Below are 72,089 nucleotides of genomic sequence, written 5' to 3'. Positions count from 1 at the left end.
TTCAAATACTCAATGAACAGCAGAAATCAACAAAAAACTAATAGGCAATTGACCTGCACTCTGACACATACAATAATGCACAAAAGGTATAGAGCTGGCAAAGGGAGGCACTCTAACAGTACATGTCACTCCTAAGATACGTTAATGCAACCAAATACCACAAAAAACACAGTCTACACATACACGCAACACAGCAGCCAAGCCATATAGTTGGCAGTGTGATGCAGCCAAAAACGCGATCCAACACAACGGCAATGGACAACGTTCACCGTGATAGAATGAGACACATTTTAATAAATACACACCACATTTTGTAGAGCAAGCCCAGACTCAATAGGGCCAATCAGGGCCCCATCACTATTCACTACACCTAACTTAACATCATTACACAAACCCAGCAAAAAGATACATGACTAACTGAACTATGTGCTTCAATTTGTACTGAAAGGCTCTTATGGGCAGCGGAGGGGGCAACTAGGGGACACACATGTCAGACGTGCCCTGCAGGAACTGGAAATATACCATATCATGGATTCTCAGCACTGTGGAGCTGACCCCAATCACCTTGTGTCATTTCTCCAAATTCATTGGGCTGAAAACTGTAGAGTCACATAGCAGGAAGCTTTGTAAGAAAAGCTCGCCTATTTCAGGAGAACAGTGCAAGTACAGAGGGGTCTGGGTATTATTTTAACAAGCGTTTGACAAATAATCAAAGATTATCAGTGCACTGTACTGCATATTTCCTCAAAATAAATTGGCTAAGGGCCGTGGCATTCAGATGTAGTTCCGAATATGAGTTCATTAAATCTACTCAAACTTTATGGCCTGGCACAGAAGCCGAGAGATTTACTGCATTGCATCAGAACATGCATTTTTCTGCCCTGACTTGAGGACAATCTAAAGTGAACATTGATATCGCAGACGCTGCACAGGAAACAATACGAATAGCTGTGGAAAGGCAAAGAGTTGCAATAGCCACTCTCCCTAAATAATGCCCCTTCAGTATTCAAGAAATCATTGTATTGCCCCTACCACTGTTGGAACTATGGCTGAACTAATGTCATAATGTTTATATTAAACACAATTGTTATGCCAGGGAAATCTTCCATTGATCGTGTGGTTAAAATATTGCTTTGTGCTGTCAAGTCTTTGATGTATTTCATACTGTCTGGGAGCATGGGCACAATTTAGGGGTAGCCAGGGGTTGCATTTATGACTCCTGGCTTGCTTCTTGCTACCCCTGGCCTCAGAGGTGGCAAAATCACAACAGGGGCTGCTCAACATTCCTTATTTTTAGGCCTTTTCTATGGTCTGGGTTGACAGTGAAGCTGTTGCTAGAGAATTATGTGAGTATCATCAGGAGATGGCCTTGGTTTCTCCCAAATTGTGGGAGAAAGGAGCACCTGTTTTGATTAGGCAGGCATTGTGTGAAACCATTAAAAAAGTGTTGCCCTACACACAGCTATGATGATTTTGTTTATTCAGCTGCCTGAACTTGAACTTTTGGAGTGACACACACATCCCATTCCAATGCTATCAAAGTGTCTTAGATAACTAGACCATTTTTGGTGTTTCTCTTATGCAGTGTCACAAATTGGAGAAGGGTAGTCAACACACATGGATTTTTAAGTCAGGCTTGACAGTGCATTTATAAGCCAGACATACTGGCATTGCTAATGCTTGCCTTTGTACTGCAAGTGACTAATATTATATTACTTACTTCTAGCATAATAAAGAATCTTGCACACATAGGTAGATGGGATCTTTGGTGTCTGCTGTGATATGTTAAAATGTTGTGTGAGTGTTAGCAAGTGAGCGCGTGTGTGTGTGGGAGAGAGAGTGTGTGCATGTGTGAGTGAATGTCTGTATGTGTATTAGTGAAAGTGAGTCAGAGTCAGTGACAGGCAGTGAATACGATTATGGACCAGATTTACTATCCTTTGATGCAAAGCAATGCTGCAACAAAGATTCTGAGCTGTCTGACACCAAAGGGAGAGAGAAAGCAAGAGGGGCATTATTTTCATTAACACTCAAAGTTGGAAAAACGTTATGCTTGCCTCGAGGAGTCACAAGATTTTGGCACAAATTTCTCTTTACCAATGTTTGTAGATAGGGCTTTGCGGATTTGTGTTGTGTCAAAACTCATGGGTGGCTGCATGGAAACGTATATGCCCCACCCATTTAGCACCCACTAGATGCAATATAATGTCGAGCACTGCATGGATAAATTCTGCATTACTTTTGGGTACTATCCAATGCAAATCAGGATTTGGGTTGGATAGTAAATCCCACTATAATACTTTGCACTGGGCTTCCAGCCCAAAAGTGAAGTAGACACACTGCAAAGCATCACTAAACTTGGGCGTGAGTGTCAGTAAGTTTGGGTTACTATGAATGAGATTAAGAGTGAATGCAAATGAGTGAGTGAGTATGTATAAGAATGAGAGTAAAGGGTGTAAGAAAGAGAGTGTGAGTGTTAGGTTAGGGTCATGTGACATGCATTCCTAGAAATAATTAGGGTCAAGGATCATATGATGCCACTTCCTGTGATGTCATTAAGGTCACATAGAATGTGATGTCACCTTTGCTACCCCTGGCATTTTGGTGAATCGACGCCCATGACTGGGAGTGTTTCATTCCACCCTGAGATAATGCTATCAAGTTTTAGATTCTATGTGAAACTGTATTAAAGCTGTTTAGTTGGTACATAATGTGATACTGTGATATATCTGTTTGGTTTAACATGTCCCATTAAAACCGAAACAGTTTATTTATAATTGACAGAATGTGTAAAACAGGTATATCACAAAAAGCCCCTAACCTTCTATTAGCTGTCATTCGGCACATTAGAAAAGTAATTTAATCGTATTTCTTGAAAAAAATAATAACATTCAACGTTTTCATTATTAAACTTTAGAACTCAGGCCCCCAACAGTTGGCTGAGGCCATGAAAGTGCTCACTGCTCTTACAAGCCCCTGACACTGCCATGCTGTAAACTAAAAGGAAGACAAAAGAGAAACTTAGGAGGATCTGGATCAGCCTTCCACCACAACTCCTGTTTGCACACTCAATCCTACAGATTAAAGAGGAGTTTACACTTTAAGGACCAACTGGGCTGTTTTAGCCTCCTTCGTGGGAACAGAACTTCCCACTCCCCAGTATTCAAACTTTGTAATTGATCCCTCCTTTACCCCCAACGTAGCTCCTATCTGCCCTTATGGGTACATAAACCACCCCCTTCGTTCCTAACTAGATTTGTGTGATCATTGCATGCAATAAACAAGACTATCAGCACTGGTTGTAGTAACACTCAGTCCATGCAGCACAGACCTCTTCCTTCATGGACTGTTCCTTCCGTAAGGCCCCTTTGCACTGTGGGAGATGCAGACCACGTCCAGTGGCCTCTTGCATCAGGTTCATGGTTATCTTACAGTGTGAAATGTTCTGCAGCATTACTGGAAATTCTCACCTAACAAGGTCAAGTACATTGAAGCGCTTTAATGAAAGCAAAATGCCATGATGTGAGACAACTACCAGAGTGGAAACTGAACTGTACTAATTGTTTAAATGAAAGCAAATTACCTCATTCAAAATTGATGAGTGTTTTTCTGCTCAAAGGAAGGCTGGAAAAGGAAATGACAAAAATCCAAGGAATTCTTGCACCATAATGCTACAGGCATCTGTTGTAAGTTATGTGCTGCTTTGCGTAAGCAAGGCACGATTAACCTGGGCCCGCATGTACTAAACGTTTATGCAACGTAGTGCAGAAAGGGAACTTGCTGTGCTGCGTTGTGTGAAAGGGCAAGAGCAGAAAAGCTCTATATTTAAAAAGGATATGATGCACTTCTTCTCTCTCCTTGTGCTGTCACACTTGTGCCAGCTCAGCACCAATTAACTTGTGTTGTAATCTCTCTTTGGGCTTCAAACCACGCCCATGTCAAGTTAATCTCGTTGATTGGTTCGTGGGCTTGCCTTTTAAAATCTGCTTGCTTTCATTAGTGAAAGGCATGCATGAGTCATGCCTTTTCCGGTGTTTAGCCCTCCTCGAGCGCACGACCAAGTACTGAAAACATACGAGGCTCCACGTTTTCCATCCGGTTTCTGGACTACTTTTTCTCTTTTTCGCAGCACGCTGGGCAGATGTTGAGCGCTTGCATGACATCGACCCTGTTACATAGTTAATTGCACTTTTGCTGTTACATAGATTGTTGCACTTTTGCCAATAGGTTTCACTAGGAGTGAACTTTTATTTCCCTTTGTGTGTCAGCTTTGCACTGATGGTGGCCGTCAACTCACTTATGTGAAACTTTTACTTTTCAGTTTATATGGCTAGAAAAGTCCAGTTAGATATGTGAAACTGTTTTAGTTTCATTTTCAATTTATGTGGCAAGAAAAGTCTGGTTAGGAGTTTACAATGCTAATTGCTCCAGCTCAAGAAAACGCGAGACCCGTTGCATTGCAAATGCTTGTTTTCTGTGTTACAGAATGCAGCACACATGACTAGAGGAAGTAATAAAGAGAAATAAAGATATTTCTGTGGTTACACCAGTCCCATTAGGTGCCCCACTTTGATGCAAACCCAGGTTTACAGACATTAGTAAATCTGAATTGTCCTCAAAATTCATGGATGGATGCACAGGAACTCCCATGTTCCACCAATGTAACCCCTCCCTGACGTAAGCTTCTGCAAGCAGCTCTTTGTGCAATCTGCGTTACTTTACGAAGCCACGCTGCGTCTGGCAAATCAGGGGAGGCATAGTTTAGTTAACGCAGATATACATTTTGTATTGGGCTAAGTCAAAAAGGGACAGAAATAAGATGCAAAATTTTAATAAATTTGGGCCTTCGTATTTTTGAGTCAGCCTACCCTTTGTACATGGGCAGTGGAATTACCCAGCATTACAGAATAAAATCATCTCGCATTGATGCCTAATGTATGTAGCTAGAAAGTAAAATCATGCAGCTAGGAAATAATATCATGTAAAACATAATTCATTTGGAACCAAATTATACAGCACATTCTGTGGCATTATTGTTAAGCCACTTTGACATTTTAATACATTGACATAAAGGGGATTCTAAAACTTCAACAATGCACGGGTTTCATAAGAAGGAAAGTAATGCAGTTCCTAGTCAATATATTATTGACAAAATGTGTATAATTTAGCCTTTCATGGAGGCACAGGAATAGCATTTTTAACTGTTTCATTACTACATTCCAGAGTAAAAATAAACGGTGTAAAGCACATAATATCGCATTGTGCTGTAACAAGGTTACATGTACACAATTCGTGCAATGAGGGGTGTGTTCCTCGTACTCAGGTGTGCCCCAATTATGTTCTAATGTTGTTCTCAGTGCAGGGTTGCTATGTCTTCAAACTCTAGGGCTTGTGTAAGTGCCTATTTGCAATAAGACTCAGGAATGCACAGCAGTATAACAAATTTCATATATATTACATATGTCTCACTAGGAGATGTTCTAGGATTCAGCTTGGAGAACTTTCATCGTAAATGTAATCTAACATGTGTGGTCAATGTAAATCTGGATGTCCTTTCGAAAAAATTGAGATTTAGGACATCATTTTTATTGTATATATCAATGTGTGTGAAAAGTGAGACAAAAAAATCATAATAAAGAAAATAAATATTTGGAAGTACCTCAACTTTCTGCTTCCAGATGCTGCCACATGCAATTGTCCCAGTCCTTCAACCTGGGATATTTACGATTTGTGATCAAAGATGAAACATATGTAGATGCCTGAATATGACAATCAACAGCTGGAAAGTGATCTAATAAGCTTTGCTGTGTCCGATGCAGCGTTGCACCTCTTGTGCAGTGATTGCTATGACTTTTGATCTCTGTGAGCTTGAAATGAAAACTATTTTATTCTAAAAACATGTAATGTATGCAGCTGGTTGTAGATTAAGGGGGTTATTACAACTTTGGAGGAGGTGATAATCCGTCCCAAATGTGACGGATATACCACCAGCCGTATTACGAGTTCCATAGGATATAATGGACTCGTAATACGGCTGGTGGTATATCCGTCACTTTACCGTCACTTTTGGGACGGATTAACACCTCCTCCAAAGTTGTAATAACCCCCTATGTGACGCATCTGGCAAATTCCTGTTTCTGGAGAAAAAGTCATAGCCACGGAGTGACGTTCCTCCAGTGTCTCCACGTTTGTCCCTGGGAATGTACGGGTCAGCAAGTGAACCCTATTCCTGGCACTCATCCAGTACTTACCTGCCTATGTGATTAACACTATCTAACCTTTCTGTTTTACTAAGTAATATACTTTGATGGTGATTTTAGCCCTCAAATCTCTCAACAGAGTGCCAAGGTTTTTTCAGTCTCTTTCCATATAATGATTCTCAAAGATGTTGAAAATATGTTGATTGTAAAAATAAAAAAACAGTTCTGCCTTTGTTCATGGCACAACCGTTTGAGGCAAAGGAGTATTTTATGGCCTAGGAACTAAATAATGACTGATGTATGCATGTGTAAAAAATAAAGTTGATACAGTTTCTCTTTTACTGATTGTCAGATTTTGGATTATATGTAGCATACATGAATATTCACCTGTGTGATACACTGTTCGCCAGCTACAGTCGGAAGGAATAACTACAAGCCGACATCTTGTCAGAATGGTCTCAGGTGTCTTCTTATGTAAAGTAGTTAAAGATGAAATTCGTAAGGGAATAAATCAAATTTACTGGAGTAATAATATTCACATTGAAATAGCATTGGATGTCATAGATGATTGTCAGGTGTTTAGTGTATTTATGTTTTCAATAACATGATTGAAAAGGTTACTTTCATTCAGTGTATATATATTAGGGGTGTGAACATCTTTTATAATTTTTTATAATTTTCTTTTGCATCATTATGTGAAATTTATACAAAATTACGTGTAAGTATGCAAATTGCAATCAGTCACTTAGTGCTATATTTTATCCTAAAATGCATCCTTCTGTCATGCTTTATTATCTAAAAGGGAAAAAAAGAAGCACCTCGAATAAAAGCTGCTCACGGTCTGTTATTCCAATGCATTTGCAGTATATTTTCACCACGAGTGCTGAGTAATTATGCATAATGACGCAATGCCATAATTTCAGAAGTGTCACGTAAAAAAGCATAACACAAAATTCTCCAATTTATAACAGTCTCATTGAATACTGTACAATTTCAAAGTAACACAGGGAAGTATAGCTACTGACATATGAGATGAATTAGCTACAAATTCTATTCAGCGTGTGGTGTCCTACAAGTTAAGCAAAATAATTTAGGTCTATAATCAGAACAAGAGTTTACATAGTGATGAAGATTTGAATTTAGCTGCAAGCATACTACCATAAGGTGATATTTACATAGCTTTCACATTCAATTGCCATAGGTTTCCTTATTCAACTTTATTTTTATATTTGTTCTTTACATAGTACAAGTATGTGCACGGATGGGACAGAAGGGAGTGATCTCTGCCTGTATTTCAGGATATCCACATGACAGGAATATGCATACAGTTGATATAAATGGAAATCATTCACATAGTAAGTAGTTACCCGAAAAATATGGCTTTGAGCTATGCTTCGCGCCCTCCATTGGACACCCTAGGTATCGCTAGTTATGCTGCCCTAATGCCAACCCAATGCTGATGGGAACAGAAAATATGGTAAGGTGGGAGATGGAGAGAGGAAAGTAAGGAACAGAAGAGAGGGAACATTTTTAAAAGCATTGTTATGATGGAAGAAAATAAATCTGCCCTTGTATGTAGTTTGCATTAAGTTAATTCAATGTAGTTACAAGTAGGAGTAAAGGCATTGCACCCCGCCACGAGTATTTTGACACAAGCTCTGCTAATGAGACCTTCCAACTGGCTTTTGGGATGTTCTGCATGTATATTTTCTGTTTTACTTCTCAGACACCATGGACACAGACAACAGACTGTAGTGAATACAAGACAGGATGTTACAGCTGTCTTCCCTAACACCTTTGTTTCTTACCAGATTGAACAACAATGGAGTGTAGATAGTGGACCATAGGCAGCCTCTCTACTTGCTGAGCAATGCTGGCTGTTATGTAGTTTACTGGCTGTTGTGTAGTTGCCCTCTGATGATGAGCTGTATGTTATTGTGCTGCAGAATTTAAATAAAATTTCACACAGCTCTGCGGGATGCTGTAGTGTATTTTCAGCCAGGTAGCAAGTTACCCTGTGTGACTGTGCGTGGTTGACAGAATGTTGTATTTGTTGTGTATCTATGTGGAATGCGTTTGGTGTCATGTGTGAGTGACCAGAAAAGTGATCTTATCTTGTTCTGGGTCAGAGAGGCTATTGGTGATATTAAGAAGCAGGTATGAGAAATAAGCTTGCAAAATATAATTGGAAACAGTTGATGGTTATAATTTACCTGCAGGTCTCTTACAAGTCTTCATTTTTCTTGTGCAAAAGGTGAGGGTTCTCCCTAGATGACCAGTTTTATAGAAGTTCAGTTGGTATAGGGTGCTGGGGAATAAAACATAAAGGTAGCTACCTAGCATTAACCGAGCCAGAGAGGCAGCTGGGTACATCTTGTGTGTACACCAAAAGCTGGTAATCAAAGAAAATTCAGTAACCCATTTGCTAACCCGCAGGAGCCAGGGATTCAATCAAATTTTATAATTATGATTAAAATGGACATGAATGGTGGATAATGATGAGTAGGTCTGTGCAAACTTCTGTTTACGTTGTTGTAATCATGCATAGTTTATGTCATTTCTCATTATGCTTGTTACACAAGATGCCCTGTATTACACCATTATGCCACATAGCACAATTACAATTTAATTTGGGTAAAAATCCTATCACTGGAGCACAGGAAGAATGGGAAGGACAGATTGTTCACATTACACCCAGTTATGAGGTGTTTTCTAGTGTGAAATGCATCCTTGCATCTAAAATGGAAGCACGGATGCATTTTGAACAGAAAAACAGCTCGAAATGGAGGGCAGGCATTTTGCCTAACAGTGCGTCGTGTTGCGTAATTTATTGGGCATGTCATGTAATTTACACGTTAGAAATAAAGCAAATTTCGCCCAGGCCTAGACATGAAAAGCTGCAACGAACCTTTGTAGAGGCAAGGATGCTGCTTACTGCTGTAAAAATACCCCTCACCAGTGAGGACATCAGTGGAAGAGCCACCAGTGTTAGCAACCTCAAAAGGAGCTGCCAGGCTGTAGAAGGCCAAATGTATGAGCAAGGGTTCTTGTCCCAAACCCCTCTCATACTCTCAAAGGTTCTTAGAAGTGAAAAAGCAACGTATAGTGGAGCCCTGATTAGCTCCTGGCTCAGACCATAGCCAGCCTGGCACCTTCCACAGGTTAGAGGAAGAGGCACAGAGCTTGGCAGGTTGCTGCCCTGATAGACAAGCCCCAATCAGCCCACCCATGTTACCTTCTATCTCCATCCCTCCATTTGAGCTGGATACTTTTTCAGAGATCTCTGAGACTTTTGTTCTTTCTAGTTTATATGAGGCATCCTCTAGCCCTTCTAGACTATCTTACCAGATAACTTATTTTTCATTATTAGTTGGGAATGACATTTCAGGGTAAAAAGGAGACAGTGTGAAAGGAGACTCCCTGCTTCTGCTTTTCCAGATGGTATCAAGGTTGGCAGTGTCAGAACCACATGCTCTCTCAGTGCATCCTAACAGTACCATTGCCAGGGGCTAAAGAAGGCCCTACTGGAGGTGATGACAGGAGACCTGCAGACAGAGCTTAATTTGTGCTTGTTGTTTCCGGTGCTGAGCACCGGCACTTATTTGTAAGGGCCGGCGCTTAGCCTTCTGCCTCAAGCATTTGCTGCGAGCAAAAGACACATTTGGGAAAGACGTAGGAAGAAAAAAACGAAAAAGCGTCACAATGAGAGAAAGCTGCAGGTGTGAGCTGAAAGGGTAGGGAGTGGCTGTAAATGGACTAAAGAGGCCCGAGATGGCTTCTGGATTACGGTGCCTCAGTATTTCGTGCTCGCACATTTAATTGCAGCAGCTGCGTGTTTAAGAAGAGGGCTTTGGGCACCGGCACCTTTTTATTTACAAATTAAGCACTGCCTGCAGGGATGTTGGTATCAGTATTGCAGCAGGTACAGTGGCAGCAGGGTAAACCCACCTAAAGGGCCCACTGCACCACAATTCTGGCTCTATTTTACCACCAAAGTGTAGGAAGGGGGACCTATTATCCTTGCACTTGCATTAGGGCCCTGTGCACCGGTGCATTGCCACTGCAGACCAGTGCTAGAAGGAGGAGCAGATTTGAGTGATGCAGGCATTCACTGTGGTGATGAGCTTCAGTTAATTATTAGCCTTTGGCCGCACTCTCCCTCTGATCCCTAAAGAACGGTGTAGGGATGTGATGTTCTGATGAACCTGAGGAATGGAGTAATGGAACTGCATAAGAGCACTGACTTATGGGTTGATATAAGAGTGTTGGGTTGTGGATGATGTAATGTTGCTACATCTGAAAATAACGGAAGGGTGTTTTATTTGGGCGATGAGATTGTGCTAGCTTTAAGATTAGTGTTTGGCTGTCAGTTTTGAAGACTGTCCCAGGGTGATGGGACTGTGAGTAGTGTAAGAGGACAGTGTAAGGATGATAGATCTGTGAGTACCATAAGTGTTGAGTATGTGAATGCTGAAATCATGTTGGTTCAGTCAATAGTGTAAGGGTTATGGGTCTGGCAGAGAGTCATAGTGTGCTGAGCATCTGTGAAGGACTGGTGAGTGTAATATGAGGTAACAACCCTAATTGTGAGGGCTTATGTATGACTGCTAGGTCAGTACATCATGTATGTGTGCTAGATTAATGAATGGTGTACGACTAGGCCAGAGGATAATGTTTGGCTGACGCCTCTGTGGTATGCTCAGGTTAGTAGTCTCTTGAAAGATGTAACCGTGTGAGTTCTGGTGGGTATAGGTCGGTGTGTTGGTTATAGGCAACAGTGCACACTTCTGGGGGATACTGTAAAACAGCGGTATCATGGCGGAGAAGGAAGAGAATTGTTTTTTGGGATAGTAAATGAACATGGAATCTGGAGGTGGTATGAGGGTACTACAGACGCGGCAGGGGGCAAGTGCGCTGAGTCTTTGCAAAGGATTAAAAGTGCTACCTGAGACAGAGGAAGGTCAGCGTGAGAGGCCTGTGAGACGGTATGAGAGTGCTGTGTCTGTGTGGGTATGGCTACTGCAAAGGTGTAAAAGTGGCTCCTCTAATTGGTGGTGGTCAGGGTGTTACACCTGTGAGATGACATAAGAGTGCTGGGTCTGTGGCAGGGGGTGAGTGCGGATGTGTAAACCGGCTAGTTCTGGTGTGCGGATGTCAGTGTGGTACACCTGTGAGTTGATATGAGAGCACTGGGTCTTTGGCGGGGGGGTGGGGGGCTACTGTAAGGTGTAAAGGTGCCACCTCCAGTGGGAGGTGGTCAGGTTTCTATGCCTGTGAGACGGCATAAGAGTGCTGGGTCTGTGGCAGGGGGAGAGTGCAAAGGTGTAAACCGGCTAGTTCCAGTGCGAGGAAGTCAGTGTGGTGCACCAGGGAGGGGGCTTCTGCCAAGGTGTAAAAGTGCTAGTTCCAGTGGGAGGAGGTCAGTGTAGTGGTCCATGAGATCTTACAAGTGTGCTGGTCTTCACCACGGTGCAAGTGCGAAGGTGTTAAAGTGCTACTTCTAGTGGGGGCGGCCAGTGTAGTGGTCCATGAGATCTTACAAGTGTGCTGGTCTTCACCACGGTGCAAGTGCGAAGGTGTAAGTGCTACTTCTAGTGGGGGCGGACAGTGGGGCTGGGTAACTTGTAGGAGAGTGCTGGCTCGGAGGGAGTGATAAAGTGATATTTTGATCCTATCCCAAGATCCACCATTTCAAAGTCTTAACCTCCAGACCTAATGCCCTCTTGACCACGAGGTTTAGGTAGGCAAGAAGGAATAAACCGATTTATACCTCAATGCACTCGGCTGAGAAGGTAATATGGCAAACAGGAAATACAGGATCCACAATGTTGTGTATTTCACTGCAGGTGTGACCCTTAACTCAGATATTCACAATTTATATTTTATACTCTGATTTCATAGGTGACTTTGGTAACGCTCCTTTTAGGCTAACAGCTAAAGCATGCAGACCCGCTGCCCTATGGTTGTGTGCATGCTTTACAGATTCCACATACATGTACATGCATGCATACATTTATACAGACATACCTACGCATATACATCCATCTATCCGTGCATACATACATACATCCATACATTCAGTCTAAAAGGGCTCCAATCAGAAATGAAAATGTTGTGTGTCTCTCTCTTTCTCTAGATACACAGCACTCGTGCCTGTTTGCTCTCCTCCTCTCTAACCCCAGAGACATCTCCTTCATCCTAATTGTTCCTACTGACAACTCCACAACTACAATATTGTGCCTTAATCAAAACAACAAACACAAAGTTATAAATATCTATGGTCAATTTGCATGTTACCTCCCAAGCCAGTTTGATGCTATAGCAATGCCTGTGCATACATGTATATATGCATACATACATACTTCTACAGTCTGTGCATACATGCACTTTGTTTTTAGGTGCCCTCTGGGGGCCACATTATCTTTCCTTGACCCCTCCTATGACCCTAATGTCACTTTATGAATTTTCAGTGACACACATTCCAGTTAGATGAAAACGGTGCAGCGGCTCCCCAGAGACATTACATTATATTGTGCTGGTCCCGAAGACAAAGGTCGCCACTTTTATGCTCAATATGTGCATCATGAGTTCACTGTAAACTACACAAGGCACTAAGGGCCAGATGTAGCAAAATGAGATTTTGCAAATTGGAAATTGTGAGTCGGTGCGACTCGCAATCTCCGATTCGCAAAATCGTATGCAGAACAGTGTCTCAGACACTTTCTGCGAATCTCAAGGGGGTCGCAAAGACCCACCTCATTAATTTTAATGAGGTGGGTCGCAATTTGCGACCCCCTTGAGATTCCCTGCACTCACAGGGTTGGTGGCCTGCTGGAGACAGCAGACCTCCATGTCTGTGACTGCTTTTTCAATAAAGCAGTTGTTTCTTTTTCTATTTCAACCCGTTTTCCTTAAAGGAAACCCTTAAAGGAAAACGGGTTGCAATACAAAAAAAAAATGAAACCATTTGGTTATGTTTTTTCAGAGCAGGCAGTGGTCCAATTTTTGCGACATTCATAAAGGGGAAGGGGTCCCATGGGGACCCCTTCCCTTTTGCGAATGAGTTAGCACCCACTTCAAGTGGGTGCTAACTGCGAATTGCTTTGCGACCGCTTTCGCGGTCATAAAGCAATTCTGCATCGCAGTGCGAGTCGCAAATAGGAAGGGAACACCCCTTCCTATTTGCAAGTCACATTCCCATTTTGCGAGTCGGTACCGACACGCAAAATGGGAATGTGCATCGCGATGGCCGTTTTGCATGGCGCAAACTGCGATTTTCGCAGTTTGCGCCATGCAAAACGGTTCGTACATCTGGCCCTTAATGTTTGTACAATGTCAGAAAGCATGCTCGTTGGAATGAGTGATACCAATGCAAAACTTTGAGACACTTGGTAGGTAATCCAATAGGTTCTACTTTACATCGTAAAGCTGTTTCACAAGAAACCAACTGTGGTTTCGCACCTCCCTTTTCCAGAAGGTAATTCTCTTGCTCCTGTGAATACCTGAAAAAAATAACATTTCACTTGTGGTCTGTGTTCCAGCGTCAATTATGCAGGTTCCAGTTCCAGGGCGACCAGCGTAAATCCAGGTGGAACAAGCCCAGGCAAGAATTTCAGGATATTTGGTAAAAGATATAAAAACAAATAAAAATATGTCCTGTTCCTAAACACCCTCCCCCCAAAAATAAATCTGTATATTTTATAATCGTTAATAGGCCTGAGGGACATTTGAATAACCCCATTTCAAGTCTACTCAAGACTATTTGTTAAGTAGCCTCAAGATCTCCCTGATCCAACGACATTGATACATTGGTCACAATGATTGGCCTAGGAGAGAGCCCCAAATGCTTTCCAGACCTAACCAGCAGTAAGCTGCTGCCACAAGCTGTAGGCACACACTCACACAAAGCGACTGACAACAGGAAAAGGGGAGGAACAGTGCCAAGTGGAGAAATGGGGGACACAAAATGATGTATCACCCCCAGAGTCCCTTGGAGGTGGCAGAGGTCTGTGCCATTTAACACCCTCGAGGTCTAGAACTGATGTGACCTTTTTTGCGCTTAGGTCACATTTGAGAAGGTCAGGGACCTGGAAAATAGGAACAACGATGACAAACACAGAAGAGGCTTTTATGCTCCAAGGACCCCTTTTTCTCAGGGGACCAGAGATGCAGGATACTGTTCTAGGAATCTATTGCTGATAAAATGCCCCAGAATCTTAAAGAAGGGATCCAAAATATGGAATATAAATTCACCGCCTATGGAAAGTACATTGCAGAAGATGGAAACAGAACAGAAAATTCCGAGGAGGAGCAGAAGTCTGGCAAGCTAGGAAAAGGGGGTCAGGATAGGGCCTGGGAGCATGAAAAAGGCTCACACATCAAAAGAAAGGCCAGGTTTTGCTTCGTGCAGGGATAAAGGGTCTGTGATTTCATAGAGCATCCTACTGAGGTACAGCAGAAGACCACTCAGGGGAAAGGTTGATTAACAAGGTGCTGAGGGGGGGGGGGGTAGTGCCAGTATTTCCACTGGAGGGGGATGTTTGTGTAATTCCCTATTGCTCCGTGAACTGATTTACAGCACAATTTAAAGTTAGCCTGGAACTCGATCAATCGTAAACCCACGTTTAAGGATATTTGTCAGCTCTGACTGGCTGCGATTGCTATTGATTCGACTGAATCATTTTTCTGTACTCTTTGTTTTCCAGCATCATATTTCTGCATTTACTCCAGGGAGGCAGGACTTCCGACTCTGCATTGCAGCGAGGGCTGCAGAATAGTGCAAGCCACTGGTTCACCCATCTCCCCTCCTCGGCTCCCCCTGACAGGTTCCTCAGACAAGCTCCCACCTGGCCATGGGCTGTATGAACACCTGTGAGGTTCAGTTTTCTGATTGCACATGAGTGTTTCCTCTCCAATGTGTCAGTGTGCGAGTCCTGGCTCTCTGTGGCCAGTGCACACATGTGGGTCACATTTACTATTGGTCATAGCTGCCAAGGTTTCAGATTGCTATGTGTGACACTTTCATAATTTCTGTGTAATTATGAGTGACATTTCATCAACTATGAGTCACATTTTATCATGAGTAAAATCCAGTAATGAAAATGAGGGAAACATATAAATATCAGAAATTACACCCATTTGAGCAACAAGAAACCCTTAAGAAGATCTTAAAACTGTTGCAAAGCACCAATTTTTTTAAAAAAACTAGCTTAGTCACTATTCTGCATAGCTGCCAAGTTTTCAGACTGCATACGTGTGCATTTCCATGATTCCAGTGCACTTATGAATGACATTTAAGGACGAAATTTGTGGCACTTAGAGGGACACTTTCTGGTGAGCAATATCAAGCAATGAAGTCCATGGAAACAGATAAATATTAGAATTTACACCCATATGCGCAACAAGAAACTGTAAGGAGATCATGAAACTGTTGCAAAACACCTGAAATGGAAGGTCAGTAACCTAGTGTCCTCGTAAGCTGATTGTACAGAAAAACAATTGTGCATCAGTGATATTAAACAATAAACACATCTTTCAGAGTCAGTATTTAAACTATTTTGCACATATTCAAACACACATGCAGTTATGTAAAAAAAAGTTATGTAAAAAAAATACTCTCACAGATTGTCACTTACATACCTACAGTCAAGACCGACAATAACACCTTCCCAACTGGACAAAACTACAAATCACAAGCAGCACAGTGACAGACATTACTTATTCCTTCTGTCAGGACCAACAGGTGGCCCAGGTGCAACAATCTTTTTTCGTACCCAGTGACCAGGGGCCAGATGTAGCAAAACGCCAATTTGCGACTTGCAAATTGCGAGTCCCTGCGACTCGTAATTTGCAACTCGCAAATTGGTATGCAGAACGGTGTCTCAGACACCGTCTGCGAGTCGCTATGGGGTCGCAATGACCCACCTCATTAATATTAATGAGGTGGGTCGCAAATTGCGGCCCCATAGCGACTATAGGCACTCGCAAACATGGAGGCCTGCTGTAGTCAGCAGACCTCCATGTTCGTGACTGCTTTTAAATAAAGCAGTTTTTTTTTTTTTAAGTGTAGCCCGTTTTCCTTAAAGGAAAACGAGCTGCACTTAAAAAAAAAAAACGAAACCTTTAGTTTCGGTATTTTTTCAGGGCAGGGAGTGGTCCTATGGACCACTCCCTGCCCTGAAAAAATATTTGTGGGTCCATTCACAAAATGGAAGGGGTCCCATGGGGACCCTTTCCAATTTGCGAGTGGGTTACCATCCACTTCAAGTGGATGGTAACTGCGACTCCATTTGCGACCGCATATGCGGTCGCAAATGGAATTGCATTCCACTCTGAATCGCAAATAGGAAGGGAACACCCCTTCCTATTTGCGATTCTGAAATGCATATTGCGAGTCGTTCCCGACTCGCAATATGCATTGCTGAATAGCAAAGAGGCTTTTGCGCCTCGCAAACGGCGATTTTCGCAGTTTGCGAGGCGCAAACCCTTTGCTACATCTGGCCCCTTGTTCTCTATAGCTTCCACCACAACCGCTGTCCAACTGTGCCGCTCATCTCTCTATAGTTCCTCTGTCACAAATATTTCATTTTTTTAAAAGGGCTGCTCACACCAATACAGGGTGTCAGAGCACTTTACATTACAGAGCGACAATAATCATATGCATAGGAAATGTTACATAAAACAATGATGCTTGCAAGGTGTAGGAATCATGTCAGCCCTACTAAGTAGTATATTTTAAGTGTTTGGTCTTCAGAAGCGCAAACCCAGGATTCAAAATGTCCATCACTGGTTGGGGTTGGCTTTCCCAATCAGAATGCATTTCTACCCAAACTAACCCCTTTTAGCAACATTGGGTTCTGTGATTTACATATTACACAGTGTTTGCAGCAGGGTCATTAATCCTCTGCGCTCCTGGGGAGTCAACATTTGCACTGGACAAACCTCCGATCTCTCCCCAGCGGGTACATTAAATTCGACGTTCTCTTGGACTTACCAAGGAGTCACTTGCATTGCAACCATAACTCCTGTTACTCTACCTGGTGGCTGTGGCTGCAGTCTGTGGACTGCAGACAGCTGCTCACACTGTGGGGAAAGCTGTGATGTGCTGGAGACAGTTGCAAGTCCCAAGAGGGCAAACTGGCACAGTGCCCCACATAGTTCTGATGCTCCTCTTCAGAGTACTGCATCACATCTAATCTGAAGCCAAGCTGGAGAGGGCATGTGGGGCATGCAGGCTTCAGAGCAGTGGCATGCACCACTAGACACTAAACACTGCCCGGGTGGCCCCACCTCTGAGCAGGACAAGGAGGTCATGGAGGACACTCCTTGTCCTTTCATTTATTTCCAACAGCAGCAATTCCTGGTGGTCCAGGACGGCTGCGGCAGGAAGTTGATTGTGTCTGCGCCGACTGGTCCCTGTTGCTGTCACTTCACAAATGAGGCAACTGCTGAACTTTCTTCGTGGGCACTAACACTGCACTTGCTTCCTGGCAGTAGTAACCTTCATTGTGGTGGACAGCAGGCCTTGTGGCCTCACGCACATGCATATTACTAATGCTGACCAATTAGTGCCGGGGGAGCATAAAGCAATTTTACACAGTCCAATCAGCGGTCCCCAGATGCCCCCATTGAAGCTTAACTGAACGTCCATTGGCTGCTGTGCGCCACCTGATTTGTGTCACCGTAGCGTCACGAAAAAGAGTGAATTCTACAATGGAAAGAGGTAATGCACTCAGCGTGCCAACCCTTTTACTTGCAGTAATGCAGTACAGTGACTTAAAATGCGTAGGTGTAACGTGAGATGTGTGACACTTGGCAGGACTGATGGGTGCATCTTTCCTGTGCAGGAATTGGGTTACTCCCCACCACTTCTGGATGACTCCAATATTGAGGTCACTTGCCATGACTTGCTATGTACACTAAATGACTCGGAGCTGCTCACTCGTGGCTCCGGAGGTGGAGGGGGTGACTTAGAACATCTGCGATTACTGCCTGCATCCACGGCATGCCATTGGCTGATCATTTATCCCACTGGGCGGGTCCTACAGAGATCTATTAGGCAGACACAGCAATAAAATTTAAGTAAACTGCATGTACTCTATCTCTGATTATTTTCCTCCAGCTGCATGCATAATTGCAAGAAAAGAGCACCAATCTGGTCATGTATGCACCACACCAAAACACTTTGCATCTGTGCAAACTGCAATCCAAAAATCTTTCAACCAAGTGCTTCTCCATGATGTAGCATACTACTTATCTACTAATGCACTTTGGTGTTTCATATGGAATATGAAGCTAAATAATGTATATAATACTTATATATGAAACTCAATACATAACTCTAAGCTCCTTCAGCAGACTCACAAACCTTAATCATGGCACAACAATGTACAAGGCAGAAAATCTATCCGCTCTTCCAAAATCAGCCTGTGCTGGAACTCCAGACTAACCAATGGGATCTGTGCTTCTATAAATCCAAAGCAGGATGTTTGTCCCTCTGGTGCCTATCCCAACCATGCAGAACAAACTACCCATAGAACTACTGACACAACTCTACAGGAGCATCTCAAGAGCACACTGTGTGCCAATCCAGAATAAGTGAAAGAAAATAAGGACACTCATGTCTAACGGCAAAGTTACCTCCGTGGATTGCACGTATGTAGGAAAGTTGACGTACTCCTGGGAATGCAAGAAAAGCTTTGCTGGGGTTGCAATGGTTTTCTTTCTCAGCTTTGTTCACAAATTGGACCAACAGTGTCATTTGTTCATAAAGTGTGTAAACATGGACTAACCAAAGGTCGAGACCCTGAATTGGCCATTGGTCCCTCTAAGTCACAACACTGTGCAGTCCTGACTAGATTGTAATGGCTACTAACCCAGCTTGTTTCTTGTTCACTTGCCACTATGCCAGGCACCTCGTTTGACCAGAACGATGCCATTTTGCCACCAGGAGGACAAGCTTATTACATCATCCTCTCCAGGTGACCAACATTTGTTATCTGGAGTAAATCTTTTAAAATTGACACCTCTCCCATTTCCTTTATTTTGTCTTCTGCTTTTTTCACTTCTGGTCTCACTTTTTTATCTTTTCTGTCCCCTCAGTGTGTTAAGGAGACCTCAGTATTCAATAATGTGATAGACTAATGATCAACATGATATAAAATATTTCGTTAAAATACTTGTTGCTCTTTTCTTGGAGAGCTATGCTCTCTAATGTTTTGACACAGGAAACAATAGGTAATAGTCATTGGTGGGCAGCAAAATATTGTGCCAGACCCTAGACCGGTGGCAACAAGGGAAACCTAAACAGTGTAAAAAGGCACTATGACAAATTTCTGGATGTTTCCTCTGACAGAAGTCTTTGGAATTTACTGCCTCAACACCCAGACCCCAGCATGTCTGGGGTTGTAAAAGACTAGTGTCAAATACTTTGTGAGTGTGATCAGGCTGAGCCTTTGTAATGTGCAAGTGTGATAGGTGATGGTTCCTCCTCCTGATCAAGTTGGAGATGGCCCATGATGTCAAAACCTATCTCCCTTTATCTCACTGTGTGGAAGCAATACACAAACCCAGCTGCCAGATACACCTGGTCATGTGACCCAGAATACAGGCTGCAGGCACCAAATGATTAGGACAAGAAAATGCAAACTTTCGAAAAGTGGAATTTTTAGAATTGTGACTTATAGACCTCCTTTACTCTTAAAGACGGTTTTTATTCACAATTCCATAGACACCAAACTCAAAGTTCCTATCTACTCCCAATTGAAAGGTTCCACTTTTTAAATATTTAATGTATTTAATTAAATGTTATCATATGGGAGTGGTAGGCCTCAAAGAATTGAAAAATGAGCTTAGGAGTTTTTCACTATCAGACCACGTAAAACCTGCACTCCTATCTATTGTATTGAACTATCTTCTAGACCTGGATTGCTGCACAGGCCACAAATGAGACAACAGAGGGTTGCCCTGCTGTCAATCCACTGCTTTTTGTGAGCAGTGAATTCCCCCAAAGTCCATTTGTATGAAATGGAGGGGGCAAAGTGGGTGAAATGAAATGAAATTATGGAAGCTGGAAAGGAGAGAAAATGTGGGAAAATAGGAAAGGGATTTAAGGATTAGAGAGAAAGAGAAAGGATGTAAGGACAAGCAAAGAGGGTAAAAAAAAAGAGGAAAAGAAAGTGATCAGAAATTAGGATGTTGAGGTTGCAGGGAAGAGAAAATAAGGAAGAGTGAGAGGCAAAATATGAGGAAGAGAGTGACAGACAATGGGGATGGAAAGGTGAGTGTGAAAAGGAGGAAGGAGTTGAGAGAGGGATGGAGGTAGTGTGGAAAGGAGGGGAGACAGGTAGAATGTGGATCATGGGGAACATTGAGACCCATAAGCAGAGGTGCAGCTCTTAGTGCACCAAGTTCAGTGACACCGAGGACCAGGGTGTGATTGGCACACTGTGCTTCAATTAGATCTCTTCTTTGCATGCATTTGGGCCCATTACACTGAGATTATGCCACAAGTGCCTACGCATTTAATGGTATTTGGATAGCGCAATGAGCAGCCTTCAGGTCACTCTATATATATATTTTAGACCACATACTCCAATAGCATCCAGTCACTCAAGACATGTAATGTGAGCTCCTGCCAGGTGGCTCGTGAAGGATTGCCTTTGTGTTACTGCAAGAACTGTCGGTTTCCTAATTGTTGCTGTTTGTTTGTGTTTATTTTCTGACCCAGCGAATGGTTAACAGTAAAACAAGCATCATTCACACACTGACATCCATCACTAGAGGGCTGCACGGAACAGGCAGCTGCCGCAGATTTCAGCTGCCATTAACAAGCACTAATGGTCCTTGCCAAGGCAATGAAGGGCAGTGGGCGGAAGCCGCAGGCACGGCGGAAACATCCTTCTATGGATGCTAAATCTGCTGCAGTGGCTGCGTGAGTGCATCCTCCCCACAGACATCCTAATCAGGACCTGTCTGCAATAGAGGTATTTTAAGGCAAGGGCAAAATGGAGAATTGCCAAGGGCCCCCACCTTCCAAGGGACCCTTGGGAAAGTGAGCTTTCTCTCTATCTCACATTTGTCTATTTCTCCACTTCAACCTTTAATGTATTATTTAATATTGTTTGGCATCATGGGGCTTGAATTAGCAGAAAATAAGTAATAAAATATAAAACTGTTCTAGCCAGGGGACCGCCAAATCCTTAAAATGGCACTGGTCTGCAGTGGGGACAGCCAGAACTGAGTGAGGTGGAGGCACACATTTTGTAGCCTGGCCATTTCAACTGGTGCCTCAGATTATACTTTAGACAACATGTGAAAGGCTACATTTTAAGGCAACTCTGCTTTATAGTTGTGGGGAGGAGGATACTCACAGGAAAAGCTGCTCCATCTTACCACTTTTCAAGGTTCTCACAGCTCCTTGATGTACTTCTGTGTTTCAATCAATCAGTCATAGGATTTGTAAAGCACGGATTATCACCCTGGGGGGTATCCTGGCACTCAGGGATGTCGCTCTGCATTGGTAGTTACTCCTCAAAGAGTCATGTTTTGAGCTTTCTCCTCAAGCCCAGGTGGGTGAGCGAGGTACAAAGGTGAGGGGGGTCATTCCAGGTCTTGGCTGCAAGGTAGGAGAAGGAGTGTCATTCACTGCAGCTGCGTTGGACTCTCAGGACGTGCACGAGGGTGAGAGTTGTTGAACAATGCTCCCTGGTAAGTTGGTGGAAGAAAAGTCTGTGGTTGATTAGCTTGGGTCCAATGTTATAAAGGGCTTTGTAAGCGATGGTGAGTGCCTTGAATTTTCATCTCTTGTGCACCAGTAGCCAGTGAAGACCTCTAAGGTGGGGGGTGATATGGGTCCTTCTGGGGAGGACTAGGGTGAGTCTCGCTGTTGTGTTCTGGATGACCTGGAGGCAGTAGAGGTGCTTGGTGAGGAGTCCAACGCAAATGGCATTTCCATAGTGTAGTCTGCTGGTGACAATGGCTTGGATGACCATCTTTCTGGTTTCGATTGGGATCCATTTCAAAATCTTCTGTAGCATGCGGAAGTTGTGGAAGCTGGAGGAGCCCACTTTGTTAATCTGTTGTTTGAATGTGAATTTGCTGTTAATTATTATTCTGAGGTTGCAGGTGTAGCCTGTCAGGGTTGTCCAAGCAAGGAGAGCCACCAGGAGTTGTTCCATGGGGAAGGGTTGCTTCCGATGATGATCACCTCCATTTTGTCTGCGTTCAGTTTCAAACAGTTGGATCTCATCCATTCGGCGATATGTATCATAGCATTGCTGAAGTTGTCGCTGGGGGAGGCATGCTGTTTGGAAAGTGAGAGTATTAGCTGAGTGTCGTCGGTGTAAGAGATGATATTGAAGGGGCTAGGGCTGAGAGAGGATCTCTGTCGAATACCGCATATGTTGTTCTTAGGTTCTGAGGTGAAGGGCTGGAGGCGGACCCTCTGAGTGTGGCCTGTGATGAAGGCGCGGATCCATTTGAGGGCTTTGCGTCCGATCCCAATGTGGTGGAGTCTGGAGGTGAGGGTGAAGTGGAAGATGGTTTCGAACACCATGGTGAGGTCTAGAAGGATCAGGGCCGCCTTCTCTCCATGGTCGAGGAGGGACCTGATGTCGTCCGTTGCAGTGATAAGAGAGTTCTCGGTGCTGTGGTTGGAGTGCAAACCACATTGGGAGGCGTCCAGTAGGCTATGTTTATTCCACAATGTGTGAGTCCAATGTGGTTATCTAACATTACATCAGCAAAGCAAAATGCATAGCTGTGGAAGCAAATGCCCAAATTGTACCTCCCACATTTAGTGGAGGATTGCTACTGATCATCCAAGACAGCCAACCAAGAGAGTAATGATTGGTGACAGCTGGGTATGTGATAAAGAACATGGCTTTTTCATCTTTAAATCTTTAAGGGGGAGCTAATGATACTCTACGTAAACAAGCATTGGTAAACAAATAGATGTGTCCTTAATGTGCCACTGGATGTAAACACAGACATTCACAAATACAGTTTACCGGCATTGCATGCACAAATGCTAGGCATATCACTTTATTCCCTAGTGCCTATGTTCCTTTATTTCAAAACTGAGAGTGCGTAGATTTGATTTATGCTCTCATACTGCACAACTCTACTCACTCAATTGCACCCATCAAGTTTTCTTTTATAGATATTTAGTTCTTGATGTCTCGTAAGCCAGGCCCACAGAGGAGAGGTGTCACAGTTCTTTGCAATTTATGGAAACATATCAGTAACATCAAAATGTATTCTAGACATTGGGAGAAATTCAATGTGTACAGTAAAAGGGGAAATAAGCTGGACAATTCAGCACTAAAATAGACAAATTGTAGGTTATGCGTCACAGAAGGCATAGATCTTTTGAAGGGTTAGGGTAAAGTGAAGTCAGTCAACAGCAGTTAGAGCGATTAGGGTAATTATGTAGTTATCAAGGGAAGAGCAATGAGAAATATCTGTTCAGTAGGGATAGGAGGCCATGAGGCAAGCAAAGAAGCCATTATCATTATGAAGAGCAAGTACATTTACCAATATGGGTGGATTTCAGTTTTATTTTGAACACATTGAAGGATAGGACAAGTTTAATGTTAGAAATAGTCTGAAGAATGACCACACTGTGAGACTGAAGAACAGTGCTTAATTTGAGCCAGGGGTTTCCGGTGGGTGGCCCCGGCACTTATTTTTGAGGGCCGGCACTTATCTTTCTGCATCAGGTATTTATTGCGAGCAAAGGACATATGGTTATGAAGGAGGAAGAGAAAAACGAAAACATTTCACAAAAGGAGAAAGCAGAAAGTTGCAGGAGTGAGCTGAAGGGACAGGCAGTGACTGTGAATGGATTAAAGAGGCCCGAGATGGCTTTATGATTACCCTGCCTCAGCATTCTGGGGTCGTAACATTTAATTGCAGCAGCCACGTGTTTCAAAGGAGAGCTTTGGGCACCAGCACGTTTTTGTTTACAAATTAAGCTCTGCTGAAGAAGTAATTTATAGTTGTTTCTGAAACAATGCAAGGTCCCAAAGTCTCAACAGTTGGTGGATTTTCTTGAGGGCATAAAAGGGAAAACCCACCTCTTTGAACAGCTGCTTTCACTCCAGTACCATTCGACATCTGTAGTGTCATCAGGATGTCTGGAAGGACCTTCCTGATTGTGGGGGTTGGTTTAGGATGCAGGCAATATGGTGTACTACCCTGCCAATGACTGAGGTAATATTGAATTGGGTTTTGTGTAATTAAAATTAGCAGGTGTATGAAACAAAATATCACCAGCAAAGTTCACAATCTGTGCAGTTACTTTAGTTGCAAAATTTGAAAACGTTCTATGCCCGCATGGAAAGTATTATTTTGTATTGCCAAAAAAAGAATTTGAACTAGAATTCTCCCACTAAAGTTGGCTTTTTGTCTGTTTTTTCCATTTAAAAAAATATTTTTAGTGGGTCTTACCAAGCTAGATTTTAATTAAAGTTAAAATCTGTGATGCTTAAAAAAAACTCTTAAACTGTTTGAAATCATTTTAACAAAATTTGCAGCATTGGAGCCCCACAATTCGTCAAACCCAGCTAGTCATCAAGCGGGAGGGCTTTTTTAGATGAAAACTTCTAATACCATGTTTTTCATAACACCCTCAAAAGCATTATTTGAGAAATAATTACTTAATTATTTGTAAATGCAAGAGAATTGTAATTCCGAGTAGGTTATATAGAGATATACCGTATATGCCTTCACCTAGATTTGGATTTAATTGACTTCTCCATCTCTACTGATAATGGGTGAGACAGTTGAACAGCACCATGCTACAAACTGCAGCACCTTAGTGAAGGGTCGGACCGGATACCAATATCAGCCCTGGTAAAATGTTCAAACCAGCTACATGTAGGGCTTGTGACAAGCATGAGCCCATGAGGGCTCTCATGATTGTGTCATGGTAGTCTATTCTACACAGTGCCAGAGCTTGTGATGAGAATGGGGCCTTTCATGGTTGTTTCATGGCACCGCCCTACTCACTGCAGGAGCTGTTGACTACTATGTGGCCATGGTGGCTCTCATGGTTGTGCCATGGCAGTCCACCCTACACACTGCAGAAGCTTGTGACAAGCATCTGGCCATGTGGGCTTTCATGATTCTGTCATGGCAGTGCGTCCTACACACTTCAGTAGCTTATGACAGGTATGATGCAATGTGACTAGTATGTGGCCATGGTTGTGTCATGGCAGGCTCTCATACACAGTGCAGGAACTTGTGACTAGTATATGGCCATGTGGGCTTTCATGGTTGTGTCATGACAGTCTATCCTACACAATGCAGGAGCTTGTGACTAGTATGTGGCCATGTGGGCCTTCATGGTTGTGTCATGGCAGTCCATCGTACACAGTGCAGTTGCTTGTGACTAGCATGTGGGCTTTCATGGTTGTGTCATGGCAGGCTTTCCTACACAGTGCAGGAACTTGTGACTAGCATGTGTCCATGTGGGCTTTCATGGCTGTGTCATGGCAGTCCATCCTACACACCACCGTAGCTTGAAACTAGCATGTGTCCATGTGGACGTTCATGGTTGGGTCATGGCAGTCCATCCTACACACTGCAGTAGTTTGTGACTAGTATGTGTCCATGTGGGCTTTAATGGTTGTGTCATAACAGTCCATCCTACACACTGCAGTAGCTTGTGACTAGTATGTGGGCTTTCATGGTTGTGTCATGGCAGTCCATCCTACACAGTGCAAGAGCTTGTGACTAGTATGTGGCCATGTGGGCTTTCATGGTTGTGTCATGGCAGGCTATCTTACACAATGCAGGAACTTGTGACTAGTATGTGGTCGTGTGGGCTTCAATGGTTGTGTCATAACAGTCCATCCTACACAGTGCAGGATCTTGTGACTAGCAAGAGGCCATGTGGGCTTTTATGTTTGTGTCATGGCAGTCCATCCAACACACTGCAGGCGCTCGTGACTAGCATGTGGGCTTTCGTGGTTGTCTCATGGCAGTCCATCCTACACAGTGCAGTAGCTTGTGACTAGCATGTGGCCATGTGGGCTTTCATGGTTGTGTCATGGCAGTCCGTCCTATACATTGCAGGAGCTGTTGACTAGTACATGGCCATGTGGGCTTTCATGGTTGTGTCATACAAGTTCATCCTGGACCCCCATAGCCCGCAATCTGTGGTGGAAATGCTAAAGTGCAGAATGGGTAGTCTGACCCTGCTTCGTGCTTTCTGTCAGAAAGTATGATTGCAATAAGGGTTATAAAAAGTGCCTTTTCAGTTCTCTAAGCGGTCTCGCTGAAATTCGAAGTGGATTTCCCTTATGAACATTAAAGTGATCAAAGGGTGCTGTAGTAGATTTTGTTAACTGAAAAGAGGGAATAACTCGAGGTCAGGAATCTTGTTTTACAAATGGGGTTTTTGTAGGGCCACCAGCACAATAATAGCACATGAATGAACCAAATTCTGAGAACGTGAAATAGACAACTAAATGCAGAGTGGGTTTGCTAAATTATGTGGCAGTGAAAGCCATCCAAAGTTGTATTTTTTGTAGCAGTGCAAACTATTTTTATATGTTAATACGCGTCATTGATGTCACTATTGTTTGTGGTGCTTTTTTAAAGCTATTTTTATAGTGCGAATGGACATGAGGATGTATTTCATGTTAAAATATTACCAAATGTCAGATTTATCATTTTGAATAATTACACGTAATTGTGTATAATTTTGCTAAAAATTAACTTAATTATGTACTTGCGAGTCATGTAAATGTTGCACACCGCTAAAGTTATCAACCATCAATAATTCTTTCTCATCTGGAAAAACAGCAATGCCATTTTATTAGTGTACTTTAAGCTTCTCAAGGTAAAAGAATTTGAGTAAACTCCATACAATTTTGATGTCGACCAAAAAATACCTTATGCCTGCTTTTGGAAATATAAGGTGCACCTCTTTAATTCTGCTGTTCTCCTCTCTATGGTAGTTTCAAAAATATTCCATGTTCCCATCACAGCATCAAAGGACATCCTCATTTTTAGCAAGAACATTCCCTGCAGAACATGTAGTGCAAGACAAATGTATTACTCAAATGTCTCATGAGGTACTCTAGAATTAAAAATATGTATCTATGGCTTAAGTCTGCCAACCGCACTGGGAGACATTTGCACCTATATCATCCATTAGTCTAGTGATGAACAGGTTACGTGTGACCAATGATCTTTTCTAAAGTGACACGCGCTGCGATTCACTCCATAGGCAACGTTTTTAATAACATCCGTGTGAGCTAGAGTGTTTTTTAGTTGACATCTTCATGCCATGTGGCAGACAGTGGACTATGTAGCAAATACATAAATCCAATATTATACTCATCCCTTCAAGCTTTATTTCAGCAAAAAATCATAAAAGCATAACATACACAATAATAAATCGTACGAAATAATTGAAAGAGCCATTAAATTCAAACCAAAGCTAAATCATCCTCATTCAATTTTAAAAATGTGTTAAAAAAACATATAAGTTAAGAACTTCATAAAGCACTTCATACACAGTAATAGATCCTCAGTAATAGTTAAGGGAGCTCATCCGCAATAATATTATACAACATGCACAAAATGTAAAATGTGAGATTAGTAAGAATTACAATAAATATAAAACACAAAAATTCGATTTGTGAACATACATAACAAGCTGATGATCAAGGCACAGTTATAAGCTTTTAGAAGTTATACATTAATACTCAAAGATTTGTTTATAGTATGCCAAATTGCCTCTAAGAACTTTGCCAGCGCACAGTCCCATGCATACTTGATCTGCAATTCCTAAGGGCAGAGTGTTGATCCCTAATACACAGGATTTTGCAGAGTTGTCTTATCCAACGTGCCCTTTGCTTTTAATACTCTGGACAGAAGAATAGAACATGGGCAATGTTTTCTTCGATCATGCAATCCATCGGGCATAAATCTAGTTGACTTTGAGTTTCCTTCCATCGAGATGTAAGGGCGCATAACAGTAAAGATCCAATTCTAAATCTAATATAAAGTGCTCGTGCTATGGGAGATGTAATGATATCCAAATAGTGCTCAAATTCATAATGGCATTTAGCTGATAAAAAAACTGTCATACTGGCAGACAGAACCGATGCCAACTCTGCTACTAGCAGATTAGTCCAATAGACATCCTTCAAAGTCTGTATAGCATTCTTTGGGTGGTGAAGAGGATCATACCAGTACAAACCCAACCCAAGTTTTAAAAAAGTGTTTTTCACGTATCGACACCATGGGATGTTTTCAATTTGTGGAGCAGCTAACATCGCCCTGAGCCATGCTCTATACGGATCTAAAGTTTCTATGGACCATAATCTAATCCAATACTGCAATGGCCTCATAGCTGCTATATCTGCAATGGAATATAAATTCAGATCCATTCGAATAGGCAATGTTGGAGAACTCAGGGGGATCTTTAACAAGTTCTTTAAAAATACATTTTCCACTCTCTTTAGATTCTTCAATCTGCCATGAACCCATAACTCTGCACCATACAGGGCTCACCCTCTGGCTTGACGTTTATATATTTCCATCGCTGGAGTAATAGAAAAACTAGAAGATCTACCCGCAAATCTTAAAACACCCCCTGCCTTTGGCTTCAGGGACATGGTACACTCTGACAGTTAGGCTGACCATTTATGGGAATCCTCCAACCTAACTCCCAAATAATCATAATTAGAGACTCTTTCTAGAATTTTACAATCTAGGGATATCGTTTTCTTCACTCTATATTTTATATTGCCATAAACCATGTATTTGGTCTTGGTAGCATTTATTTGTAAGCCGTTCTCCCTGCAAAATCCTGAACACTTATCAAGGAGCCTAGCTAATCCAGAGGCAGTTTGTGATAGCAAGAGTATCGTCCGCAAACAATAGGCACAGGGATTTTACCCCGCCCAGCTTTGGGGCATCATTATCACAGTCATATAAATAGGGTACACAAATGTTTATAAAAATGTAAAAGAACGTGGGAGTCAACACACACCCCTGTCTTACCCCTTTCTGTAGTGGGAACTCTCCCGGAAGTTCCCCATTTGGTCCCCACCTTACAGTAGCATAACTCTAGGAATATAATTCCTGGATCAGTTTTAGCAAGGTACCCGGGACACCAGCCTTACCCAAAATCTCCCATAATTTGATCCGGGAACCAGGTCAAAAGCAGAGTTAAGGTCCACATGTTCCCATCATAGCGTCAAAGGAAATCCTCATTTTTAGCAAGAACATTCCGTTCAGAACGGGTAGTGCATGACAAATGTATTACTCAAATGTCTCATTATGAGTACTCTAGAATTCAAAATATGTATCTATGCCTTAAGTCTGCCAACCGCACTGGGAGACATTTGCACCTATATCATCCATTAGTCTAGTGATGAACAGGTTACGTGTGACCAATGATCTTTTCCAAAGTGACACTCGCTGCAATTGATTTCATAGGCAACATTTTTACTAACATCCGTGTGAGCTAGGATATTTTTTTGTTGACATCTTCATGCCATGTGGCAGACAGTGGACTATGTAGCAAATTCATAAATCCAAAATTATACTCAAAATCCTGTGGCAGATAAATCACATAATTTTATTGCCCCTGGATGTTTGGGTGGGGTTTTGTCAAGGCACGAGACCTTGAGAGACTCTAAGTGCTCAAGAGAGCCTGTATGATATCAACAAAGTAGGGGTTTATGGCAAGCTGTCAGTCTGGATGCAGAATTATGGATGACTTTAAGATGGACATTCGTCATTTTGTCAGAGTGTATTCATTCTATCATTGAGATCTTAAATCGTAAGCTGGAAGCAAAGCTTGGTGGGTAAAGGCATGAGGGGCAGAGATCTTTGTGTAATTACAAGTGTGTGTGTTTAGCCCCAGAAGGTGGGTTGACAGTTTTGGCCGGTCTGTCACTTATGGGATTTGCATATTGTTGATCATGTCTGAAGAAGCACATAATAGATAATACAAAACAATGGAATGGAATGCCCTCAGATCATGACCATCAGTTCATATTGTTTCAAATCTTTGGGCAGACCCAGATTCTGAGCTATCTGAGCTATCTGTGTGACTGGACTCAATCTAACTTTCACTGGTGATGTTCCACATGGTTCAGATGGCTGTCTTTATTCGGTGGATAAAATAAATACCACATAGACCTCGATTCTGAGTGCGGTCTTACTGTGTGCAAAGGGGCCGCTATGAAGTGGTTCAATGAAGGACACACCCTCTGGATTTTCCTCTCTTTAACTTTTAGAAAGTCAAACTAACAAGGGGGAAAAGCTCATTATATACTGGAACATGCAGGTTCGAGTGAAAATTCGTATTTGGTGCTTTTAAAGGCTTGTGATTACCAAATAGCCAATTCTTGCAATTCCAGTGTACAAATGTGTCTTTGACACATTGCGATTCCCAGTGGGTCACAAATATGCCTATCTTCTGAATGTTAATGAGGTAGATCTTGGTTTTTGACCCATTGTCAAAAGTTCCTTTTTGCATTCACAAACGGTCCAATTCTGCGAATCGGAAGTTTTGCGAACATGAAAAAGGCCTTGTATATCCAGCCCCAAATCCTTTAGGGAACTGATAATTCAGATTCTAGTTGAATAATAATGTCTTTTCTTATTTACAACACTAAGAAATGGCAAACCCTGCACAGCATTACATCGATTTATAACTGATTGCAGGATTGAACTTTTACTTAATTACCACGAGAATGAAATATTGAAGCCTATTGAAAAGGCCTTCTTGGATATCGTCACCTGTGCCGTAGCAGGATGCAATGTTAGCCTTAATTATGTATCCTCTCTGAAATACAGGAGCATCGATCAATTTGGTTATCCTCGTGGGACGTTCAGAGATCCTTCCGCCATTTCAGGCGGGAGTAATTGCCAGCCAGCACGTCAGTGCACTTGACAAGATGACAATGAATAGTATTTGAAAACGTTTAGTTTTACGATTACACTTGGCAGTGAAATTAACAAGCCCAAGTAGAGTTGGATAGGAAACTTTACATCCACAAAGCCATTTGCAACTGTCTGGCCTCATACACTGAGGGTCTGATTTACGATGTAACTAATGACCTGTAAAGTTCAGTGGTGGCTTGTGGGAGGGAAAAGGGGCGGGGCAGCACGTGGTGGGGGGAGGCGGGAGAAATAAAATAAAATATATATTTTTTAAAATCTTAATTCCGCGCCACGCTGCTCCGCTGTTCCGCTCCTTCATCCTCAAGTTGACTGCAGGCACAGGCTCCCAGCCTGCCCTGCGGCCAATCCTGACACTGCTTAGAGCAGTGTTAGGATTGGCTGGGAGCGTCCGGCCAGGGCGCTCCCAGGCAGACTGGGAGCCTGTGACTGCTCTCTCCAGCCCAGCAACACAGTGCCATGCTGGAGAGAGCTCACTGCGCATGTGTGTTTGGCCGGCCCGAGACGGTTGGCCAAACACACATGCGCTCTGAGGGGAGTGAACAGTGCACTCCCCTTAATGCTCATAACAGTCCGTGGCCCCGCCCCTTTTAATACAAAACGATAATAAACATAATTTATTATCATTTTGTATTAAATTTAAAAGGTTTCAGCTGCTGCTGCTGGGGGGGAAGGGGACAATGCTCCTCCGCCCTAGTGGAGGAGCCGCCCCTGGTAAAGTTACGAGTGCAGAGTCTCCGCTCAGAGCATTGCAGAGAGTGCACCATAAAGAGAATCTGCCCGAGTGCGGAACATGCACACTCATAACTTTACGAGTCGTAAGTCCCTTTGTGACTCGGGCTCGATGAATCCAAGCAAGCCCTAATCTGCTATTGGTAATTATTATACCGGAATATTGCGATTTCCATGTCATTACAAATATGTACACAATGCGATTTCCATGTCATTGAGAAGCGTTTACACAATTGCGACTTCCATGTTATTAGTGCGTAGACGTGTTGAGATAACTTGGGGTGTGCTGCCTGAGATATTGTGTCTTCCTTTTTGCACATTATACTGGTACTGTGCATGTATCTATTTTCCAACACATTTTTAGCGTTAAAGCAGAATTTCCACCCTGAATCATATGTGGACATTGAATGATCCACAATAAAAAAAACTCTGAATTATGCAGTAATTTACATTTTTTCCAAAATAACTTCTCTCGCTTTTTTCAACTTTTAGCAGCTGAATTTAATAATTCGCAGCTGCCATCTTCATCCCCACATGATATTTAAATACGCATATGGCACCTTGTCACTGTATGCGGAAGAATTGTCAAAAGGCCTCCACATCGAGTTAATGCTTCGGTGTTTACTGGTAACAGTGCATCAAATATTAGGTCTGAAAATATTTCCTTAGCAGCCTTCAAAGGAGAAAAAATGTCTCAGTAAGGACTAGAAGCCTCTTTTTAAATAGTAAGCTTCTTTTGTGTGTTTTATAGCAGGGCATGCTGTGTGGGTATGGAGCTGTGATACTTTGACTATAAAAACGTGAACTGGCATTCTCATCAAATTCAATGGCAGGAGGTCTCAAGTCGCATCTTTTCTACCTGACCCGGCATTATGCCTACTGGGGACAATGTCTGCAGACTGTGGCATCTGAGAGCATGGCTGCTTGTCATTAAATGGACAAAACTCGTGGCCCTATGGAGGGCTGCTGTACCTTTAATGATGCTCTACAAGGGTTCTATACTTAAAGGGGCCATTCATGTACTATTTAGGAGAGCTAGTTTACAATTCATTGTATGGTGTGGACACTTGCCAGCAGGGATGTCATGCTCGAAATGGATGATATCCTTCTAAGAAGGAATGCTATACATAAAATGGCTGCTCTATCTTTAAAAAGACAGTGCAAGGATTCTATACTTAAAGGTACTGTAAACATACTTCTCCGTAGAGCTATTTAAATTTCATTTTATATTATGTATACTTGCCTGCCAGGTTTCCATGGAATGGAAAGTGCTAGCACCTCTTAGAAGGGCTGCTATAAGTAAAATGGATGCTATACCTTTAATACAACAGCACACACACACACACACACACACACACTTCTTAACAAGAAGGATACACTAAAAGGGGCCATGAATGTACTTCTTTGAATACCCGGTGTATAGTTGATTATACAGTGCGGATACTTCCCGGGAGGGTTGTCGTTCTTTGAACTGGTCCCCTACAGCCCATATAAATAGGGCTGCCATAATTGTACTTGCATAGCTACTGGGAATTTTAGTCATCTAAAAACTCAACATAAGGTTTGAGAAGGCATAGAACCTAAACTCCAACCTGGTAAGTCCGAGCAGGTGTGATGGACATTGGTAGGGTGCATTTTATAACTTCCCCTCTCCATTACGTTGCTGGTAACTGACACTGTACCAGCCATTCAGAAGGAAGTTGCCCGCCATAGCAGGAGGCTATTTTGCTCCTGGTGTCTGTACCCTACATAAGGTGTGAGATATACACATGAGGTGCCTGCTACACTGTAGGGAGCTGGGTTCTGCTTGCAGTACCCCCCCCCCTGCACCTTTTGCCTGGTTTTAGATGCAACTTTGACTGAAGTGTATTGGGTTCCTGCTAACCAGGTCCCCAGTGCCAGTGTTCCTCCTCAAGCTACCCGGTCCTTTAGCACATCTGTAAGACCCTAGTAAATGGTACCCCTGGTACTCAGGGCACAGGTACTAGAGAGGGCCCCTCAGAGCTGCAGCACAACTTGTGCCACTCTGAGGGACCCAGCACCAACCTTAAGCAGACTGCCATTGCAGGCTGCATGATAAGGTGCCCCCCAAATTGAAAACTTGACATGGCACACATTTGTGTGCCATGTCCCCTAAAACACTGCTTGTTATATATGTCACCCCTACAGCAGGCCTTCAGCCCTAAGGCAGGGTACATTATTTTACAAATTAGGGCATAGATGCATGAGTACACACGCCCCTTCAATGTCTCTGTCGATTCTTAGACATAGTAAGTGAACGTGGAAGCCATTTTTAATACATGTGCTGGACACTGGTCACTACAAGGTCCCCAGATACATGATGGCTTCTCTGAATATAGGGATGTTTGGTATCAAACATCTCATATTAATAAACCCTCACTGATGCAAGTGATGGATTTATTAATACATGCACCCAGATGGCACCTTAGAGGAGCCCACTGAAGAGCCTACCAACTCCTGGTGAGTTCACAGACCGGTTCTGGCCAGTCTGTCACCAACAGTCACAAATCTGCCCTCCCAGGGTGAGAGCCTCTGCTCTCAAAAGGTCAAAAACAAAAGCCTGTCGGATTGGGGTGTTCCAAACCCTCCCCCATAGGATGACCTGCAGTCCAAGGCAGGAGCTTCAAAGAAGCCAACCAACTTTAGTATGCAGATCTGGCCTCCCTTAGAGTGAGATGCCAAACCACCTGCCTCAGAGCCCATCAGGAACCTGGACAGGTGGGAAAAGTAGCTAAACAAGAGGTGTGTTGCTCCTCCAGGATAGATACACCCCTAGGATGGCCAGCCTGAAGTGGACATATCTTTAGAAATTCCACCATCTTGCATGTGGTGGAATTTAGGAACTTTGGTTAGGGTGATGCCCACTCTCCACAGGAAGTGGTCATCTAGGTGGGTGTAGTGAACCCAAGGCTAAATAGCCCACTCGCTACTACCCTTCACTCCCCTTAACACCCCCTAAATTGAGTATTTAGGGGACCCCATGCTAACTGATTCTCAGATTTTCACTGTACACAAAAAGAGAAGTGGATGAGAAGCCTGCTGAACCTGAGAACCAAGGAGTACGACTGACTAGGTGCCAACCCTGCTGGCCTGGCTGCTGCACCCAGCCCTCGAGGAGCAACTGACCTGTCCTGCCAGTGCAGCTTCCAAGAAACTGGGGGAGCTGCCAAGGCTCTGAAAATCATTAAGAGGAACTCCCTTAGAGCAGAGGAGCTGCTCCCATGCACCCGCAGGCATCCAAGAAAGAACTGAGATGACCCAGACTGCCAAAAACCTAACGCCAGACATCATCACTGTACCCGAGCTGCCTAGACCATGTTGAAGTGGGCCAAAGGTGTCAGCGTGGTCCCCAGGCTCCCCAGAAGAGAAGTCCACACTGTGCTCATCCACTGTGGACTTCACAGTGGCATCTGAAGACTTTTTCTGCAGACCCCCCTGCAATCGCAAGTGACCAGATGGCAAAACTCAACGCCCTTTGGTTACCTCTGCACCCATCCGCCTCGGACCCAGAAGAGGTGCACCAACGGTGTCCCCAGGTCTCCCCGCCTCATGAGACCTGAGCTCACTAATTGGCTTGGTTGGACTTGAACCCCAGTCCACATCTGCAGAGTGTTTCTGCAGGCGACCCTGCAACTGCGAGGAACTCGAAGTGCTGGCCTCAATGCCAGAAGACACCGCTGCACCCATGTCCTACAGCCCGAGGAGGAGTGGACTGATGGTGTCCCCATGTGCCCGAGGACCTCAAGGTTCGAGGCCCCATGTGGGTTCCCCTGGACTGTCCTTCCAGTCCATCTTTGCAGCAACTTTGTAACTGATCGATCCTCATAGACTTGAATGAGACACCCAATGCCGTAATGCACCTCTGCTCCCGGGCACACAAGAGCTCCCGGAGATGACCTGTTGGGGTGGCCTTGAACCTTGCCCCAAAAGCTCCTTAAGTCCAAGAGATTGGTCTTGTAAGTAGTTCATAGCTCGAAAAGTACTCACCTGACTCCTGTGATCTTGGGATCAAAGTTTATATAAAAGAATGTGGTATTTTTATAAATTGTTGTTGGATTTCTTTATTGAGTGTGTGTCTCACTTACTGCATGAATGTGGGGCTTATATGCTTAGCACTACCATCTGTTATATCTAACTGCTCAACCACACTACCCAAAAAGAGAGCATTTGGAATGTCATTTCTGCCTCTGTGATACCTCTGGGGATTGCTTGGACTCTTTGCACAGTGAACCTCATTTTGTTCCACTATATAAAGAGACAGCTTCCGACATACGCTGAAACACATTCTAACTTATGTTATTACTGTTACTATCATATAGCTATGCTTTTAAAATATAAAATATAGAGTCACATATTGTTATTTGATGCAAACATCTAAAGATTTACTTATCCTAACACTTACTTGGTGAAATAGTCTTTGGTGCATACCAGCAATAACTAGTTATATGATGTTTATAGAGCAGATAGGATAGCCTTCTGAAGATAAGTCATATTACATCTGAACTAAGGAAATCTAAATCTCGGTGCAGCTATGCCTAAAGAGGTATGTTTGCACTTCCAATTGCATTGTCTTCAAAGAGCAAAATATCATCCTGCCCACTTCCTTTGTAGCAACAGGCATGGGTAAAAGCAGGGCCACTGGAATTATGAAATTCTGCAGCTACTTTTTCCACATAATTAAGATTTGGCCGCATTTTTCCAGATAACGCATCATCTGCTGCACAATCTGCAGATTTTAACAAAAAAATACTTGTTTCTAGTGCAAACAGATCAATAGTTACTAAAAACATGACAACAGGTGTCCCCGCACAGTGGAAGACCTTTCTCAAAACTTGAATAGTCATCTTTCAGTTGCTTATTTCTGCACTTGGTTGGAAAATGTAAGAAGCCTCAATATGCTCATAGTATGCCTTTTCTTGCTGCATAATTTAGTCAACCCTGCTGCACGATTTGGTCCTCACCTGCTTCATAATTCCAGTGACCCCGGGCAAAAGGAGTGGTTTAGACCCACGGCCCTGCTTGGCTTTGCTGCCCATGCTGGCAAGCAGACTCAGTTCTAGAGGGTAGGCCAGGTGGGCCAGGCCCACCCAAGGATTACCCTGGCCCACACAAGGCCACTTAAAACTGAAAAACAAAGGGTTTTTACGTTAATGTTTCAAATGGGCATGCATCCCTATGGGCTCCCCCCCCCCCCCCTTGTAGTTTATTTTAATGATTAACACAACTGACATTGGACAGTGTGAAGCCAGAAGGATTTAATAACTGCTATGGTGCAGAAATCGCCAGCATGGATATCCTGAAAACTAAATTAAGATTCTCGGCTTATTGCATCGTATTTTTAAACTTCAATGCTTTGCAAAGTAAAAAGCTGTCAAAATTTTTCAAAAACGTGAAAAGTGGCCCTGTATGGCAGAAGAAGCATTTCTGCTGCTGCATCTGACCAGGAGAAGCGTGTTGCAGTCAATGTTCTGCATCTTAAAGATCTGACAAGGAGCTGCCCTTCTGTTCCCCAAACCCAAAGCATATCAGAGAAAGCAAAATATGTTGCTCCTTGGGTGCTGATTGTTGTGTTAAAAATGGAAAAAGCGGACAGATGCCAATACCTTAAATATAATATCACTAAATTGTTTTTTTTTTTATCAGTACCCCTTCATTTTCATGGTCCACCCATGCTCCTTTACGGCCCTCCCAAACAAAATATCCTAAAGCCTGGCTGGCAGTGCCTGGCCCTTTATATAAAAGCTCACTGAAAAGAAAGGGTCGATGGGGGGTAAGTTACAGCTGACGCCCATGTCTCCAGGACACTCACAATGCTGTTTTTCCTTTTCACACAGAATCTATCCAAAACTGCACTCACAAGTGCTTTTTTTTGCATTTGCCAAGGTCATCCTGACTTCAAGTGCATCACACTCTGGGAGGAGGGAAATTAGCATACTTAATATTGTTTGATGCAGTTTATAGAGCGCGCAGCGGTTATAGAACCAAGTCTTAATGAGCCCTCCACTTTCTCCTCGTCTTCAGAGGTTGCACATTTAGAACACCATTTTCTAGCCTCCTCCTCCATTTCATATTTTGTTTCCCGTCTCATTCTTCGACGTTCGGCCTAAGGATGTCTGTCTGTCACAGTGAACTCCTTTTGAAGATTTTTATGAATTAATGTGGTAAACTTCATTGACTGTCACGGCGTTGGAGACCTTTTCATCTCCCGCCCATCAGTCTGCATCTGACTTCTGCTCTCAGAGGTCTGCGTTCCCAGGGCCTCCGGTGGGATACGTTTCCTTGAGTACCGTGCAGCTGCCTTCTGGCGTTTACATGCTCTACAACAGTGGTTCCCAACCTGTGGGCCGGGGACCCCTGGAGGTCCGCAAAGCCTCCTCAGGGGGTCCGTGACTGCTTAGATAATTAAATAATATTAACAGATTAGGTCCCCAACTTTCAGTAGGGGGTCCCCGGATTCCAATAATGATTCAGTGGGGGTCCCCAGGTTCCAGTAATGATACAGTGGGGGTCCACAGAAGTCAAAAGGTTGGGAACCACTGCTCTACAACTCTCGTTCGGTTTGCATCCCTCCTGTTGGTTTTGTATGTCACGTGCAGCATCGCCCACAATTTTAAAGTGTCATCATGTTGCTGTACGACGTTCTTGAGCACAGAATAACAGTGGAAAGACCAACCTCATCCACTGTGAGATCTTTGGTTGGATTGAATTTCTCTCTGTCCATCAAAGGGTGGAAAGGCACCACCAAGACCAAACCTCAACCAAGAAGGCTTTTGGCTAAACAAATTACAATGCAGACTATCAAGATCCCAGAATGATACATAAAATGGCTTCTGACAGATAGCGACGCCTGCTGGTAGGCATGGGAGTAGCAGCAGTAGACACTTGTGAATAATCATTATGTAAGAGCAAGGAGAGAGAGATGAACACTAAACAAAAAAAAAACAGAAGCATGAGCATATGTAGAAGGGTGTGACAGTCATCAACTGCTATCAGCATCTAAGTATTTACATGTGCATTCATTGTTAGAGCCAAGCAAAAGCACTATTTCTATTTCTGGAGGTATGTCACAATGTTTGATGGCATGTGACAATTTAGATAATGTATTCATGTGCCATGTTCTAGCTTCTACTGACAGGTCGTCATCTCTGAATGTAGTGAATGAATGATAGTCTTTAATATTGTAATTGCTGAAAGACAAATGTCAAGATAGAATTGATAATAGAGTGAGAATGATGTAATATAACACTATTGCTCTGTTGTCAGAATGCCTTCTGCCTTGCTTGTTGCAATAACCCCCTGCACATTTCCCTCACAGACATTTCTGGGATGTGTAAAGTACAAGCCACCCTCAATAGGAACCAGTCCATTACTCGTTAGCACCAAGCCCAGAACTTGCTTGCACAAGAAAAAAGGCAAGTTCTAGGTTTAGCCTCCTTTCCTTTTAAGATATCTTGTGAGGCAAGGAGACCTAGTGGCAACATTCACTTGAAGGTCACTGAAACTCACAACCTAGCCAATGATAGCCAGTATGTCAGATTTTGGTCTAATTTGTCATAGTGATGCTGCAGTGTACAAGACATTATCCTTTTGAAAGTCAAGTTAAATGAAGAATGAACAGGGGATCGCAGACGGTCTGTGCTGAAAGGACGAGATGGATCAGCTTATGACATGCTTGAAGGGCAAGGCTACCTGTCAGTCATGTCGATTGTGCTCTTTGAATTAAGTATCTTTTTTCCATAAAATATGCCACCCCATCACATGGAGACTGAGATGTGATGGTCCACCGGGACTTATTAGGTATACCCTTGGCTTGCGTGAGTCCATCACCATGGAAGCTTATTGTATTGTGTAATATGATGTTTAATGATAATGTTGATTGAGAAAAAGATGGATCAGACGCATGGGAGATGGAGTCTTGAAGGGGACACAGAGGCAGGGACATGCAAAGGAGAGTCTGGAACAGACATTGCATCCCAGGAAGAACAAACAGCATTGCATGTGAACAACCTAAAGAAAGATTAAATAGATGCAGTGGGTCCTGTTTCTTGCAAATGGGATCCGAGGAGTCTTTGCACATGCTGGGGCTGGTGGGATACACAACTGAACTTCAGACAGGTTCCACGAGCCCCTGGGCAGACTGAGGGAGCTTGAGCCAGGCCCCAGAGATCTTACAACAGGTAGGTAACAAATGTTACTTTTTATGTAGCTTGAATAGCAGCAAATTTGTTCTTCACTACTGCTGTGTTAAAAATGGATTGTTGGTTGACTGGTGTGTGAACCTTAGTCAAAAAGCAACCACCATCCTAGTCAGGGTAAGTGTCTGGCTAACCTTAAATTAACCTTTGCTAACCCTCTGGTAGCTTGGCACAGAGCAGTCAGGCTTAACATAGAAGCAGTGTGCATTGGCGTCCGCGGGGAGGGCATGGGGGAGAACTTGCACCCCCCCTGGATTTAGGTACAGCCTGTTGTGCAGGCTCACTGTGCAGTGTAACACTACGGCCACTGTAGTGTTATGCAGCCTGCACTAGTACAGTCGTGGTTCCCTCCAAAAACATTCCGGGACGCCGAGGACCATGGTAGACGGGTCATGCTGGGTGCCCCCTCCCAAAAAAATTCCTGCGGGCACCCGTGGTAGTGTGTAAAGTTTTTGTGCAGCACTTCAAACTGTAAGTCATTGAAAACATGACACAAAATGAAGCTACACCAGTTTAGGAAAATAAAGTAAGATTTAATCAATAAAACAAGATCAAAAAGAAAAAATCCAATCAAAAGGACATGAAATATAATTTTTTAAATATTAAACTGTAAAATAGAAGCAACAAGTGCCAAATGGGGATATCTAATTGACCCGACCTGGACAAAGTAAAGAGTTTAGGACAATTGAGATGGAGCGCGGGCCAGCAACAAGGATGCAGTTGGACCTTCTGAACAAAAGAACCTTAAATCTGGGATGCAGAGCAATGTGTCAGTTCCGAACCACACAGTAGAGAAGATGCACCTCTTCGTCCTAACGCAACAGCAACAATGCATTGATTACGGGTTGCGGAGATGTACATCGGTTCCAAACCACGCAGTAGATGTGTGGCTTTTTCCCACGCAATAGCTGTGATGCGTCGGTTCCAAGATGTGATGAGGCCGTGGTGCGAGATCCTACAGCATCGAAGCCGAGGAGCTGGGGTGCAGTTGAGGCCATGCGTCAGTTCTAATGAGTACGGAGTCTGCGTTGCTGAGTTTTGTTCTTGTCATCAAGGCTGCCATTGAAAGGGATGTGAGGACCTTGTTCCCAGAAAAGTGCTACAGTGGTGAGTTTGAGGGTGATACGCTGATATCGAAATGCAAGGGACAGCACTGATGCAATCCTGGTTGCACTGGTTCCGACTCACGCAGTAGAGGTGATGCATTGATTTTCTCCACACATCAGCGGTGATGCATTGTTTCTGCTTCCACAGCAGAGGATGCATCATTTCCACAGAAGCAAGTACCTTAGGCCCACTTTCAAGGTTCCAGGACTGGGAGGCACCACTTGGCAGGACAGACTCACAGATGACAGAGTCCAGGTGCAGGAGCAGGGTGGTTGGAAGTCTGTTATGTCCCTGAGACTTCAGATTAGGAGGCCAACCAACTAGCCCTTGGAGTCATTCTGGGTTCAAGTAATGCAGACTCAGTCCTTCTCACCCAGGTAGGGGAACGGCAGGCAGCAGGGCAGCACAGTAAGGCAGAACATGCACAGAGGTCCTACCCTTCCTGCCCTGGCTCCAGCCTCTCTACAGGAGGTTATGCAACCCTTGTGTGTGTGTAAGTGAGGCTGTGGCCAGTTTATCCTTCCCACCCTGCAAGGATGGTCCCTCAAGTCACAACTAAGCTCCCGTTGTGTGTGGCTGTCTTGGGGGAATACACAAAGTTTAGCTGTCACCCACCACATACAAGTGATCAGAGGCAGGCAGCATACATTTTGATTTTAAATTGTGACTCCAGAGACACCAAATTTGAAAAGTTTATCTCTCCCAGATTACAAATTACACTTATAGAATGTAGTAAGGTAATCCTATAGGAGAGATAGGTCTTGTCATAGTGCAAAATGACTTTAGGACTTTCTCACTACCAGGACATGTAAAACTTAAAAGCACATGCCCTGCCTTTTAAATACATAGCACCCTGCTCTCTAGGTTGTCCAGGTCCTACCTTAAGGGTGATATATGTATAAAAAGGGAAGCTATGGGCCTGGCAAAAGGATTATTTTGCCAGGTCGAAGTGGTAGTGTAAACGTGCACATAGAGGCTCTGCAATGGCAGGCCTGAGACATGTTTAAAGGGCTACTTATGTGGGTGGCACAATCAATGCTGCAGGCCCACAAGTAGCATTTAATTTACAAGCCCTGGGCACCTGTAGTGCTCTTTGCTAGGGACTTATAAGTAAATTAAATATACCAATTGGGGATAAGGCAATGTTACCATGTTTAGAGGAGGGAGCACACACACTTACTTTATCACTGGTTAGCAGTAGCAAAATGCACAGAGTCCTAAAGCCGGCAAAAACTAGATCAGAAAAGTGGAGGAGCTAGGTAAAAAGTTGGTGGGGGGAGACCACTCTAAGGCTTTGAGGTCTAACATGCTGTGACTGGAGTTTGGTTAAATCCATGTTTGGAACCAGACTTGGATATTCTTTACCTAGTTGGCATGATTGAAATTGTTTGTCCCAAAAAGGTGGGGTTTATGCATTGTAGATGAGTATTATTTATGTATGTTTCACTGCCATGGGGGAGAACTTTTGAGCCTTAGCATGAGAGAGAGGGGCAAAATAGGAAGTAGGAAGAGAAAGATGTGGAAACAGTGACAAAGGGAGAAAATAGATGTTAGGATGGAAAAGATCCTCACATGGTTACGGACGTGCACCCCTGACCTGAGCACCCCAGCTTCAACAATATCTGGAACCCTCATGCTGAATTTTGTTATCATGGGTGAACATGGGTCATACGCATGCGTCTTGAATAGGTCTGTCTTACGGATTGAAGTCTTGTTAGACCAGGAATGACACCCAATGCACTACCCTAATGGTGTTAAAAGGATTGTGCCTTGGCCAGGAGTTAATTACTACAAGAAAGGTGGTGGCATCACAACATGTAGTGATGACTAGGAGTGAACAGGCCTTTTAACCTGTGTCACTGTAGTGAGGCCTACAGGGTCACTCATGTAATGTTCTGCTGCTGTGTGCTTAACTCACCCTTGGCCTACATCGTGTTATTATGTCCTGTTGTGCAGCTTGTGTTTTGTTGTATGAATGTGCTGTGTCTATGTGTGCCTGTGAATGGTAAAATACATGGAAGGCTCTGGGTTCCACTTTGGGAGACAGAGGCCTGACTGGAGAAGCATGACGTGGTAGAGGAATACCCCACAAACAAATGTAGTTTGCTGCATTTCTGAGAGCTGGGTGCACTTCAAAACATGCTCTTTGATACAGGGAGAGATCACTAGAAAGGTGCCTGGGCACATCTTGGGAAAGAGATGTGGCTGATAAGAGAATCATAAACAGTAGTGCTGGGGTCCTGGGTAGCTTTTTGATGCACCTATCACTGTGATTACATGCAGGTCTGAACCTCTGGACACTCTCATGACCAGTGTTGTGGAGCTACCAGATTTGGAGTTGCTCCTGCTGTGAAAGTCTGCTTTCTGGAGGAACGGCAAGGTAGACGAGAGGGGACCTCAACAGGAAGCAGTCCACCAATATAAGTGAAGTTAGCCATGGTAGCATTGATCTGGCAGTAGCCCATGTGCAAAGTGAAGTTGATGACTCCATGTACCAGAGGGACCACCTCGAAGGTTACTGCTGTGGCGATCGGGCCATAGTCCTGTGCAGAGTGAATTCGGCGACCTCGTATGCCAGAGGGGGCCACGGTGAAAAGGAAATCACTTCCATGGTGATCAACTCATTGCTCATGTGTGGAGTAAGGTTGGTGACCCCGTACGCCAGAGGGGGCCACAATGAAGAACAAGGGATGTTGCCTTGTTCAGCTGTCATCGAGAGGAGAGGATTCGGTGGTGAACTTTGTGTGCCCAGGAACCAACAGAAGATAAGAGCCAGAGGTATCGTCCCCCCACCTGTAAGAGGGATCTGAGGAACTTTCTATTTTTCTAGAGGAAGCACTGTGGACACCCAGCCACAGCCCATATATAGCTTTTAGTGCTACTCACCAGTAGCAGCCGCTATAGCCATCGGCAATGTCAAAGAGTGAAATGCTCCTGGGGACTCTGGTAGCACAACCCCTATAGGAGTGGGCAAGACTGATCAGAGGGTTGGATAGTGATTTGGCCGCTAGAGCACTTTTGACTTGTGGAAGAGTCGGAGAGGGACTCCTGAGACTAAGACTCATAGTGGGCTTAACCTGAATGTCACCTACAGTGAATAGGAATTTACAACTACCGTTACTGAGAGGGAAGTGGGACTCCGAGACATGCTTATTGAAAACTACTGCCTCGACCTCAGACAACTGTGTATATAGTTGGACTATGTTGTGTTTTACTTTGTAGTTGTAAATAACTACTCTGTTTGTCACAAAAGCAAGTATTTGAATGGACAATCATTTATTGCTGCTATTGAATACATTTTGAGTAGAATCACCCCTTTGCATATACCAACCCCCCTGGAAAGCATTGGACTGCTCAACCCATACTACAACTGAGAGTCAAGGGGTACTTGGGCCAGTTCCTCAGGACCCGTAATAAGTCAGGGCCTGGGGCATCAGGAGTAAAAGGCCTCAATCCCCTTGCTTGCTTTTCTGAAAGGGGTTCTGACAGTAGAGATCAAAAGCAACCTGCTAGAGTGAGATAAAGATACAGGAAGTGTTGGTTAGTAGAAGAAATAGGCATGAATTGGAGTGAAGAACAGCCCGTTTTAGTATTCGATAATTCCTGCATTTGACAGCTGCTACAGGGAGGACCTAAGAAAAATGTGTGCACCTTCACTCGTTTTTTGTACAAATTAAAGACTGCCTTCGAGAATGTATCGCTTCAGGTCTCCATGGAAAGCAACTCTTCCTGTGACATTATTTCCCTTGAAATCCCTTGAGAATAGTACTATTGCCTCCTAGTTTGTCTGTCAAAATCACTCAACGGCATCGCTCCAGTCTCTGGGAACATGTTTCACTGCATTCTCCAGAGATAATCACATTGTTTCAACCCCTGAGAATGTGTTCCTACAAAATTCACCACAGACAGCACGGCTGCCTCTCAAAAAGTGCTCCGACAAAACCCCCACAGACATCAATTCTGCCTTTAAAAATCTGTCCTCAGAAATACCGAAGGCATAACTCCCTGACTCTCACAAAGTGTCCCTTCAATTTCCTTAGAGAGCGCAGTCGCTGCTTTTGAGAATGTGCCATTGACTTCTCCTCGCAGACCAAATTTTCTGTGTCTATGAATGTGCCTTTGGCTTCCCCTCATAGGTCACACTCTTTCTCTAAAAATGAGTTCTTGACCTCCCCTCACGGACACTTTATGGACGCATCCTTGAATGCATCCTGGAGACCACACTCTCAATCTCTATTAATGCATCCTTGGCTCACCCTCACAGACCACATTCTCCATCTCTAAGAATATAACCTTGACTTGCCCTCACAGGCTGTATTCTTCATGTTTCAGAACACGTCCTTGGCTTCTCCTTGCAGTCCACACTCTCCATCTCTAAGAACGTAACCTTGACTTGCCTTATAGATCACACTTCCCATGTCTCAGAACACGTCCTTGACTTCCCCTAACAGACCACACTCTCCATCTCTAAGAACATGACTATTCGTCAAACTCTAACAGGACTTTCTCAGACAGTGCTTAATTTAAGCTGGTGGTTTCTGGTGCTTGAAACCAGCACTTAATTATCAACACCGGCACTTATGACAGTCTCCCACGTTATGCTGCTGTTTGTCTAATTTAGAGATAAGTACAACAGTTGTTTATTGCTGTCGAAACCATTCTTCTAGCAGTGGTGGCCTAAAATTGTCTGAATAGTCACACTTGTAGGAATGTGATGGTTAATAGTTGTGTTGGTGCTGTCGTGGGCAACACTGCCAGGGATAACGGGTGGCGCAAGTTGCAGTGGCCTCCTGACAAGGGTTCTGGCACTGTTTGTTTTATCAAGTTAAGCACTTGTCGCAGATGTTCCTATTACAAGGGCCAGCTTTAGGGCGATGCGAGGGGTGCAGCTGCACTGGGTGCAGACCTGGATTGGGGGGCGCTGGGTCTTGCAATAACTTATTAAATTTGGATTTAAAAGCACCTAATGAAAAGTCCCTTGTGCGTCCAGCCTTCAGGAAGCAATTAAAATGTAAAGACATCTTTTGTGATTAGTGTTCCTGCTAGGAAGAGAGACAGGGTTTTTGTCCAGGGTCAGTTTTGACTCACCAAAAAGCTGCACAGAGGGTTAATGTGCCCACTGCAAAGAACAGAACTATATTTTATGCGGATAGCTGAGTGGATTAGTAAAGCCAGCCTCTACAGGCTCTTTCAAACAAATGGATGTATGTGAAAGGGAGTTAGGGAGAGGTGAGGGGCACATTTGCCCCGTGGCAGTGAGGGAATCCCAGGTGGTGGTCATGGGGTGGGAGCGACAAAAAAGATTGTTGCACATGGCGCCACCCGCGCTAAAGCCGGCCCTTCCTATTACGAAAATCGCAGGTAGCGCTACCTGCCTCTCACAATGTCTTTTTTTGATGTCCCCACAGATGGCATTTCCTGTGTGTGACACACAGACAATTTGGCCCCCTCGCTTCACCAAAGGCCTGCAGACATCACTGCTAGCCCACTGATAATGTTAGCATCGTGAACATGCGAGCCTTTATTCCACACAGTCACTGTCATTAGTGGATGGTTGTCACTCGAGCCTTACTGGTAGCGGTGGAATTGGGGTCCTTCGGGGGTTAGTCTCATGTATTGCCTCTGCACAGCTGGGGCCTTGGGGAGGGCAGAGGCTTTGCTGGGACTATTAGTCCCTTGTTTACCAAGTCAGAGATATTCTTGTAGTGAAACGTAGAATGTAATTTTTCACTCTCATTGACGTCTCTTTCCTTTTCTCTTCTTTAGGTAAGTTTGTTCTTCATTTCCGTTCCTCCTGAAAGTTCTGGTAGAGGCCAGTTGGTGAGTAAGGAACCTCAATTATTGTTGAAAACGTCTATCAACAAAGTGCGAAATGTTGGTTTATTTGTTTGTTAACTATACAAAAGTTAGTCATTAAACCCATTGTTGCCACTGGTTGTACTGACTGACACCATCTCAACTAAACCTTGTGTCTAGCTACAGTGAGAGTTCACACATCACGCAGTGCTCTGATCTGGAAATTTGAGAGTGTACACCTTCACATAGTGCTCTGATCTGGAGCAATGACTATCACACAATGCTCCACAATTCTCTGATCTGGAATGATGAGAGTGTACACCTTCACACAGTGCTCTGATCTGGAGAAATGACCATTACTCAAGGCTCCGATCTGGAATTATGAGAGTTTACGCCTTCACACAGTGCTCTGATCTGGAGCTATGACTATCATACAATGCTCCACAATGCTATGATCTGGAATGATGAGAGTGTACACCTTCACAGAGTGCTCTGATCTGGAGAAATGACCATCACTCAAAGCTCTGATCTGGAATTATGAGAGTTTACACCTTTACACAGTGCTCTGATCTGGAGCAATGACTATCACACAATGCTCCACAGTGCTCTGATCTGGAATGATGAGAGTGTACACCTTCACACAGTGCTCTGATCTGAAACAATGACTATCACACAGTGCTCCTCAATGCTCTGATCTGGAATCATGAGAGTGTACACCTTCACACAGTGCTCTGATCTGGAGCAATGACTATCAAACCATGCTCCATAATGCTCTGATCTGGAATGATGAGTGTATACCTTCACAGAGTGCTCTGATCTTGAGAAATGACCATCACTCAGTGTCCCGATCTGGAATTATGAGAGTTTACACCTTCACACAGTGCTTTGATCTGGAGCAATGGCCATTGCCCAACGCTTTGTTCGGGAATGATAAGAGTGTACATCTTTACAAAGTGCTCTGATTTGGAGCAATCACCGTCACTCAATTCTCTGATCTGGACTGATGAGAGTATACACCTTCTCACAGTGCTCTGGTCTGGAACAATGACCATCAGTCAATGCTTTGATCTGGAATTATAGGAGTATACACCTTCAATCAGTGCTCTGATCTGGAGCAATGACCGTCACTCAATGCTCTGATCTGGAATTATAGGAGTATACACCTTCACGCAGTGCTCTGATCTGGAGCAATGACCATCACATAGTGTCCTAATATGGATAAGTGAAAGTCGTCATCATCATACAATCTCCTGATATGTTGGACAGTGACAGTGCACACCGTGGCACAGTTCTCAGGTGTCTTGCCCAGGGACAGTGAACACCATTTCGGGTTTGTATAATGACGGTCTTTTCTAGTGCAGCGCAGAGCAGAGATTCTGTTTCATATGCTTGCATGGAGTGACGTGAATTTATTTAACCCAATATTTTTCTGACTTAGTCTTTATTTTCTGACAGCACAGCTCGGAAAGAGGAAACCTTGCTCACTGTTACCGAGAAGCACTGGCTGAAAATGAAGCAGTAACTCAATTAAATATAGGGCTGAATGTGTTTGCTCTATGTCCTGCATGAGCAGAAAACAGGATCCCGATGATCCTGTTCACACTGAGCCAGAAAAGCCAAGGTACAGGTGTGATCTTGAACTGTGGACGTGCCGTGATCTAAGATAGTGAACACGATCACATGTAGCTCGAACATGGTGTAATGATCACCAATCAGTGCTCTGATCGGAAACAATGACAGTGCAGTCCACCATCACACAGTGCTCCGGTCTGTAAAGTGCGGATGCACATCATCACACAGTGCTCTGATCTGGAAAGTGCGGATGCACATCATTACAGAGTGCTCTGATCTGGAAAGTGCGGATGCACATCATCACACAGTGCTCTGATCTGGAAAGGGCGGGTGCACATCATCACACAGTGCTCTGATCTGGAAAGGGCGGGTGCACATCATTACACAGTGCTCTGATCTGGAAAGTGAGGGTGCACATCATCACACAGTGCTCTGATCTGAAACAGTGACGGTGCACGTCATAATCACACAGTACTCTGATCTTTAAAGTGAGGATGCACATCATCACAGAGCGCTCTGATCTGGAAAGTGCAGATGCGCATCACCACAGAGTGCTCTGATCTGGAAAGTGCGGATGCACATCATCACACAGTGCTCTGATCTGGAAAGTGAGGGCCCACATCCTCACAGAGTGCTCTGATCTGGAAAGTGCAGATGCACATCATCCCAGGGTGCTCTGATCTGGAATGTGCAGATGCACATCATCACAGAGCGCTCTGATCTGGAAAGTGCGGATGCACATCATCACACAGTGCTCTGGTCTGGAAAGTGCGGGTGCACATCATTACACAGTGCTCTGATCTGGAAAGTGCGGGTGCACATTATTACACAGTGCTCTGGTCTGGAAAGTGCGGATGCACATCATCACACAGTGCTCTGATCTGGAATGTGCAGATGCACATCATCACACAGTGCTCTGGTCTGGAAAGTGCGGGTGCACATCATCACAGAGCGCTCTGATCTGGAAAGTGAGGGTGCACATCATCACACAGTGCTCTGATCTGAACCAGTGACGGTGCACGTCATGATCACACAGTGCTCTGATCTGGAAAGTGCGGATGCACATCATCACACAGTGCTCTGGTCTGGAAAGTGCGGATGCACATCATTACACAGTGCTCTGGTCTGGAAAGTGCGGTGCTCTGGTCTGGAAAGTGCGGATGCACATCATCACACAGTGCTCTGGTCTGAAACAGTGACAGTGCACGTCATAATCACACAGTGCTCTGATCTTTAAAGTGAGGATGCACATCATCACAGAGCGCTCTGATCTGGAAAGTGTGGGTGCACATCATCACAGAGCGCTCTGATCTGGAAAGTGTGGGTGCACATCATCACAGAGCGCTCTGATCTGGAAAGTGTGGGTGCACATCATCACAGAGCGCTCTGATCTGGAAAGTGTGGGTGCACATCATCACAGAGCGCTCTGATCTGGAAAGTGTGGGTGCACATCATCACAGAGCGCTCTGATCTGGAAAGTGCTCTGATCTGGAAAGTGTGGGTGCACATCATCACAGAGCGCTCTGATTTGGAAAGTGCGGGTGCACATCATCACACAGTGCTCTGGTCTGAAACAGTGACGGTGCACGTCATAATCACACAGTGCTCTGATCTGGAAAGTGTGGGTGCACATCATCACACAGTGCTCTTATCTGGAAAGTGCGGATGCACATCACACAGTGCTCTGATCTGAACCAGTGACGGTGCACGTCATGATCACGCAGTGCTCTGATCTGAACAAGTGACGGTGCACGTCATGATCACACACTGCTGTGATCTGGAATAGTTTCATTCTACACCATCACCCTGTAGACTGATGCCTAAAACAATGTCAGTGAACGCAGTTGCACAAGGATCTGCTCACTAGCTGTGAACACCATCACATGGTTGTGATCTGGGACACTAAACGTAATGAAATGGAGCCCTGATTCGGAGCAATAACCATCACACCGTGTTCTCATCTGGAACAGTGACAGTATGCAAATTCACCAAGTGCCCTGATCTACAACGGTGATGATCTGCACATCACATAGTACACTGATGCCTAGCACAGTGACCGGCAAGGCTCACAACACTTAAGTCAAGCAGCTACTTCAAGAGTGCTCTCTGAGGCCCCTTGGGGATGCTCTTTGTTTTATATTCGATGGATGTAGCAAGACAAAAGCAAATATTCACTCAAATAGGAGAATGCCAGAGGAAAGACTGTTAAGCGCTTGTCCCTTTACATAATTACCTTTTTTTAAATAGTATCTATGTAATTCATTTTATATTTAAAGCTTTTTAGAGCAATTGTTCGGTGTCAGGCAAACCTTAAGAAAACTGTGAATCAAAATGTGATTTTTTTGTTGCTAATTGTGCATACGGTGCCCCTGCCTTCCTTGTCTTGACTCTGAGATGCACAGTAATGGCGAGTATATTATTTCCAAAGCAATGAAATATAACAATTGTTTGAAGGTCAGATGCACAATATACAGGGGTAGGTCATATAGTCCATGGAGATATCTTACCTAGCATTTCAATATAACAGAATCGCCGCATTACTGGTGAGAAACAAAGCCTTAGACCCAAGGATATCTCCCAGCACTTGACAATTATGCCAAAGGCAATTACAGATATTCTTTTCAGATTGAAGACTTTACTTGACATTTGAGAGAATGAGATGGTGTGCTGCAAGATTCTTGTTTTACTTGTAACTATGTACAAGGGTAGTTTGGCACGTTTAACTTAGAACTTAAAAACTGTCTTCTCTACCTGCCTATTGACAGTGCCATTTTCCTTTGATTCAGTAGGGCAGGAACCTTTCAGACCTGATAAAGCAATCAATATTTCTATGCCTATGAAGAAAAAAGATGGATAGAAATAGGTAGTCGACTATAGTCATGGTTTCCTGTTTGCACTACCAGTGGTCTCGTGAACAAAAACAGTTATTACTTTGGTTGGTTTCTGGTTTGATATTTAAAGATGGCTGCCAAAGGGAGGAGGTGGGACGAGAGAGGTGTTAAAAGAGATGGTAGCACAGCGTGTAACTGCCTCCACTCACCTGTGCAAAGACATGTTCCATTTTACAATCTCAGTGCCTAACTTGTAAATAAATACGTGTGGATCCCCAAAACTGGAAGACTGTTGTAATCAAAAATCATTTCTTTGTAAGTAGGAGTCAGGTAGTCAGTTCATGTAGGGTAGAGGTTGTAGACTTATTTAAAAGGTTACAGGATAAGTTACAAGTTATTTAAAAAGGAAACCCCACCAGGAGCCGCATCCCCTCTGCTCAGCTCACTGTCTCTAGCTGTCACGGTCCTTCAGTCACTCACCTTCATTCCATACCTCACGCACTGGCTGAGCAGAGCAGAGAACAATGGAAGTGTGCACTGAATGCATAACAAGCATAGCAGATTATAACACATCTCCTTCCTTTAGAAAAGAATAAAAATGCAAGCAGGAACCTAAGATAGAAAATAATAAAATACAAACAGAAAACGTAAGAGACTGTAGCTTCAATGTGTCCCATAAATTATTCAACCCTAGAAATTATTCACATTGTAGTTGCATTTGACCCCCATCAGTATAAAACCAAAAGCACACCCAAATACAGGTTTCACTGAACCCTTAACTCGGCAGAAACAATCAAATGAACCGCAAACTCACAAAATTGGTATCTTTGAATCCTCATTCAACCAAGAACAGTGGGTATATTGTGCATAACACAATAGATGTCTTTCAACCCTCACCATAGCAGTAGGCAAAGGTGTTTTTCAACTCTCATTCTAGAAATTTGCAATGGGTATCTTTCAACCCTCATCCAACCGATGGCAACTGAGAACCTCATGAATTTAACAATGGGTCTCTTTCAACCCACGCTCATCCCGACAGAACAGGGCATCTTGTGAATTTAGCAAACAGGTCTCTTTCAACCCACACTCATCCCAAAAACAACAGGACATGTTGTGAATTTATCAACAGGTCTCTTTCAACCCATACTCATCCAAAAACAACAGGGCATCTTGTGAACTTAGCAAACTGTCCCTTTCAACCCACACTCATCGCAAAACAAAAGGGGGTCTTGTGAATTTATCAATGGGTCTCTTTCAACCCACCCTCATGCCAATACAAAAAGGCAACTTGTAAATTTATCAATAGGTCTCTTTCAAACCACAGCCATTCCAAAACACAAATTAGGAACAGGACTAGCACTACCGAGTTGCACTATACTGCCTACACATGCAAGCTTAGGGACACACCCTCTACTGCATCTCTCACAGGACCAGGGATTTAAATGATACAATACATTTATCATACACACTCAAAACATGGACACCCTTTAAGGCACACTCTTGTAGGACTAGGGACTCAATTAATGCAATGCATTGCACGGAACACATATATAAAAGTATTTTCCTGATAATGTCACTCAACACGGAGCAAATGAAAACATATTCTCTGACAGCAAATTCAGCATGCGATTCAAAAATAATCTCTAGTAGAAAATGTAAGACCTCCACTATGGTGAGCAGCAACTCACCTGAACATATAAACAGTAGAACAGTGACTGTAGATCCCATTGAAACAGTGCATTTTCTCCAAATACCATGTGAGGATCAGCTGTGTCTCCAAAAATGGCTTCAGGATACACCACTCTTACGTGTGTGCACACTCCTAGTTGAACCGTCCCCCACTTTTACTTTGGTCCAACTTACACTGTGTCCTTCTCCATTGAGCACTTTCTGGATTAGTCCTACTTTACTGTTCACAGCTAAAATGATTCAGCCCGGAAGTCCTTTAGCAGGATACACCATAAACCTTCACAGTGACTTCCTGCCACACCGGCTTCAGTTATGAGTGTGACTCTCCTTCCATTGTACAGCTTTTCCTGGGGCGCCTTCCCTGCTAAAGTCAGGCCCGCCACCAGCACTCAGTAGGTGCCATTGTGACATGCCCGGCTCATGTTTATTCATGCGCGGCTCTCTGCATACTGCACAGGTGTTTTTGATTAAAGTCCTCAGGACAATCTTTAGGGATTACTCGGTCCACTGCGCAGTCTGACACCTGCAAGGATGACGGCGCACATCCTGAAAGTTCTTTGCTGTGTGCACAAGCAACCACCACGACTACATTAAATACAATTTCCTCACTAGTCACATATTTTGTAATTCAGCCACGACAGTGATTAAACAGTCTTCAACACATCACTTGATCCCAAATCTCCTGCTGCATTCAAGGCATTTGTGGATCACCTTAAACATAAGCACTTGGTGTTTAAATGCTTGTGCCCTCAACTGTTCCGCTATATCTTCAAATTCAATGGCAATAGAAGTATTTACAATTAAGCTTCACCTAGGCCCTTAGAGTGGCTCATTACACTTGGTGTAGGTTCACCGGACCTGTCAACTTCAACAAAAATCTTGCAGTGTCAGGAGGGGGCGGGGCCTTGGAGAGGGCATGGCCTCATGCCGAGAAGCACCTAAGAGGCACTTTTGCCCTCACCCTGGCCATAAACCCCCTTCTCTGAAAACAAAAGCTTGCAGAGGCTGCTGCTGACGCCCTGAGTTGTTTTCACACCCAATAATGGGCATCAGCAGTTAAAAGTCTCTGAAAATTAGCTGAAAGCCACTGTTTACAGAGGTTTTCAGGTTGTTTCTCTTTCACCGTGTAATATTGGCTCCTCAGCGGGTGACCGTGTGATGGAAGCCAATAATATGTGTCACAAGGTGGCACCGTGTGAGTTGTCAGGTTTGGGTCACTCACCACAGTAATGTCAAGCCAGCTGCACTCAACATTGGCACTGGTTAGCTGATCGTCAGTGTTCATATATGTTTCAGCTCAGTAGACCACCTCTCTAGTCTGCAGGCTGTATGTTGAGAAAGACACTGGTGGGTTTACGGGTGTCTCCTTTCCTCTTTTTGTTTTTCTTTTTTCATTTTGTGCTTCAATATTCTTTCACTTCTTTGTTTCTCAGTTCCTTTACGCGGAGGTTCGCTTCTACATCGTTGCCAGTGTTGTAATCCTAGATCCTTTCTTTGTAAGGAGGAGTCAGGTAGCCAGTTCACGTAGGAGAGCGGTTGTAGATTTATTCAAAAGGTTACAGGATAAGTTACAAGTTAATTAATAAGAAAAGACCTCCAGGAGCAGCATCCTCTCTGCTCAGCCCACTGTCTGTCACACTCCTCCATGACCTCACACACTGGCTGAGCAGAGCCGAGGACAATGGAGGTGTGCACAGAATGCACTACAAGCATAGCAGATTATAACAAAGACAGCTCTCACCTGGAGCTCCACTTCACCATCTCTAGATCTACTTCACCACCTCTTCCAGGAGTCCTCCTATCAGCTGCACTGTCAGACTGTCAGCAGAGAGGACATGTGTTGGACGAAAGAGAAACAGTTCACCTATTGTGGTTCATGAAAACATAAGAAGGTCTGCCATTAAATTGAAATGATGAAGAATCACTGTATTCTACTTATATGCTCTTTGAAGATAAAGAAAGGACTAATCCGATCTGCTCACAAACCCCTAGAAACTTGACTCCGCCCAGCATAGTTGGTTGCAGGCAGGATGAGATGTGAATACTGATTTTATGTGGGTTGTGTAGGATGAATGCTATATACTTTTAACAAATGGCATCCTTATAAAAAAATGCCTGCCACTCAACATCAAATGTCCAGGATGTAAATCCACCATCATTATGTTATGCACCTCTAAAAGTAAACACAACTAGTTCAGCAGCTTCTTCTTCTTCATGGGATGCATCTATTCATTCATATCTTTATTTACTCTTTCATTCTGATGACGGCTCTTGTTTTTGTTCTCCAGGGCCAGGTACATAGCTATCATTGGTTGTCTTTTACCACCCAATGATGGGCCACAGGAGCCCATTTTATTTTCTTGGATGAGGACCCATGGCACTCTTGCTACATATCACTGTCACAGATAACTGTGAAAATGGGAGCCACAGCCTCTTTTCACTCAGCCACAACAGTTGAGACAGAAAGGACAGCAGTAAATGAAGATCAGATTGTGCCTTCGCGTAAGAAATCGATGGATGATTCATTTATCATCAGACCAGTTATTTTTCCACAGAGGCTAAAATAATTCAGGCATATACCTTTTTTTATCTGCAACCCCTGTTTAAACTCGATTGTGGTTGTTTTTGTTCATTTTTTAAATTATTATTGACATTTTTTTTCTCATTTTTATCTCATGTCCTATTCTTGCGCACTGTGCACGTAGTGAGCGAATCAGAGTAGATGGGAGTGGGCGTGAGGAGCAATGCGAGAGAAAATGATGCTATTACCTCCTAGGAATGGCAGGACACTCCATCTCTCTTGCTCTGAAGCCCTCAGAGGTTCGCGTGATGGCGCGTGCAGAAGCAAGGCGTCCAGTTTATTCTATGGGCAGGCGCGCCACCACCTCCCCTACATTAAACAGCCCGGTTAGCTGATTATTTCTTGCTCGGCCAACAGCATGTCCTAGCAGATCAAGATAGAAAGAAATCTGTGCTGACAGCGACAGCAGCTGGCGTGACGGGCTACAATTCTACAAACATTTAGGCTGCGTCACGCCAGTTAGGATGGAAGCGAAGGCACTTAGGACATGCGTGTAATCGACATTTAGACCATGATGGGTCCTCAGTTAATAGAAGAAGCGCAGACAGGTTCTTGGGGCGGGGGTGGAGGGGCATGGGGAGTCATTTGTGCAGTCTTTTAGAACGATGGTAGGGAAGGAGGGTCTTTGCCAAATTTTCAAAAGAGTGTTGCTAGATTTGTTTAGGTACATTGAATCTATGTGTAGCATATTTACATAGCCAGTGGTTGTCCTGAAAATCTGGTTTGGATCCTTCCATCGTGTACTATGTTGGACTACCCTGCTTGAAAACATTCTGTACCAAGCACGGGCAGGCGTGCTTTGTGCTCCATGATTTATTTATGGCTGAAGAAATGGCTTGCATGGTCCTCATAGGTTTTGTATTATCCTATCTGTGAACTTCTTTTGTTAATCCAGAAACATTACATTTGATTGTCAAGTATGGTATTGCAGTATTTCTGAGCTCTCCAGATATTGGAAGGTGCAGGAGTCTACCCACAGGGAAGTAAACCCTTCGACCAGAATCACAGTTGGCCAATTGAGAAAGAACAAGCTTAGAACTAGTGTCCCCTAATTAGAGGCTCAAAAGTTAGGCAGAAGAGCACACCTCCTTCAATCATCACAACCTAAAATCTACAGTCGGTGAATAAATGTAGAATGAATCTTGTGATCCAGTTGTGTTCCTATGTGTACAAAACAGTAAATGATCCGTTTTATTAGGTTATGTGATGTTATCCACATTTGCACAGCACCAACTACCAAGGCTATTAAACCATAGCACATTTTCCTTCTGCAGACACTTTAGTCCAGATCTGGGAAGACTATCTCTTGGTCACCCGATGAACTATTGTTTAATAGAGTCTGTTGTTGTGTTGGTGATTGGCTGCGTGTGGTTAGTAGAGATTTTTAAATATTCGAAATGCTGTCTGTGAGTTAATGTGAAAGAGGAGTTAGTGTGATCAGGGAAGACCTTTGTGATGTTTATGTGTGTGGGAGTTTATACCTTTCTGTTTTCTCTTGATTAAAGAGCGTATTCAGTTGCACTGTGCTTAGCCAAAGTATAGTGCTTTTTGTACACACATCACAATCAGGTCTGGTGTTTTATGATGTGATGGTCGGCCTGTAAGTTTGCGTTATGTCTATGCTAATATCGTCTTCATGTTTCTAGAGTGGTGTCTGGTAGTACCACCGTTTTGGCCGCATATTGCCAACTTTCTTGCTTTGGTACTCTGTTCTCTGCTTGATGGTGAGCAGGATCTGTCAAGCCTGTACTCTTTGAGTTTGACCATTTGTAGGTGAGATTAGATCAGTGCTGTAGGATTTTATGGTTGGACACAGAGTGCTGTTGGATGTTCAATGAAAGCCCAAATATACATAATTGTGTCAGTGGCATGTGCCGAGGGCTGTCTATAATGTCTTAATGTCGGTTTGTGTTGGTTCTGTGTGTTTTTTTGGAGTCACTATCGGAGGGTGAATTGCCAGCACGAGGAGAGACAATACATTCATCACAGGCACAGATACACAAACCCTACAACAGTCAAGCAGTGATGCTCAAGGAGAACAGAAAGTGAGTAAGTGAATGTCAAGACATCATTTGCTGTCTGTTGACCATGGCGTATTCATTGCAAGAAAACTCACATGTGAAATCATCTTTCTGGTGTTATGTTATCTGCATATGTCGAGCATCTGCAGACCTTAGTGTGGCTCTGGCACTCTTTCCTAATCTTTGTGTCTTTTCTGCAGAGTTGGCATATTGTATTTAAATAGAGAAAGATGGAATCAATGTGTGGATGCGCGTGGTGCGCATTTGGATTCACTGTTGAATCCGCTGTGAAATGCCCTTAAATTTAGGGGGTAATCTGAGGCACCCCAGCAGATCATTGTGAAAGGAACTCCAGTGTTCCTCGCAGCATCCCAAACAAAAACATTCTAGTCACCTGCACTGTTCATGTGCTATACACAAGGCTCCTGGGAATGAGGGGCAGGTATGTGTAGGCCCGCTTAGCCCACATTTGAAATCCTTGTGCTTTATTCATTGATTCATTCACTTAGTTGTTTTTAGACTCCATTTTTTCCATTTAGCCACTTGAAACCCCACTAAGCATTTGAGAAAACGACTGCTGGTTGTCAAGAGTGAGCTCCTCCATGTGTTTAACACCTACTGTTATTTAATCTTTCACCGATGATGAAGTGTGTTGTGTGTGCTATATTATAGAATAATAAGTGACAGCCGAAGGCCATACTGGTCGATAAAGGCCCGGTACCCAAGTTACAAGGCCATGCCACTTGTGTGAGCCTGTGCTGAAGGAGAGGGCCTTTAATGATGGTGCAGCCAAACACAGAAGAGTTAAGTTGCTAATAAACATCCCACTCACGAAAGATGCAAGGGAATAAGCAAGACAATCTTGGGAATGTTGGAGCACCAAAAGTAACATTCTGGTAACTATCTAGCCAATTCGGAAGCTCCACTTGCTGGCAATTGCCACAACTGCATTTGGCTGCCAGTTCTCGGCTTCTGTGGCATTCATTGGGGGAAGAAAACAGAAATAAACAAATACATCCCACTTGGACCCACATCCATTATGACTGTTTTTCCCTTTAAACGCTATCCTTTCATATTTCCTAACTTTGCTCTATTCACTCCCTTCTATTAGCACTACCTCTCTATAATCTCCCCTTTCTTGCGTTCTCCCTTTCCCATGTTCACCTTCTCCTTTTGTCTCTCCCCTCATTTTGCACCGCTCCCTCCTACTTTTGTCTTTCCCTCTCTTTCTTCTCATCCCTCTTTGGCCTGCCTTCTTCCTTTTCACCTCCTATTCCTTCTTCTCTCATCTCCTGCGTGCCCCGCCCTCTGTCTCACTCCCAATCACATCTTTATTTCTCTCCTCATCTCTCGTTCATCTCCTTATTCCATTTTCCCTCTTCTCGCCTCAAACTGCTCTGCCAATGTTTCCTTTCTCTCCGACGCACCTCTCTTTTTGTCCATGTTCTTATCACTAACTCTTCGGCTTCCTCGTTCTCTCCTTCTCTATCCTCACCTTTCTGGACAGGTGACATCACAATACATTAGTTTTCACCAGTGTGGTACCCCTGGTGTGTGCCATTTGCTTACAAATCTGGACTAAAAGGTATTACAGTTGAATAAAAAAACAGCTGTAAGAGTAAACTAAATACCATATCGCCGAAGATTTTATTTTGACAGATCCAGCTGCCCTTCCCAAATCTTCCACAGTGATCTGTGCGCACCTCTGGTGTTCAACAAATGACTGAAATAGTTCCTGCAGTCTTAAAACGCTGGTAGCGAAATTAGTTTTAGTAGCATTATCTGTTCTTCTTTTCAAACTGTTAATTACATAAGATACTGTTAGCACTTAAGAAAGAACATAAATATTTTGAGCCTAGAGGAAACAGGTTTCCAGTATGTAGGCCAAACTTCTCACATTGATAAAATTCTGCAGCAGATTCCCATCATTAAAGGAGACGAGTGGGAGAAAGGCAGCTGTGGCCTTGCTCGCTTTGCTGCTAAACACAGCTTCTGAGAGAAGGAAACAAGAACAACAAGTCTGAGATGCAAGCCCAGACTGAGTCCAACTGGACTCCATCTTGCTATCTGTCTCAAGAGATGAACCAGCCCTTGGAGGCACTCTGGGAGTTGTAGTTCTACACAGGCAGGCCTCGGAGAAGAGGAACAGGCTTGTGGACCACAACCCCCATAAAGCTCTAGTGCAGCTATTGTTTCCAGAGGCGACTGGGATGGGGGAAACAAATAATTTAAGCAATCACAAATTGTTCCCACCGCTGCTGCTGCCTCCTGCTGCCTCGCTCCTCTGTTGCCTCAACATTCACTGGGACACTAGCACAGGCTCCCCAGCAATCCTGGTGCTGCTCCCATGCTGTACCTAGAATGAGAGTAGCGTCAGGATTGGTCTGAGCAGTTTGGTCTGCCACTCAGACAGTGCACTGGGATCTGTGCAGTCTCTCCAGCCTGGCTGTGCAACACAGCTTGGTTGTAGAAACTTAAGTGCGCATGTGCGTTTGGCCAGCCTAAGACAGCCTGCTAAACACACATGCGCACTTAGTGCACTCCACTCCTCTTCCCCGTCCCATGGCCCAGCCCCGTCCCTCCCTTCACATGCTGGCTGAGCCAACAGCATAAAAATAAAAAGATAACGAAATATAGTTTTATTTTTCTGCTGCTGGCTCTTAGCCAGTGCGGCGACCTCCTCCGCCATTACAAAGAAGCCGCTCCTGGACAATGCAATCTGCTCTCGCTTCTTCCTATGCCAGCCCCAACCCTTCCTTGCCAAAGAGGGAACTGTAGGCACTAACAACCTCAGAAAAGTAGAAAAATAAAGAAACTGAAATGTGTGCCTGTTTTTATACTCTTCTGCAGCTTTTGGGATTTCCATTTTGAGAAAGAGGGGGAGGGGCTGGCATATAGATTGGAAGTAAAAACAAGTTCTGAGGAAACAGCTGCTGCAACCCTCAGAGCACAGGACATTGAACTAAGGGTGAGTTTCATTCACCACTCCAAGGGTTAGAAGGAGGTGCTAACAGACTTATTGCCTTCACTTGCAGAGCAACAGCTACTTTTAATTACACTTTTCATAGTTACCGTACAGTAATTACCAGCTGCTTTTGCGAGCTGGTAACAGGAATAATTCTCAGTTACTGGATGTCCACATCTCGATTGTCATCAATAGAGCTCACTCTTCTTCCTCTTCGTTTTCTCCTCCTCTTCCTCCTCATCCTCCTCATCCTTTTTTTAGTTAAGACATAAAAACTGCAAAACTCCAAAGTAGATTAAATCTTTAATAAGAGAAGCTGTTCGAGTCAAATGCAAAACACACAAATATCAACCTTTGCATATTTGAAGATGTACACAATTACACAATTAGACTAAGAACAACATTTCATGCAAGATCATCTATAACATCACAACCATTGGGATGGAATACATTAAACGACCCTGGCTATGGTATTATTACTATTATAATAATGATTATTATTATTTTTAGCAGTAGTACCAGCATTACTATAATTATTTTCATAATCATCATCTTCATCAACGTTGTTGCTGGAAAGTGGCAAAGTCTTATGAGTTTCCTTTAAATTGTGACAACGGTCGGGGGATCCTTTGTTTGACCTTTCCAAAATGTTTGTTGCCTTCATCCTCTATTAAGGGGGAGTAGAATGTTTTGCCAAAATTAAAAGGCATGCAAAAGATTGGGGAATTCTGCTCCAGTTTGGGCACATTCCATTTTATTTCCATCCAGTCATGCCAGCATGGAACAAGTGCAGTACTTCTTGGCCAGTCGCTTTGGTCACCTATGGCACGTATGTCCTCAGCAGCTCCAAGAGCTGCTTGGGTTTGACAAGGAGCTTTCTACCCCCTGGGTGATTTTCCCATAGCATTGTACTAAAGTTAAAAGGATTCAGTGGGATGTGCCTCATCCCATACACCTTGTCTGTGTTCGCCCTTGCACAATTCTTGTATTTAGACTGGAATTTATGACCTGGATCTAATCCATTCCGACCTCACACATCCTCTGGATCTCACTGTTGGCACACTTGTGGGTACAACATTTTCTAATGAATTTCACTGATTCTCCTTGCAGAGAATACTTCCTTCTGGTTCAGTCATTCAATTGATTAACAGTCATGCTTGTCTGTTACATCTCAAATTTTACAAAGTATTTGATTTTGTTTTTCTGCAGAACCATTTCTCATCATTACCCTATTGCGGTGTCTCCTAATCTATGCGTGAATAATGCTTCTGAAAATAAATGCAGACTGATCCATTGATTAATTGGTCTGGAACACATTAGGTGTGCTCACTCAGGCATTCCCAAGACATCCCGCCTGCCTGGGCTTAATGGGATGATGAAGTTTCTCAAATCTGCAAACCAAGCAGTGGCAAAAGTGGCCGCATCTCCGGTTTTGCTGATGGGTCCACAATGTACGAAGAAGCTTTGTCTGTCGATCATGAGTCATCTAATAGAATTGCATCCAACCTGTATCAAGGATGCACAGGCTCTGTTGGCTGCTGTAACTAATGGAAAAAAGCATTTGCAATGCAATGGGTCTCGCATCTGCTTGAGTTAGAGCTATTAGCATTGTAAACTCCTAACCCGACTTTTCTTGCCACATAAATTGAAAATTGAAACTTAAACACTTTCACATAAGGGAGCCGATTCACAGCGCCACGGCCGCCATGAGCATCAGCGTGAAGGGATACACAAAAGGAAAATAAGTTTGATTGCAGTTAAACTTATCTGCAAAAGTGCAATTAGCCATGTAACAGGGGCGATGGCCAAGGCGGTAACAAAACCGCCCCAAGGAGGGACAAAGGTAAACCATTTACCAATGTCATCAAAGGATTTTTGAAGGGCAAGCCCACAAACGAGTGGTAGTGACGGGCGTGAGGTGGGCGTTGTTAAAAGCCCAGATACACACCAACACGTCAGAAAAGCAGCGCATGCGTGCTGCAATGCTCGACCTAAAAAGTTGTGTTGAAGGATAGCAGAATCAATAGAAATGTTGAAAATCAGAAATTAAATGAGGTTTCAGGTTCAGACTGGGGGTGGGCGATGAACTCCGCTCAGTTTTGGCCACTCTGCATTACACATGTAACGCGGAGATCCAGCCAGATTCCGCTGACCACCGCATGGCAGAGTTTTTTTCTCGAGTGTGGCTCACCAAAAGTGTGATTTTTGGTGCTAGGAGGGCATCCAGTGAGATTTTCCCAGCCCGGGCAGTCACAACTGTTCGTGTTGGAAAAGCTGCCGCTTGAGTAGGAAATCTACTCAAGTGGCAGTAAAACCAGCTCGAGCAGCAGCGCCTTCTGGCCCCGTCCGCACTCTTTCTCAGTGCAGAACAATCTCCTGGCACTAAAAATCAGCAATACCAACTGATTTCTGCCCGTCTGCGGAACTCCGCAGAATCTCTCTGAGTTTTTATATAACTGAAGATTTGCACTGAGTGAAACTCTGCGAGTTCTGGCCCTCCCTAGTTAAGACATTTATGGCTGGACAGAGACAACAGTTGGGCATTAGGATCACAAAAGTGAAGCATGCATTAGGATATACTACACATAACAAAAGAGTTTGCTAAGTGAAATGACAATTGGCACGAAAAGAGGAATTGTAAACCTGAAATCAGTTGCACATTGAATTTCCTTCATATGAGAGTAGAACAACCATTTTGAACATGAGTACAACTTCTAATACTTTACACCACCCACCTCTTTGTCAAATGCCAGTGTCATATCTGTAAAACCTTGGTGTGCAAATGGGTTGACTCTTTGATATTTTTGATCAAACTCCGACATGTATGTATGTATACATGGATGCATGGGTACATGCTGATCGCAAACCGAGCTACAGAACACCAGAGGGCTTAACCTGAACAGAGCCCCTGAGATATGATTCAGGATTATTTACTATCAGGCACATTCTTTGTAGCTTGTGATTGGATGTAATGTCCAAATGTACTGTTGTCAAATATTTATGACTATTATATAAAATCACAATAATAAATAGTGATCCAGGCCAGCGGATATGCACAGGAAATTCTCTGAGAGAATTATGGCAAGGCGCTGACAAAAGCAGAACAGATAGACAAATGGATCCGCCTTCTCTTGTTGCTGGCCCTACAGTGGTCCCTAGCCTAAATGGAAGTACTTCTATTCGTTCAGTAATATCCCCATCCAGCTGAGTGTGACCTTCTTTAAACAACTGAGATCCCTTCTGGCTTGGATTGCATGGGCTCAGGGGTGGCTCCTTCACAATGGCGAAGGAGCGTCACCCCCCCTTGCTCAGAGTCACCAGCTTTACTATTGTTTTATTTTTCAGCTGCTGGCTCAGCCAGTGTGTGCGGGAGGAGCGGGGCTGGGCCACAGGAGGGGGAGAGAGAGGAGGGTGGTGGAGTGCACTAAGTCCACATGTCTGTTTGGCCGTCCATCTTAGGCTGGCCAAACAGACATGCGCACTTAGGTTTCTCCAACCTGGCTGGGGTGCACAGCCGGTTTGCAGAAACTGCGCAAACTCTGATGCAGTGTCTGAGCGGCAGAACAAGCCACTCAGACCAATCCTGGTGCAGCTCTCATGCTAGGTGTAGCATGAGAGGTGCACCAGGATTGAGTGGGGAGCCTGTGCTGGTGTCCCAGGGAGTGCTGGGACACCAACACCATCGAGAGGGAAGAAGAGGGCGAAGTGGCCAGTGTCAGAAAGGTACGTTTTTCTTCTTTATAATATTTTATTTTCTTGTTTTCCCCAGTCCATCTCCCCACTGCATGGCTGGAAAACAGGCTTGGATGAAATCGGAGATCCTGATACTCCCACATGAGATGGGTGGGCTGAGCACACCAAACTTTGAACATTATTATCTCAGTGTGCAACCACAATACATATATTACTGGCACTTACCAACTCCCTACCAGCTACTCTCAGCTGTTGAGAGTGACATAGTCACCCCATACAAACTGAACACTTATGTCTGCGTGGATGTTGGATGCCCAAGTAGGGAAATCAACTTGGCTGGGGTCACAGTGTGGGCTTCGCAGCGCTTGTTGACCAGGATAGGGCTGAATCTCAAGTTTGCCCCCAGCGTTCCCTTAGCATACAACCCCATGTTACCTCCGACATGACAGCATGCCAAGGCAGCGAAACTACAAATCTTGAACTTCTGCCGCCTGGGGGATCCTTATCAGGACAGCTGTTTCATACCCCCAGATGCCATTTTGAGTCGGGTCACACACACAGGGCTTGAAGCCATCTTGTACTATAGGCTCGGGGCATCCTCTAAAAGCGTGAGCCCATCCCTTTAGCAACAACCGCCCACATTTGCACTACTCGGATAAATTTGCACTTCCTCCTCTCCTAAATGCTTGGTCTCTCCAAATATAATGCAGCCCAAATGGCTCTCCAAGGTACCCCCATGGTGGCGAGAGTGCGCTGCGAGACAGATCTCCGGATGGATCTAACTTATGCCATGTGGGCATTTTGCTGTACACAAACAGTGATACTGTTGCCAAATTACAGGCTTAGAATGATACACTACAAATGTCTACACAGACTATACCACACACGCCTGACAAACTACACAGATTGGAACTGATAGCATCACCTCACTGTGAAAGATGTGGGGTACAAAGGGAGGATTTTCTGCATGTAGTGTGGGACTGCCTGGGGATTAGAGAATACTGGGAGAAGGTGGGTAGTGAGATGCCCAGCATGGTGGGCATGCCTCCTACGCTCCCCCCATTGATGGCCTTGCTGGGATATGTGAAGGATGTACCGACTCCTGAATGAAAACTAATTGTGCTGCTCCTGGTGTTGCTAAAATGTAAGGTGGCAATGACCACTGCTCACCCTAGCAGACTGGATCCGTGATGTCACGCTTTGCAGTGAACAACTATCGACCTACTGGGACTGGATGCTGATACAAAACAGGCCCTGGGATATCTGGTCGCCAGTACGCCTCTATCTATTACATCAGACATCAGAAGGGGCTCATGAAGTGGCTGCGTAGAGGGTGGGGCCAGCCAACGCTCTGCCTTTGCTAGATAGGGCGTGCTGTTGGCTATAAACACTTCTAGCCTCCCCAGCGTGAGTGCATTGTTACACAGTAGCACATCACATTGGTGATGGAGAACTTTCGATAGTTTAAAACATTGACTTGCTTGGGTGCGGGTGATGGGGGGTGCTAATTTTGAGCACAGCAAAAATTTACCATTGGAGCATAAGCTGTGAAGGGGGTGTGATTAGATCACTTCTAGTTGTGTTTCGCATCTTAAAATTAATAAAAACAGGTTAAAAAATACTGATGATTATAACTTTGAGTTGCACAGAATGACTCAGGGAGGCCCATACACTATGAGGCATTTCACTGGCACTTAATATGGTAGCTAATTGCTTTAGATTAGCATGTTATACTGATGGATCGGACTAAATCTGGAAGGCTTGAGATCAAGACATCATTCTTCTTACAAACTAATCTGTAGGAAATATCTTCACCAGGATGATCTCTTAGTTCTGAAGGCATGGTAGATGTGCCAGTTTCTTTTGCTTAGAGACAAGCTCTATTCTTCATCCTCTTTCATGTTTGCCGTAGTTCAGTCTTGTGATAGAATGGCACACATTTGAGTGGTTGAAAGAGTGAATTTACATTATGTTTGTGTGTACATTTTGGAATATGCAGTGATGTTCTTTCAGCTTCAGATCTTCCCATGTCTCATATTCCTTATACTTCCCTAGATTCACCTCTCCCAAGGTCCCTTAGCTGTGTGTCTGCTGCTCATATTGTAATACAGTGTCCTGCAAAGGACTGTTTAATCTGGGGGCGGGTAGTAAACTCCGCTCCGCTGGCGGAATTCACAGAGTTCTGCCCACTCCTCGCTTTGCTTGGAGCACTGAGTTTGACAAAACCTCTGCCATCCACCATGTAGCTAAGTTTACAGGTGGTGCCCACCCCTAAAATATGCCCAGTCCTTGTAGTGATACACCTGAGGCTTTTATTGGAGCCCAAGGGGCGCTAATGCTCCTTCACTGCCTCTACGTTATGAGTGACAGCTTAACTAGGCGGTTAAAGCCTGTCTTTTGCCAGTACCTATGATGGTGGCACTGACTTCCATTGGCCTCAAATGACAGCTCTGTATGCATCGGCACGCACTGGAAGCCTGTCATTTGCCAGTACCTGTGATGGCGGCACTGGCTTCCGCTGACCCCAAATGACAGCTCTGTAGGCGTCAGGTGAGCACTGACACGCACACCCTGTGGCCCAGGCTTTGTCTGTGGCCCCTGGTACTAGGAGTTCGGAGAGTTGTTTCGCTGGGTGAAGCTGTGGCTGGGAGGTGTCTAGCTGCTCAAAGGATCCATGGCAGAGCCTAGCAGCGCATCCCTCTGCAATGAGGGCTGGTACGTGCTGAAAAAAAAAATTACGTTTCTTGAAAAAATCATGTAACATCACATTTGGACTGCTGGAGCCAAAAAATCTATTTTTAAGATGGCCCTGAATAAAAAAGGTGATGGAGAAGCTTGGACACTGGCGCTCAAGTTTCAAATCTACTGCTCCATTAGAAGGCATGCACAACACACCACCTTACAATGCCTACAGAATTGTTTTTTCAGAGTGATTTCTCTGCTTCCTGTGCTATGAAGGGAACGATGTGTTCAAGGAGGGGGGCAGCTCAGTCACTGGTGAGGTAGGTGTGCACTGTGTCAAGGGGAGGATCTCCCTGTCCGGATGATGGAGCTCTAGTCTTATCATGAGCCTGAGCCTGCCATGCTGCTGCTGGGACATGGGCCTGTGACAGGAGGTGCTACCAGCCCCGTCTGCCTGTTCCTTCCCTGCTGGGACACAAGAAGGGACAAGGGGAGCGTGGGGAGTACCAGCCCCCACAGCAATGGCTGCAGGACAGCTGCCATCTGGGCTCTGAGTCTGAGGCCAAACCGATGGGGCGGATAACCCAGCCGAGAGCAAGGGACCATCAGACCCTGGGTAAGTGAGTGAGGGTCATACCTGCAGCCGTGCATTCCCAGGCATAATCACAGTCCACAGCTGATGTACACAATTACTTCCCCCCCTTGCTAAACCACCTAAGATGGGCTCAAAGTCGTGCTTGGCTGTGGGCGCTGCGACTCTGAAGAAAGGGAACAGGACCCAGGTCAACGCTAAGATCCCAGGCACCACTTTGGGGTCTGAGCAGGGCACTCGCCCACACCTTTACGGATCCTATTGCGCTTTACTAGAGGTGTTAATTGATAGCAGTACAAAAACTACAGGTGAGCGGAACTCAGCGGAATGTCACAGAGTTTTTATATAACTCTTCGGAATTCCGCAGAGTAAAACTCCGCGAGTTCCACCCACCGCTAAACATGATCCTTAGGTAGGATGTTTAATGCTTTTCTTGAGAGCTTCTGTAGATATGAACATCACTGTGCTAATTGCTTTTGCTATTTTTAATAGACGTTTTGATATAATGATTAACTCCAAAGTCCATTTTGCTACCCTAAGGTCTCATGAAAGCTCTGAGGGTGGGACAGGAGTGATGGTTTAACAGTGACTAGGAAAGAAAAGAGAAAGGAAACAAGATACACTCAGTAAAGGAGGAGTCTTTTGGCTAAAATGGTTTGCTAAAAAAAAACTAGCATTGTGGTAGTCCACTATGAGTAGCCAATCGCAGGCCTCCAGCCAACAACGAGGGACGGAGAACAAGAGGAAATGGTGGTGTGTAACATAAAAGTATTAGGGCAAAGAGGAGAGGAGATAGACATCAAGAGATTCGGTGAAGTGCCTAGACCTTAAAGTCTGAAATCATGGTTCTCTGTTCCAGAGATACAAGCTGGATTCCCTCAAAGACAGTAGATTGTCTCCTACTCAACCTTATGACAATGTCATATGGGCCTCCTGGAATTCAAGTAACTGTGTGGTAATCCACTCTCCACAATGCCACAGTCAGAGCTGTCATACGAGCTCATCACTACTAGATGCATTCATTTTACAACACACCTTTTGAGGGAGAGTAAAAGAGGGAGATCTGAGTCTCATTGTTTCCCAGTGAACTGAGGTTTCTTCGAGAAATTTTACATTAGGCTTTATAGAGAAACTCTCCCCAGGGCGCTAACAGCATGATTCCATCTCTTTCAAAACCCAATGTGGCATGAGTTGTGGTTTCAACACACATCGCACCCATGGTTGCACGGCCAATATGGTTCAAGCCCAGTGTGGACTTAGGCTGGAAATTACTAAACACAAGTCAGGATGCATTTGAGACAACTGAAGAAGCTTATGATCTAGCTGGAGGATTCATGAGGTAATTGTAAAAAGGCAGAAATGCCTTCAGACTAGTGGGATGCTGGCACAACTGTGAAAATATCCTACGTTTGTAAGGCAATACAATACCATGCAAAAGATGTTAGTGACATGATAGTTAGACAAGCTTGGCTGATGGATGTGCTTAGGCTGCCAAGAAGGTGCTCCAGGACTACTAAATGTCATCTTGTGGCCACTTTGGAGTTCCTGCCAGCCAAGAGGACACTGAGAAGACAGGAAATAGGTTTGAAAGGTTGATTGCTCTCGGTTTGCTCTGGCCCACTGTCTAACAGGCTACACAAGGTTTCCAGTCCAGTTCTCTGGGAAATGTTTTGTCTTCTTCTGTATACAAAACTGGGAGTACTGGGGATCAAGCAATGCTTCCTGGATAAAACATTTAAGAAAACAGGAAATGTCCTACTTTGATTGCAGACACGAGAACAATTAGGAAATGTCCTACTTTCATTATAGACAAGAGACACGTTCTTGCCCAGCACCTTTATTGCTGTGACAGGTGAAAGGGAAGCACCCAGACTGAGCTGCAATAGGGGCCCGTTCTTGCCCAGAAAGGTACCCTGGCATCCCCTGCTGTCTAGTCAGCCTGCTGTCTAGCTGGTAAAATGGCTCAGTGAGTTAAATGCGTTGTTGTTGAGATTTTCCAGTGACCTTCAGATCACGACTTTCATTCCTGGTAAGGCTGACTTTAACTTCCATTCTACTGAGTGGCAGAAAATTAGCAAATATAACACCTATTATTTACAGTGCTTTGAAAGAACAAATGTGCATTCCGAAGCGCTATATAAAGGCAAGTTATTGTGTCTGCCATTGCAAACCTGAACAAATCTATTCTGCCCACACAGCTTCAAAGATCACCCTGCCCCACGCATCCTTAACATAGTGGGGGTGGACAGAAATGGCGTCCAAAGGTGAGAGGTCAAGCAGGTGGGGCGCCATTTTATTTACCGCCTCACTGTCGTCACTGCACCCTTCTCTGGCTGCGTTTCGTGATGCTGATGTCTCTATTGCCGCTCCACCTGTTCTCTCTTCCTTTCCAGTGCTACCAACCCTCTCTCCCTCCTCCCACCTCGCCCACCTATCTTGTGAGTTTGCAATTGGCTGTAATTTATAGTGAGCCGGCTCCCTGATTGTCTCTTGAAAGCGCTTTCTCCAGCTGGGTTGTTTATCAGCGGCGTAGACTGCAGCCCCTTAATCTTGTTAGCCTCTCCATTTATAAAGGCTTATTGTCGGTCTCAGGGTATAATGCAGTTATAAAGTATAAGTGCATACCATTTCCATTTCTGTAAGCGGCCAATTCCCCCCAAGATTATGAACTGCTGTCACATCCCGAACCATCACTGGCAATCCCGGCAGAATGCACTTAGACAGATCGCTTAGGAGAGGGCCACGTAGAACTGCCAACACAATAACTTTTCAGGGAGTGCAGACAAGGTAGGGGAAGCTGTTTTTCATGAGGTTCTTAAAATGATTAACCTGACAAAAAGAATTCTCCTCATTCCCCCCCAAAAAACAATTCTCAGCATTGGTGAGAAATAAATATCAAATAACTTTTTGGTACTCAAGATCAGTTGCCAAGCCTACCTCCTTTTGTAAATTGTAATGTTGTGATGTGCTTACCGCAGTGGGTTTTTTGGGAGGTGGTGTGTTCTTTGTACGGTTGTGCAAAGTTTCAAAGTTTTATCTCTCAACTTTAGAGAATTTTAATAAAACCTCAACTTTTCTTTTGATATGGACTTTCACATCAAAATCAACATTTTCATCAAAACAGCTGCCTCTCATCTGAAAAACATTGGCCCATATTTATACTCTTTGACGCTAAACTGCGCTAACGCAGTTTAGCGTCAAAAAATTTAGCGCCGTCTAACGCCATTCTGAAGCGCCATGCGGGCGCCGTATTTATGGAATGTCGTTAGCCGGCGCAAGCAGACCGGCGCTGCCTGGTGTGCGTGGAAAAAAACCACGTAGACCAGGCAGCGCCGGCGTTGGGAAAAAATGACGTTAGGGCGTCTTAAAATGGGGCAAGTCAGGTTGAGGCAAAAAAATCGCCTCAACCCGATTTGTGCCATTTTTTTACGACGCCCAGACGCCATTTCATGACTCCTGTCTTAGTAAAGACAGGAGTCATGCCCCCTTGCCCAATGGCCATGCCCAGGGGACTTATGTCCCCTGGGCATGGTCATTGGGCATAGTGGCATGTAGGGGGGCACAAATAAGGCCCCCCTATGCCACCCAAAAAAAATAAAAAAATATAAAAAATTATACTTACCTGAACTTACCTGAATGTCCCTGGGGTGGGTCCCTCCATCCTTGGGTGTCCTCCTGGGGTGGGCAGGGGTGGCAGGGGGGGTCCCTGGGGGCAGGGGATGGCACCTGTGGGCTCATTTTGAGCCCACAGGCCCCTTAACGCCTACCCTGACCCAGGCATTAAATAGTGGCGCAAATGCGGGGTTTTTTGACCCGCCAACTCCCGGGCGTGATTTTTGCCTGGGAGTATAAATACGACGCATTTGCGTCGCCGTAATTTTTTTAGACGGGAACGCCTTCCTTGCATCTCATTAACGCAAGGAAGGCGTTCACGCAAAAAAATGACGCTATTTGCCAATACTTTGGCGCTAGACGCGTCTAACGCCAAAGTATAAATATGGCGTTAGTTTTGCGCCGAATTTGCGTCGAAAAAAACGACGCTAATTCGGCGCAAACGGAGTATAAATACGGGCCATTATGTTAAACCTGACTTGTCGCTTAAGCCTGTTCTTTTGGGATGCAGGCGTACTGCGCCTCTTCCTCGAGAGTGTCTAGGTTATTCATCTGGTTTCAAAACTGCTAGGAAAATGCCACAGGTGAGGCACACATCATCTTGCAAAAAACATGGCACCACCCGCAAATCTAACACTCGAGAGGGAATATAACACCACAGCGATGAGAGGAGTTAAAACACTCAAGGGAAAGCATGATACTCAGCAAACTGCTTAAAGGCCTATAGTCCTAAATTCCACAAAACGTCTCGTACATAACAACAACTTCACACATTCCCAGTTCTTGTACTTGAATTGTTTTATTTCTGTGTGTGTGTGGGGGCGTGGGGGTAGGGTGAGGACAGCTGCTCTTTGTTATTTTCGATGG

The sequence above is a fragment of the Pleurodeles waltl genome, chromosome 8 (assembly GCF_031143425.1).
Source record: "Pleurodeles waltl isolate 20211129_DDA chromosome 8, aPleWal1.hap1.20221129, whole genome shotgun sequence".
Lineage (NCBI taxonomy): Eukaryota > Metazoa > Chordata > Amphibia > Caudata > Salamandridae > Pleurodeles > Pleurodeles waltl.
Note: the sequence above shows the minus strand (reverse complement) of the source record.